Source organism: Scyliorhinus canicula, chromosome 11, assembly GCF_902713615.1.
Source record: "Scyliorhinus canicula chromosome 11, sScyCan1.1, whole genome shotgun sequence".
NCBI classification, from domain to species: domain Eukaryota; kingdom Metazoa; phylum Chordata; class Chondrichthyes; order Carcharhiniformes; family Scyliorhinidae; genus Scyliorhinus; species Scyliorhinus canicula.
In genome coordinates, this window is record NC_052156.1 from 30,489,102 (window position 1) to 30,561,190 (window position 72,089).

The 72,089-nt window shown below is 46.3% G+C and overlaps 1 protein-coding gene and 1 non-coding gene across 2 annotated transcripts; one reads left to right on the plus strand and one right to left on the minus strand.

Moving 5' to 3' along the window:
* The first annotated feature begins 1,142 nt into the window (after positions 1-1,142).
* isy1 (ISY1 splicing factor homolog) lies at positions 1,143-32,912 on the plus strand. Its single transcript, XM_038812703.1, has 11 exons — positions 1,143-1,300; positions 3,158-3,180; positions 6,488-6,539; positions 6,884-6,949; positions 12,023-12,065; positions 12,153-12,265; positions 13,777-13,894; positions 15,113-15,235; positions 28,102-28,214; positions 28,687-28,773; positions 32,553-32,912. The coding sequence occupies exons 1-11, from the start codon at positions 1,298-1,300 to the stop codon at positions 32,658-32,660; spliced, it is 849 nt and encodes a 282-aa protein (XP_038668631.1). The 5' UTR covers positions 1,143-1,297; the 3' UTR covers positions 32,661-32,912.
* Positions 5,088-5,173, minus strand: trnas-uga. Its single transcript has one exon. It is a non-coding gene; the product is annotated as a tRNA-Ser (tRNA).
* Positions 32,913-72,089: the final 39,177 nt, after the last annotated feature.

The window sequence follows — 72,089 nt, forward strand, 5'->3', positions numbered from 1 at the left end:
CACTCCAAGACTGAGAAATGACAGCTGCGCAGACTTCACTTTTACTTTAGCATTCCCATTGGCAGCCTGTGTCATCTTCAGATGTGAGGCCAAGTGAAAAAGGGATGCATTTGGACACCATGCAGGCTATTTCTACTGTTTCATGAATTTCACAAGACACTTAACAAGACAAAAGCCTAGCAAAATTACTGACTGCCCTCCCTCCACCAGCAAAAAAGCCAAGTCATTTGCCATCAGTTTTCATTGTATGTTCAATCACAAGACTTTGTCCTTTGTCAAGAAGTAAAGTCTGCATTACAGAATCATAGAATGATACAACACGGGAGACCATTCAGCCCATCGTGCCTGTGCTGGCTCATTGAAATAACTATCTGCCCAATTAATTTCACTCCTCAGCTCTTTCCACATAGCCCTTCAAGTATTTATCCAACTAGAGTTGGAAAATTATTATTGAATGTTTCCTTTCAGGCAATGTGTTCCAGACCATGGCATATTGCCAATTACACTGAATCTATGCCCTCAGGCTACCGGCCTGACTACCTGTGGAAGGAGTTTCGCCTTACTTACTCTAACCAGACCATCCAATACATTAAGTTGCTCTATTTATGTTTGAAGCCTTTGGTAGGAAATGCTGCCTCCTGCAACCACCGACTCCCAAGGAAAGGGCTACCCGATCACCACCAGCTGCAATAAAAAGGGTGCACGTTTCGGACACTCGGGTTTCAGTCAATTTGCCGAAGGATGTCCCAGCTGAGAACTTGCTAACTCGACAGCACAAACGCACGGCTGGACCCTCTCTTCACATTTTGTTTTGATGCTTTAAGTTTCCTTTGAGCTTCCGTTGACATTGACGCAGATTCCCTTTAAGGGGTGTCTTTCAATTGACCCTCAGCTTGATGATTCAGTTTATTTGGTTATCCAAAAGGGACGCACAGTGCCCAGCAGCACCACCCAAATACCGCAATGATGACCCAGTTCGCAGTGACTGGTATTATGGGCTGGCGTAACCCCTGGCAACACACTCACCCCGCCCAGCAGCATCCGCCACCATGAGACATGCTCACGTGACCCCTTAACCAACCGTCACCGCTCGAGGACAGCCCCGCCTCCCTCTCGCCCCACGCACCAATCGCGCGCGAGAGAGGGAGCTCCGCCTCCACCTCTCCAATCAGCAGCTTCCTTTTGTCGAGAGTCGAACCCTGACCTGCGACCCACGACATGTACTTCCTGTTTCTCATCAGGTTTGAGGCGTTGGGAAGCACCGTGTGTGGAGGTTTACCCGTACACAGCTTTTACAATGGTAGGTATCAAATCAGTCATTTGAAAGGTGCTGGAGTAGAGGCAGGACCCCCCCCCCCCCCGGTTCAAGATGTGCCTCTAGGTGAATCATCGCGGCAATGCTGTAGCGCCTCTATGTATTATAATCTTTATTGTCACAAGTAGGCTTACATTAACACTGCAATGAAGTTACTGTGAAAAGCCCATAGTCGCCACACTCTGGCGCTTGATCCGGTATACAGAGGGAGAATTCAGAATGTTTAGTTCACCTAACAGCACGTCTTTAGGGACTTGTGGGAGGAAACCGGAGTACCCGAAGGAAATCCACGCAGACACACTGAGAACGTGCAGATGCCACACAGTGACTCAAGCTGGGAATCAAACCCAGCACCCTGGAGCTGTGAAGCAACAGTGCTAACCACTGTGCTACCGTGCGACCCTTGTATGAAAGCTGCTATCCTTGCAATGTTCACTTTCTGGATTGGTTTTGCAACATTTATTCTCAAACCTATAGATTAAAGTGATCAGAACAGCCAAAAGAATTTTGTCCCCCACGACGTATTATTGCGATGCTTTTAAAAAAAAAAAAATTAGAGTGCCCAATTCATTTTTTCCAATTAAGGGGCAATTTAGCATGGTCAATCCACCTGGCCTGCACATCTTTTGGCTTGTGGGAGCGAAACACCCACAATTTGCGATGCTTTTTGTACTAAACCAACTTTAATTAGGCTTGATTTAGCACATAATGTATTTGCAGAGATATACTGATGTTGGAGAACAAATTACATGCCCAAGCACACGTGTTGTATAATTTATAGAACCAAATGAATTGCAGGGCAAGAATGGGCCCATCATGATAACTTTCCAGTTGGAATTCTCAGCTCTAATCTCATTTCTCTGGCCTTTCCAAGTGTTTACTTCCCAGTCAAAAGTGCTTTGACCATTTTATTCCTGCCCTTCCTCCAAGAAGGGTGATTGTAGCATACTAACACCAAGATGGCCTACTTTAGCTCACATAGGGATTAATAGATAGCCAAATGTGTTAATAGCAGAACAAGGGTTAGCATCCTCTGAAAGTAAAATATACGAACGGTTACACACGGGGCTGGTTTAGCACAGGGCTAAAAGCACGTGGCATCTGCACGTTCTCCGTGTGTCTGCGTGGGTTTCCTTCGGGTACTCTGGTTTCCTCCCACAAGTCCCTAAAGACGTGCTGTTAGGTGAACTAGACATTCTGGCTTTTAAAGCAGACCAAGGCAGGCCAGCAGCACTGTTCAATTCCTGTACCAGCCCCCGAACAGGTGCCGGAATGTGGCAATTAGGGGCTTGTCACAGTAACTTCATTTGAAGCCTACTTGTGACAATAAGCGATTTACATTTCATTTCATTTTTCAGAGAGACCTGGTGGGAGTAGAGGCTAAAAATATCAAAATGGAGGAGAGTTCATGGTCTGAAGTTGTTGAACTCTGTATTAAGTGCCGACGGCTGTAAAGTGCCTAATCAAAAGATGAGGTGCTGTTCTTCCAGTTTGCATTGGAACACTTAATTTAGTCTACTGCATTCGCCGCTCACGTTGCAATCTTCTCTACACTGGGGATTCTGGCTGACCACTTTGCGGACCCCCCCCCCCCCCCCCCCCCCCCTGCCTGTCACTTGCCACTTCAATTCACCATCTTGCTCTTATGCTCACATTTCTGACTTTGGCCTGTTGCAATGTTCCAGTACACTGTCAGCCTAATGTGTGCACTTGCTAATCTGTGGAAATGGGTTCACAAAACTGTCTTGCCATTTTAAGTAGAATTCTGGTACTTTTTCTCTAAATTTGTAATAAATTGAATGACTTGCTGCAAAATTAATATTGCCCATTTTCCTCATACAGGCTCGAAATGCAGAAAAGGCAATGTAAGTACATGATCTCATTAACATTTAATGACAAAAATGAAATACACATTTCAACAATGTAGTGCTACTCTTGTGAATTTTTAGATTTGATGTGGTTACTTTTTCATCCGATTGGATTTATGATATCCAATTTAAATTTGGTTGTTTTAAAAAATAAAACATTTAAAATATTTTGAAAACCTAATCAAATCGTAAGTGCAACATGTAAATAATTTGGTGAAGGTTGAAATTTATGGTGCTTTACTCGGGCAGCACGATGGTGCAGTAGTTAGCACTGCTGCCTCACGTGCCAAGGACCCAGGTTTGATCACAGCCCCAGGCCATTGTCCGTGTGAAGTTTGCACGTTCTCCCCGTATCTGCGTGGGTCTCACCCCCACAACCTAAAGATGTGCAGAGTAGGAGGATTGGCCACACTTTGAGAATTGCCCCTTAATTGGAAAAATGTAAAAAAGAATAAAAAAATAATAATTGTGCTTTATTCAATGCCAGCAGTAGTTCAGCTTTGTTAATATAGTGACGGTGGTAGAATGGGATTGTCTTTCGGATGATTTGTAGTTGTCTTCATTTTCATATCATTAGAAACAATATTTCTAGGTTATGTTTATGCATAGATATCATATTTTTCTAAGGGCATGCTTCCGGGAAGGTATGGAATGTATGCAGTCAGCAAAACATACTAATGTGGATTGCCTTTTAGTAAGTACTCTTGGGTTATTCTTGACTTAGGTCATGCTAAACTAAATTGTGTTTGAGTCTTTTAATCCAGTTCCTTGGTATTTGAATAAATTGCATAAAAGTGGCCTGTGACAATTTGTCAATTTCACTGAAAAAAAATCCCAAAGACGTAAGATATAAAGTTTAGAACTTTGCAATAGGAATGTTATTCTGAAATCTGAATTAAAGAACATTGATGGATGATTGCGTTGGAGCTTAATCTACTATTTATTCTATGTTATTCTTGATGCTCAAGCTGGGCAATTTGATTTAGTTTAACACACAGCTTTTAAGATTTACATTTTGTAAATTTGACATCTAAGATTTTGAGCTACTTTTGGTTTCAAAATTCAATTTCCGATCCCTTGTATCTCTTTCTAACTTTCTATTTGGTGTGGTTTCTGTACCCAAATGTTGGGCTTGGTGTTTCTCGTTTTGGAAAAGTAATAAGCCACCATCATACTCCACATTTGTGACAGAGTTTAATGTGGAATTCTAATTACTGAGGTGATCTCAGACATGTGTAACTAATTTTATTTATTGTTTTTAAAAAAATTTTATTTTAGAGTACCCAATTTTTTTTTTCCAGTTAAGGGGCAATTTAGCGTGGCCAATCCACCTAATCTGCACATCTTTGGGTTGTGGGGGTGAAACCCACGTAGACAAGGGAAGAATGTGCAAGCCACACGGACAGTGACCCAGGGCCGGGATTCGAACCCAGATCCTCTGCGCCGTAGGCAGCAGTGCTAACCACTGTGCCACGTGCCGCCCATTTTATTTATTGTTGATGACAAAAGCAAAATACTGAAAGTCTGAAAAGAAAACAGAAAATTATAGAATCCCTGCAGTGTAGAAATAGGCCATTCGCTCATTGAGTCTGCACCGACCCTCCGAAGGAGCACCCCACCAAGGTCCATACCCCTGTTCTATCCCGGTAACCACACCTAACCTTTTGGACACTAAGGGGCAATTTTTCATGGCCAATCCACCGAACCTGAAAATGAAAAATGAAAATCGCTTATTGTCACAAGTAGGCTTCAAATGAAGTTAGTGAAAAGCCCCTAGTCACCACATTCCGGCACCTGTTCGGGGAGACTGGTACGGGAATTGAACCCGCGCTGCTGGCCTTGTTCTGCTTTACAAGCCAGCTGTTTAGTCCACTGTGCTAAACCAGCCCCTAAATATGAAAGCCCGCAACGAGCAGGATTCGAATCGAACCTGCGTGGGGAGACCCCTTGAATTTCAGGTCCAACGCCTTAACCACTCGGCCATCGCTGCTATATGCCTCTTTTGACAATGGGAGGAAACAGGAGCAACTGGAGGAAACCCATGTAGACACAGGAAGATTGTGCAACCTCCACACAGACCGTCACCCGAAGTCAGAATGGAACCCGAGTCCCTGGTACTGTGAGGCAGCAGTGCTAACCACTGTGCCACCGTGCTGCCCCTTTGGACATACTCAGCAGTTTGAGCATTGGGGAGAGAAACAGAATTCCACCAGTCAGAGAACCAGCAGGCAATCCCCATCGGTCCCACGGGGAGGCCTGGCAGAATCAAGTGCCCTTCAGGCATTTAATTGGTCACTGTTAGTCCTTTCCGGAATTGAGGCAATGGAAGTCCAGCCCACAGAGTGGTGGCTGCTGGCAGCACTTCCCACACCCAAGGCCCAGGATTTCAGAGGGATTCCGGGCCACAAGTGAGTGAAAAGAGGTCATGGAAGTGGGAGGTCGGAGGCTTTCAGCAGCCACATCTAACCCTGTGCTGGGTCCCTTAATGGGAAGGCCCAGTCCCCACCCTCCTGTTGGACCACTGGGAAACGGAACAAGGTTTTCTGGATGGCCTTTCAAAAGCGCAGGAGACCTCTGCGGTGTGCATTTAATCCCGGGGTCACTAAATTGCAATGGACTCATGGACAATGGGTGTCAATCATCTCATAAATGAGCCTAATTGATATCCCACTGCTGGCATCCGGAAATTTCACTTTCGTCCCTTCCGCCCTCTGATTTAATCAGGGAGATTTGCCTATCGTCGGGAGTCTGACGTGGAATCTCTCCCACAATTAAGTGGGCTTGGCCACTGGTTCCTGTCGCATTGGGCTGCATTAAATGCAGCTCAAAGTTTTTTTTTAAACTTTAGTGTATCCAATTCATTTTTTCCAATTAAGGGGCAATTTAATGTGGCCAATCCACCTAGCCTGCACATTTTTGACTTGTGGGGGCGAAACTCACGCAAGCCCAAGGAGAATGTGCAAACTCCATACGGACAGTGACCCAGAGCTGGGATCGAAACTGGGACCTCGACGCTGTGAGGCTGCAGGGCTAACCCACTGCGCCACCGTGCTGCCAATGCAGCTAAAAGTTAATAGGCTGGGCCATGTTCTCCCTGTTTCTGTCCAGGGATGCTGCCTGCTCGGAGTGTTTCGAGCATTTTCTGTTCGTTTCATTCATTCAGTAATGGTCCGTAATTCTTATCGGAGAAAATATTTTTAATTAACTTTCTGAATTGGCTTGAATATTCTTTTGGAATCCAATGCATCATCCTTGTGTATTTGTGAGAGGCGATTCGTAATTCATAGTAATTGTTTTGTTTTAGGACCGCCCTGGCAAGATTTCGTCAGGCCCAGCTAGAAGATGGAAAAGTTAAGGTTGGTAAATTGTGTAATTGTTTTTGAGCAAGATGCAGTATATAAACTATTCCAGTATATAAACTGCCCCTTTTATATTTGCAGGACATTGAAACATGCACAATTATACACCAGATTTCTCAATACTTGACCTATTAAGTTATGCAGTGATGGGAGTTGCCCAGCTAACAGATCACTTTCTAGCAAAATAAGCAGTTAGTGCAGCATTTATTCAAATATCTTCATTGTTTGCAGTTGAATGAGATGCAGATCATCTCATTCTTTTGGTTGCATCATTATAAACTTTGATGTTGACGAGGCTGTGATGTTGACTTTGTGATGATTACTGTCTATCTATTCAGTAGGAAAGGAGACCATTCCTTGCATCAGAGTGTAATGATTTGCATAAAGCAGAGAAGTGGAGGAGACAGGTGAGCAAAGCTTTCTGTTTAAATATAAGATTCTGTAATTCGTTTCAGCTCCTGTGTAGATTTGGCAAAATAATATTTTGATTTCATTATTGAAGCCTTTGCTGCATATCAAACGCTATCTATCACCCAGTTCCCAGAAACTTATTTTAATCAGAATTTCAGATTGGTTGTGAGGGAACGAGAGGTGGGGAACCTGCACAGAAGAAGCTTGCTAAGTCCCTAAAAAATGTGCCAGTGTTAATTTTTTATTTAAAAAAAAAAATAATTTAAAAAAAAGTTTTTCAATAACAAATTTTCTCCCCACAATTTAAAACAAACAAGGCGTGTTTCCACACCAACACAAGAAAAGAACTCACCCCCCCAAAATAAATAATAACAAAAAACCAACAGCAATACAAGAAAGAAGAAAATAACAACATAGCAAACCCACCGCCGCAAAAACAAACCCCCCAAGTTGCTGCTGAGACCGACCACTCTCTACCCCTTCGCCAGGAAGTCGAGAAAGGGCTGCCACCGCCGAAAGAACCCCCTCAGGGCAAACTTCATCCTCTCCAACTTGATGAACCCAACCATGTCGTTGATCCAGGCCTCTGAACTCGGGGGCCGCGTATCCCTCCACTGTAACAGAATCCTGTGCCGGGCTACTAGAGATGCAAAGGCCAGAATGCCGGCCTCCTGCACTCCCGGCTCCAAAGCTACCCTAAAGATCGCGAGCCCCCAGCCCGGCTTGACCCTAGACCCGACCACTTCCGACAAAGTCCCCGCCACCCCCTTCCAAAACCTCTCCAAGGCCGGACAAGCCCAGAACATATGGGTGTTGTTTGCCGGGCCTCCCGAACACCTCCCGCACCTGTCTTCCCCTCCGAAGAACCGGCTCATCCTTGCTCCGTCATGTGAGCCCTATGCAGCACCTTCAGCTGAATTAGGCTGCGCCGTGCGCAAGAGGAGGAGGAATTCACCCTCTCCAGGACGTCCAACCACGTTCCATCTACAATCTCTTCCCCTAGCTCTTCCTCCCACTTCGCTTTGAGCTCTTCTGCTGAGGCCTCCTCCTCCTCCTGCATCAGCTGGTAAATAGCCGAGATCTTTCCTTCACCGACCCACGTCCCCGAAAGCACCCTTCCCAGGGGGGGGAGGTTCCACTTCCCCACCAGCTCCTCCAGAAAGAGGTCCCCAAACTGTCTGATGCCTGCCCTGTGCCAACTCCCAAATCCCCCACCCGTTCTCCCCGGCGCAAAATGGTGATTGCCCCCGTATTGGGGCCCAAACTGAGGCCTTCACCCCCCCCATGCCGCCTCCACTGTCCCCAGATTTTAAGGGATGCAACCACCACCGGACTCGTGGAGTACTTTGCCGGGGGGAGTGGAAGTGGGGCCGTCAACAAAGCCTCCAGACTCTTACCCGCACAGGACGCCACCTCCAATCTCTTCCCTTCCGTCACCCACCTGCGAATCATCGCCACGTTCGCCGCCCAATAATATCCACACAGGTTGGGCAGCGCCAGGCCCCCTACCTCCCTTCTTCGCTCCAAAAATACCCTCCTTACTCTCTGGGCCTTCCGCACCCACACGAACCCCAGAATCGACTTATTCGCCCTTCTGAAAAAAGCCTTTGGGATCAATATGGGGAGGCACTGGAAAAGAAACAAAAACCTCGGGAGCACAGTCATCTTAATCGACTGGACCCTGCCCGCCAACGAACGCAGTAGCGCGTCCCACCTCCTAACCTCCTCCTCCATCTGCCCCACCAGCCTCAAAGTTAAGCCTATGCATGGCCCCCCAGGTCCTAGCCACCTGGACCCCAAGATACCTAAAGCTCCTCTCAGCCCTCTTCAACGGGAGTTCACCTATCTCCCTCTCCTGATCCCCCGGGTGCAGGACAAACAGCTCACTTTTCCCCACATTGAGCTTATAGCCCGAAAAATCCCCAAACTCCTCAAGTATCTTCAGCACCTCTGGCATCCCCTCAGCCAGATCCGCGACATACAACAGCAGATCATCTGCGTACAGCGACAACCGGTGCTCCTCTCCCCCTCGCCCACCCCCCCCCCCCCCCCCCCCCCCCCCCGACACAATCCCCCTCCAACTCTTCAAGTCCCTCATCGCCATGGCCAGGGGCTCAATCGCTAACGTGAAGAGCAGGGGAGACAAGGGGCACCCCTGCCTCGACCCCCTGGAAAGCCGAAGGTCCGCCGACCTCCTCCCATTCGTCACCACACTCGCCACAGGGGAGCTGTACAGCAACCTCACCCAGCTGATGAACCCCTCACCAAACCCAAATCTCCGCAACACCTCCCACAGGTAACTCCACTCCACCCTATCAAAAGCTTTCTCCGCATCCATGAACGCCACTATTTCTGACTCCCCAGCCGCCGGCGCCATCATCATGATATTAAGGAGCCTCCGCGCGTTGGCATTCGGTTGTCTCCCCTTTACAAACCCCGTTTGATCCTCATGAATCACCGTCGGGAGCACATCCTCCACCCTCCTGGACAGCACCTTTGCCAACAACTTGACATCTACATTAAGGAGCGAGATTGGCCTGTAAGACCCACACTGAAGGGGGTCCTTGTCCCGCTTCAGGAGCAAAGATAATTGCCCTGGACATCGTTGGGGGCAGATCCCCCCCTCCCTAGCCTCATTCAGGGTCCTCACAAGCAGAGGGCCCAGCGAATCTGAACATTTCTTGTAAAATTCCACCGGCAACCAGTCATGCCCCGGCTCTTTCCCTGTCTGCATACTTCCCAACGCCTCCACCAGCTCCTCCAACTCGATTGGGGCCCCCAAACCCTCCACCCACTCGTCCCCTACTCTTGGGAACTCCAGCCTATCCAGAAAGCGGTCCATCCCACCTGCTTCCCTGGGGGGCACCACCCGGTACAGGCCCTCGTAAAAGGATCTGAACACCCCATTGATGTCATTTCCACCCCGCACCAAGTTCCCTCCTGCATCCGTGGCTCCCCCAATTTCTCTAGCTGCCTCCCGCTTCCGGAGCTGGTGAGCCAGCATCCAACTTGCCTTCTCCCCGTACTCATATACCGCCCCCTGCGCCCTCCTCCACTGCGCCTCCGCCTTCCAGGTGGTTAAAATGTCAAATTCCGCTTGGAGATTGCGCCGTTTCCTCAAAAGCCCCTCCTCCGGGGTGTCTGTGCCAGTGTTAAATTAAACTACAAGATAACGCTGAGGAAACAGCACAGCTAGTGTATAGCAGAGATGGTTGTGGAAATAACAGCCACACTGTTGTGCTTGTACAACATGGAGAAGAGGTGTTCCTTAATCCGCTGGGTGGCATTTTAATATGTTGTGGTTGATTTCCTGCATACTCAAAATATCGGTCGAGGTTTTTTTTAACCTATTCTCTTTAACAAGAAAAATATGGATTGCTAGTAGACCACATTTCCTATCAGTTTACTGCAGTTTTGCATCATCTGACCGTATAATTTTAATGACCATTTTGCCTAAATCTCTGATCAATTTCATATTTGATAAGAAAATTTGCATTATAGATGTACACTACAGAAGAGGAGGGTATTCCAAAGATATGCAGGTTAGGTGGATTGGCCAGGCTAAATTGCCCCTTCGTGTTCAAACGTTAGGTGGGGTGTTCGTTCAGAGGGTCAGTGCAGACTCGTTGGACTGAATGGCCTCTTCCTGCACTGTAGGATTTCTATGATTAATACTTATTAAAATATAACTTTGGGTACTGTTTGTTATTTATTTTAATTAAAATGTGCAGTTTATACAATGCCAATTATATACAAATACACATGTAACCTTTTGTTTTCTCAAAATTCTGTGAATATTTTCTACTTTAAGTGGATACAGAAAAGCGCATTATGGTTAACCCTAACCCGAACCTTTCTAGTCCCGTTAAAATTTTTTAAGTCTCTATGAGATTCCCCCCCTCATTCTTCTGAACTCCGTCGAGAACAATCCCAACCTAGTCAATCTCTCCTTATATGACAGTCCCGCGATCCCTGGAATCAGTCTGGTAAACCTTCGCTGCACTTCCTCCGGAGCAAGAACATCCTTCCTCCGAGAAGGAGACCAAAACTGCACACAATTCTAAAATGGCACAATGAGTGAAGGCGCATCAAAACTAGTAAGATTGTTGAGCTCAAAAGAGTAGTCTGTAAAGGTTGCTTTGGGACTAAGAATAATTGCATTGAACATGACTGTCAATACAGACACTGTGCCCCTTTGGATAAAGAATGAGCCTATTGTATCAAATAATGAAGCATTAGTTTATTGTTGGTCGAGTTTGTTGCATAATTTCACAGGTTTTTCCTAAAGTACATTTGTTGTTTGTCAAATAGCACAAGTGAACATGTTGTGAATTAAATAATTGTGATCCCATTCAGTGTTTTCTGTTTCTTCTAATGTCAGATCAACATTAGTGTATTCAGAGAAGCAATAGAATTGCAGATCATAGCAATTCCTCATTGTAGCTGGTATAATGTACCTTTGAGTGAAATAAGAGTGAGCATCCTTGTATTTTTTCTTCAATTAAAAAAAAATCAAATCTCTTTTTAAGCCCAAATATAGCCTTACAGTGCAGGAACGAAAATAACAATGAATTCTAATGCTGTTTAATGCAAAGTGGCATTTATTTTAATAATATAAACACTATTTACCGCTGAATGAATTCTAACTAATATGTTTGTTAGGGTGAAATTTTCATATTTTGATTTATGAAAAATGATATAGTTTTATTTATTTGTGTATTGTTATAAATTACTGAATTTCAAATCAGCAGTGTACTGCACCAGTAGTATGAAGCAATTCTGACTATTGAAAAATTGTTTCACTGATCACTTGCGCCGTTCTGCCAGTGTAATGTCCAAAATTAGAAAGTGCAGTATAGGGCTTAGTCTAAGGGATTAAGCTTGAATATTTTAGACTGTTTCAACTTGAGGGTATCTCTTCCATGTGATCGTGCTACAGTTGCCTCGTTACTGATTCTAGAAATGAAAGCATCTAGTTGTGTTTTGTATGGATCTATGCATGAAAGCAAATAGTATTCCTAATATCTGTAGTTTGTGTCTATATACTTAAACTTTATGATGTTTTGTAGATCATAAGTGAAATTTCCAAAAAGGTGGCACAGATACAAAATGGTAAGTATCTGAAATTCTTTCAACTTTTTACGTATTTGTTTTTACATATGCATTCATATAATGCAAATAATTTTTTTTCATTTAAAGCTGGTTTGGGAGAATTTCGGATACGTGACCTGAATGATGAAATCAATAAGTTGCTACGGGAAAAAGGCCACTGGGAAGTCAGAATAAAGGAGTTGGGAGGTCCTGACTATGGCGTAAGTAACATAGAAAACTTTGTCAAATATCCATCACTGTCTTCTGAACAATGGCAGCAGTAACTGTTAGAAACTTTCCAATTTTATATTTTGATTGAAGATTTGAAACCTGCTAGATCTAATAACAACTCTTTCAGCTGTCAGTCTCTTAATTTTAAACATGCTTGGGTAATCACTAGCTATTAGTTACAGTTACACCAGTCTAAGTAGCTTCTGTGTCTGAGGTAGGCAAACATTTTCTTAAAAGCAATAAAAGTGCTTAACTATAAAAAGTTGGTTCATGTTAGTATGAGGAATATAGCCTTTCTTTATATGTATAATTTCACCCTTGAGCAGCAAGCAATGTACATTCTTGCTTCCTCCTACCTCTAAACTGCCCGACTCCACCGCTTCTCTGTTCCCCACTTTGTTGGTCATTATGTTTTCCACGTACCCCAAGTACTTTTTCTTCCTGCCACACTTCACTGCTGTTGTTTCCCCATCCCTTACCAAACACCAATGCCCTTTCTCACACTTGCCATTGCTGATCATCGCAGCCTCCAACACTGCTTTTTTTTTAGTGCAGCACCATACAATCTCCTTCCTGACATTGATGGTCACTAGGATCCACATCCCAATACTTCCATATCTAATTACCAGTGTCCCGCAACGTGATCTATCGTATAATACAGCCTATCCCTCAACTCTCAAACATTTTACAAGTGATATTGAAATTTATATTTGGAATTTCTTCTTCTAAATTTAATTAAGAGATTCCTTCTGCTGCATTTCATATGGTGCACTCTAAATTGTGCATGATCTGCAGCATAAAAAGTGAGTGGCCGCCTCTCAAGCTTTTACCTTTGTCATTCTAAAACTGGTCACTATGAAGAGTTCAAGAAAATGGCAGTTGTTTCTCTGCCCTTCATTGAAACAGCTAAAATCAAGAGCTCAACACCGCTGTGGATACATACATCACTAACTTACATTCTCTCCAGCTCTGTTACTTTGCATTGATTATCCAATATGTGGTGAAGTTGTATCTATTGACTCTATAATGCAACATTTTAACCAAGGGCAGCACTGTAGCACAGTGGTTAGCATTGTTGCTTCACAGCTCCAGGGTCCCAGGTTCGATTCCCGGCTTGGATCACTGTGCGGAGTCTGCACGTTCTCCCCGTGTGTGCATGGGTTTCCTCCGGGTGCTCCGGTTTCCTCCCACAGTCCAAAGATGTGCAGGTTAGGTAGATTGGCCATGATAAATTGCCCTAAGTGTCCAAAGGGGTTGGGTGGGGTTGCTGGGTTACGGGTATGGGGCGGAGTTCTGGGCTTAAATGGGGTGCTCTTTCCCAGGGCCAGTGCAGGCTCGATGGGCCAAATGGCCTCCTTCTGTACTGTAAATTCTATGTTCTAATATTTGAGAAAACCCGTCATGTATATGTATTTTTCTCATCTAGTGACAATTCTTTCTTCGCGCTGTATGCTTTTTATTGCTGTCTTTTTTATAAGATGAAGTTTTTTTTAACATTTAGAGAATTGGACCAAAAATGTTGGATCATGAGGGAAAAGAAGTTCCAGGCAACAGAGGATACAAATATTTTGGAGCAGCTAAAGATTTGCCAGGAGTCCGAGAATTGTTTGAAAAAGAACGTATGTTTTTTTTTTTAAATTTGCATTTTTTTTCATCAAGTTTTCTCCACCTCTAATTCTGAAAACATGAACCTATTGGAAAGTTTGCTGGGCTTGGAACCTTGCTCGTATTCACATTTTTCATGTCTGTGCCTCGCTGGTGAATGTTTACACGCTATTTACTCATCGGACCACACAGCTGAGTCCAAATCTTATCCTTGCCTAGTATTCATGTGTTCTACTGCAACCTGTTAACTTATGTTGCTAGATAGAAATCAGATCTGCTGGCCTATTTTACCCATCCTTAACCTTAGTGAAGCGAGACCAGTGGTAACATTCCTGCTATTGCCGTGGCTACGATGCATTAATTCATGTAATGAACCTGGAACTTTTAACATCTGCATGGAACTATAGGTGGAACGTGTCAGTAAACAATGATAGGTGGGGGCCACGGCCGCACAGTGGTTAGCACAGCTGTTTCACAGCTCCAGGGTCCCAGGTTTGATTCCAGGCTTGGATCACTGTCTGTGCGGAATCTGCACCCTCTCCCCATGTCTGTGTGGGTTTCCTCCGGGTGCTCCGGTTTCCTCCCACAGTCCAAAGATGTGCAAGTTAGGTGGATTGGCCATGCCCTGGGGGGGGGGGGGGGGGGGCTACTGGGTTACGGGGATAGAGTGGAGATGTGGGCTTAAGTGGGGTGCTCTTTCCAAGAGCCTGTGTAGACTCGATGGGTGAGTGGCCTCCTTCTGCACTGTAAATTCTAAGATTCTATGATTCTTCCAGGCTTACAGTTACATTGTTTAGTAAGCTGACCAAAATTATTCATTAATAATATGAAACACAAATAGCCTTTTTTTTAAATATACTAGCTTCCAAATTATCTGGTATTCTTGACTCACACATCTCGTACAATCAAGTGTATAGGAGCCCTGCTCTCAGACCTCCACATCCCCAGTAGATGGTATCAGCCCAAACTATGACTGATCTCAGGAACAATCTATGGTGCTGCATGTTGGTGCTCGGATGCAGTGTCCCATTGTGCTAATGCACATTGATCAAAGCAATATTACCTAGACTATGAAGCTGCATTTCAATAGTATTAGTAAAAGAAGTTAACAATGGACAATATAAAAGCAAGTTTAAAATTATATGTATGATTATAGGTGGTGTAATATGGAATCTATACTTTATCATTCAAAGAAATTACAACATGCCATTTAATCATGTGTTTGCTTGCAGCACCTGCCCCACCACGGAAAACCCGTGCTGAGCTCATGAAAGACATTGATGCCGACTATTATGGTTACAGAGATGAAGATGATGGGGTCCTTTTGCCCCTGGAACAAGAGCTTGAGAAGCAAGGTAAGGACATCTAAAAATCAATACTGCTGTAACATTGTGATAGAAGTAGGTAATTGTAGTCCATGTCCCTTAATATATAAAAAAAAATTAATACAAATATTGGTGTAAAGAGCAAGTATCTCAAATTGGAATAAAATTTTCGCAGAGATTTTATGCAATTCCAATGTGTTTTTATTGTATGGTATTTCATTGTTTTTCAAAAGAAAAATGCACTGTCACACAACTAACTGAAATGAATACACTCTTCATATTGCGGTTACTATGATTGTCATCAGGATGGAAGCAATACTAGATGGTACATCAAAAGTACATTAATTGGATAAAAAGTCTGTTTGGAAATATGAAGTGAATCTTCAGGGGCGGCATGGTGACCCAGTGGTTAGTACTGCTGCCTCACAGTGCCAGGGACCCGGGTTCGATTACAGCAGTGGGTGACTGTCTGCGGAGTTTGCATTTTCTCCCCAGTCTGCATGGGTTTCCTCTGGGTGCTCAGGTTGCCTCCCACAGTCCAAAGATGTGAAGATTAGGTGGATTGGCCATGCTAAATTGCCCCTTGGTGTCCAACGTTGTTCAGGTTCGGTGAAGAAAGGTGCTCTTTCAGAGGATTGGTGCAGACTTGATGCACTGAATGGCCTCCTTCTGCACTGTAGGAATTCTATGTCTATAACAAATGTATTTGTTTTTCGTCATCATCCTCTATCCTATTATACTTCCTCCCTCAATATGGGGTGGACATTACTGCTTTTGCAGAAAGCAGATTGGCTGATTATAAGTTATACATTCTTCTTATGTTCTGACGAGGACGTTTGGCACAAGAATATCATCATATTGGTGTGAAGTTTGTAAAGTCTCCTAACTGGAGACTTCTTTTGGCATAAATGACTAGTTGTATTTGCACCCTCCTCCATCATGAAGATAAGAACACAAGAACTAGGAGCAGGAGTAGGCCATCTGGCCCCTCGAGCCTGCTCCGCCATTCAATGAGATCATGGCTGATCTTCTGTGGACTCAGCTCCACTTCTGGCCCGAACACCATAACCCTTAATCCCTTTATTCTTCAAAAAACTATCTATCTTTACCTTAAAAACATTTAATGAAGGAGCCTCAACTGCTTCACTGGGCAAGGAATTCCATAGATTCACAACCCTTTGGGTGAAGAAGTTCCTCCTAAACTCAGTCCTAAATCTACTTCCCCTTATTTTGAGGCTATGCCCCCTAGTTCTGCTGTCACCCGCCAGTGGAAACAACCTGCCCGCATCTATCCTATCTATTCCCTTCATAATTTTAAATGTTTCTATAAGATCCCCCCTCATCCTTCTAAATTCCAACGAGTACAGTCCCAGTCTACTCAACCTCTCCTCATAACCCAACCCCTTCAGCTCTGGGATTAACCTAGTGAATCTCCTCTGCGCACCCTCCAGTGCCAGTATATCCTTTCTCAAGTAAGGAGACCAAAACTGAACACAATACTACAGGTGTGGCCTCACTAACACCGTATACAATTGCAACATAACCTCCCTAGTCTTAAACTCCATCCCTCTAGCAATGAAGGACAAAATTCCATTTGCCTCCTTAATCACCTGTTGCACCTGTAAACCAACTTTCTGTGACTCGTGCACTAGCACACCCAGGTCACTCTGCACAGCGGCATGCTTTAATATTTTATCGTTTAAATAATAATCCCGTTTGCTGTTATTCCTACCAAAATGGATAACCTCACATTTGTCAACATTGTATTCAATCTGCCAGACCCTAGCCCATTCACTTAACCTATCCAAATCCCTCTGCAGACTTCCAGTATCCTCTGCACTTTTCGCTTTACCACTCATCTTAGTGTCATCTGCAAACTTGGACACATTGCCCTTGGTCCCCAACTCCAAATCATCTATGTAAATTGTGAACAATTGTGGGCCCAACACGGATCCCTGAGGGACACCACTAGCTACTGATTGCCAACCAGAGAAACACCCATTAATACCCACTCTTTGCTTTCTATTAATTAACCAATCCTCTATCCATGCTACTACCTTACCCGTAGTGCCATGCATCTTTATCTTATGCAGCAACCTTTTGTGTGGCACCTTGTCAAAGGCTTTCTGGAAATCCAGACATACCACATCCATTGGCTCCCCGTTATCTACTGCACTGGTAATGTCCTCAAAACATTCCACTAAATTAGTTAGGCACGACCTGCCCTTTATGAACCCATGCTGCGTCTGCCCAATGGGACAATTTCTATCCAGATGCCTTGCTATTTCTTCCTTGATGATAGATTCCAGCATCTTCCCTACTACCGAAGTTAAGCTCACTGGCCTATAATTTCCTGCTCTCTGCCTGCCTCCTTTTTTAAACAGTGGTGTCATGTTTGCTAATTTCCAATCCACCGGGACCACCCCAGAGTCTAGTGAATTTTGGTAAATCATCACTAGTGCATCTGCAATTTCCCTAGCTATCTCTTTTAGCACTCTGGGATGCATTCCATCAGGGCCAGGAGACTTGTCTACGTTTAGCCCCATTAGCTTGCCCATCACTACCTCCTTAGTGATAACAATCCTCTCAAGATCCTCACCTGTCATAGCCTCATTTCTATCAAGATATTGCAATACTGTAGTTATTTTTTGTGTACCAACTATGGTGAGCTTATTTGAGGAATTTTCACAATGTCAGGGTAACATCTTCCATCTTGGTGATGACCGATCATTGGGTGATACTTTTGAGGATGCCCTTGTTAGTGATGCCAAGGCATTGTCCTTTAACAGCAAGCCTCTGAGACAATTGGCCAAAGAATGGTGATGTTTGAGTTGTATTGTAGAAAGTAATGGAAACCTGACCATAGTAACATTTGGGGCATCTAACTTCTATCTAGAGCTAGCAAGATTCTTAGTCATCTTGATTGATTGCCTGCTGCTGAATGTAGTGCACAGAACACTTTCAAAATCACATTGCTCTTTAGGGCCAGCCGTAGAACCACAGACTTGATCTTTGTTATTCAGCAAGCTTTTGAAGTTGCAGCTTCAAGTAAAATCTGTGCCATTGATTAACCACCAAATGTCGGTCGAGGATTATGAGGAATTGAGTTGTTTGGGGCAGTTCATGTCAGTTAAGGTATCAAAGGAGCATTGTTATAGCACCTGTACCACCATCTTGGCTGAGGTCAAATGGGATTAGAGGCAAAACTGCAACTTTGATGTTGCATGCGGCTCACCAGTTTACTATTCTGTTGAGCTGAATTTTAAGTGGCTTTTTCTTTCAGTTTTGGTCAGTAGATTTAAAATTCTGTTATTTTAATCTTTACACTGTGATGTCACAAGTGGTCAGGTACTGGAGGGGCGGTATTTCTGATACTTGCCAAGTGCAGCCAGGCCTTGCACGAGATGGCTGCCAGCAATCCCAGAAGGAACTGGCGAACTTGAATCTGGAAGTGCGTCCATGTCAATCTTGAGGTTCAGTTGCAACCCCTTAGATAGACCATATAAGGTGATCACTGAGCAATAGTAACGGGATGGAAGCCTTGGCATGGAAGCGAGGAGGACATTGGATTCCTGTGTGAATTATTTGCTGTGTGCTTTGTGGGTTACGACCAGTACCAGTCAAAGAATCCACTTTGGAACCTGACTATGGACTGCATGAGTGATATCCTTTGATACCTTAACTGCCTCGATAACTTTAGCCCCTTCTCCGTTTATAGGACCATGAACTTGGCTACGTACCTTCTCATGTGTTAATCAATAAATTGTTTATTGTTTTGACTTTATCTTCTGGTTGCTTATGTTGTGTCTCTAAACCCCACCTATGTTGTTGCCCGACCCCTTGTAACATCATGATTGGTGGAGAATGTTGGCATAGGTTGTGGTTGGTCACAGAGATCAAAGAGACATGGATGTTCTTATCCAGCAGCTTGCCAAGGAACACTGACTCAACAGGAGGCAATCCAGGCGCAATGAGCAGCAACCCAGACACAAGCCACCACCAACCAGTTGCTGTTGGAAGGTCAAAGATGAGGTCAAGAGCAGCTTCAGGCAGAGCTCCAGAGACTCAACGCCATGCTCATCAAATTCCCTCCACAAACTCCCTCTGGAATGTCTGGGGACATGGGCTACGGAAAATGGCAGACACGGATGGACGTGGAGTCCTACTTGAGGATCTCTGGTAATTGGCATCATAAGGAAGCACAGAAGGCCTACCATGATTTGGAGGAGGCTGCCGCTGAAGATCACAACCAGCTCAGAATAGAAATCCTGGCACAGCTGGAGGTCATCACGACTGTTGAGTACTCAACATTTTCCTGCTTTCTTAGGCCTACCTTTCTGACCGAGCTCCGAATCCCAGATATTTGACCTGATTCGTCTGGCTCGCAAATGGCTCCAGCCTGAAACGTTGAACTCAGCCCAGGTGGTGGAATGAATGGTGCTGGAATATTTCCTGTGAAATCTTCCCAGAGACGTCAAGCGGTCAGTGGACTTGGTAGAGCGACATCTGGCTACCAAAGTGTTAATGAAGTTCGGAAAATCAGAGGAAATTACCCCGTAATGCACTTGAACTAAACCCTCCAACCCAGAGTGAGGACCAAGACGACCCGAAAGGCTGTGTTCCAGATAGAAGCCTGCTGATATGTCTACTGAAAAATTGGCATCTTGCCCATACAGACGGAGCAGGATATAGGAATAGAGGACTAGATGGACTGACACCTTATTTCTGCATGCAGCTGTGCTAAGGTTTGGGCAACCAAGGTCTGGAAGATCCAAGTGAAACATCAGAATGTGGTTGTTTTACTGGACTCTGGCAGCAGAGTCACATTGGTCACCCAAGCAATAGTTCCTCGAGATAATATCTGTCCTGCTGGAACGGAAACTGTACAGGTAACCTGTGTACACGGTTATAGCTGGAGTTACTCTATTGCTTAACTTCCTCTGGCTGTGGGGAACTGGAGTAATCAGGCCAAGGTGAGAGTCGTTGCGCTTCTCCTGTACCTGGTGCTGGTGGGCCAAGACTGTCCACTGCTCCAGGAGTTGCGGGGGCAAGAGGGGTCCCAAAATGTGTTAGGGAGAAGCAGACGACGGTCCCCCTGTGGCTGAGAAACCCCTGAAGCCGAGACCAGTGAGGAAGGAGATGGTCTAACAGAGAATGAACTGTAGGTAAGCAATGGTGGTGTAAATTTGGAAAGGCCCAGTTGGAGAACCCAAACCGTAAATAGGTCTGGTCACAAGGGCAAATGAAGGGGAATGTAACAAACCAAACACACCTCTAACCCTCCCTTATTTTGCAGTAAAGAACCAGCTGCTATATAGAATTGAGAAGAGGGGAGAAATCGAGGTGAAGGATGCTGTTTTTACCCCGGTCTTATCAAAACATTGTGCTGGATCTCGCCCATAGCCATTTTACTCGGGGCATCTAGGAGTGCCAAAGACTAAGGAGTGACTGTTGAACCAGTTTTACTGGCCAGGAGTACACAGGAGTGTGACACAGTTTTGCAGAAGCTACAGAGAATGCCAGACCACTGCCGCCGCCACCCCCCACCCCCCTCCCTTGGTGGAGTCCACTCATTACACTTCCCATTATAGATGGCCCCTCTGAATGCATCAAAATGGATCCACTAGAGCCCCTAATCAAGTCAGCTAAGGGATACCAATACCGCTTGATGATAGTCAATTCTGCCGCAAGGTATCCTGAGACCACCCCGCTTTTGTACTGCTACAACCAAAAATATAGCACGTGAACGTGTCTTTTTTCTCTCCTGGGTAGGTCTACCAAAGGAGATCCTAACTGACCAGGGGACCCCATTCATGTCTCAGATCATGGGAAAAGTGTGTCGACTCTTCAGAATCCAGCAGGTGAGGACCTCTGTATATCATCCACCGACAGATGGTCTAATGGAAAGATTTAATAAAACCTTGTTAAGGAAAGCCATGGAAAAGAACTGGCGAAATTGGGAACAGCTATTGCCATTTTTATTATTTGTTCTACGTGAGGCTCCTCAGGGGTTCTACAGGTTTCTCGCAATTTGAGCTTCTATATTCCAGAAGACCATGAGGCCTACTAGACATTACCAAAGAGTCCTGAGAGAATCAGCCATGTCCTCAGTGCACAGTCATCGAACATGTGGATCAAATGAGAACACAGATACATGCGAACATATGGAGAAAGCCCACGCGGTCCAGACCAAAGCTTACAACAGAGGTGTCATACCCAAGAGTTCCAGGTGGGAGATTGTGTTCTGCTTCTGGTGCTGACAGTTCCTTGCGAAGTGAAAGGGACCCAATGATGTACTTGAATAGGTCCAGTTACCTACAAAATAAGACGAGCAGATCGCAGAAAATCAGAGCACATTTACCGTGTAAAATTACTGAAAAAATGGAATGCAACCGAGGCCTTTTAGCCTCCCTGAACCCCGATCCGGTAGAGGAGGACTGAGTGACAGAAGTGCCACTGAGGCTTTTGACCACACAACAGAAACAAAAGATGCTTGAATTCTTGTTGTAAAATAAAGATGTGTTCATTAGACGAATGGCATTAGTACAGCACAAAATAGTGACCCAGCCCGGACAGACGGTAAGACTCCGACCTTATTGATGTTACCGCTGGGAATCGTCGAGGAGTCTCACAGTGAGTGGGCTCGTCCGATAGTCCTCTTACCAAAACCTGATGGGTCTGTTCAGTTTTATAATTATTTTCGTAAACTAAATGCCAACTCCCTCTTTGATACATATTGCACGCTCTGGGTCGATGAACTCAATAAGCGACTCTAGGTTCATCACCCTGGGTTTAACAAAATAATATTGGCAGGTACCCCTGGCAAAAGAGACTAGTAAGAAAACTGCTTTTACGACCCCAATAGTCCATACCAGTACCGCAAGCTGCCCTTTGGCTGGCACTGAGCTTGTGCCACTTTCCAACGACTGGACGAGGTCCTGTGCCCCCATTGGCAGTTTGCCACCACAATACTGTTGTCATCCACAGTGTGACTTGAGAGGAACATATGCTGCACTTGAAGCGGGTGGTTGATGCCCAATGGAATGCAGGACTCACTGGCGACCGAAGAAGTGCCATCTGCGGTGAGTGAGGCAAATTACTTAAGATATACCATTGGGAGGGGATTAATTACGCAATAGGAGATAAAAGTGGAAGCTATAAGGGACTGGCCCACCCCACTCTCAAAAAAAAAAGAGGTCCAGCCATTCCTTGGTTTTGACGTTTATTACTGACTATTCATCCCTTACTTTGCATCCATGATCATCCCTTTGCAGTATTTGGCCAAAGCCAAATTGTCAGACTGGGTTCAATGGTCAGAGACCGTTGAGAAAGCCTTTTCAGGCCTTTAGGATGCACTGTCCTTACCCAATCCTTTGCTCTCCCGATTTCAATGAACAGATACGGCTACAAACGCATGCATCGGACACCAGTTTGGGGGCGGTATTGTCACAGGAGTTTGGAAATGAGTATCCACTCAAATGCGTTAGCTGTAAATTGTTGCCTGCGGAAAAGCATTATTCCACAATTGGAAAATAAGCTTGGCCATTAAGTAGGCGCTTGAGTCATTGAAATATTACTTGATTGGGAGGCGTTTACTTCTACTTACAGACCATGCATCCCTGAGATGGATGTTCAGGAACCAGGACCAGAATGGCAGGATCACCTGCTGGTGCTTCAGCCTATAGCTGTTCCGGTTTGACGTGGCCCACCACCCAGGTGTCAAGCAGGTGTCAATGCTAATGCCATCTCAAAGATGCACACGATGTTTGCACAACCTTCCCTGGATGTGTGCTTCAGCCCATGACGAGGATATATATCCAGCTCGATATATCCAGCTCGATACTGGAGGGCCGGCATTACAACCATGCCTTTCACAAGATGGCTTCCGAAAATCCCAGAAGGAAGTTGGAGATGAGGTTCAGCTGCAACCCCTTATATAGACTATATAAGTAGATCACTGATCACTGAGCCAAGTAAAGACCTTTTGAGTGGAAGTGAGTAGGATGTTGGATTCCTGCTTGAATTACTTGCTGTGTGCTTTGTGGGTCACAACTAGAACCTGATGACAAACCTGCTTGGGAACCCAACTATGGACTGCAAGAGCCTGCCTCGGTAACTTGAGCTCTTTTTCCATTTATACGACCATGAATTTATACGACCATGCCTTCACGTCTATTAATCAATAAATTGCTTATTGATTTGACTTTATCTTCTGGCTGCTTGGCCTGACCCATTGTGACATCACGGTGCCTTGTTCCAGCAATACTACTAGATTTCTTTTACTCTGCTGCAGCAATCAAATTTTTGTTTATTTTTATTGCATTGGAAAGGATTAAAAAAATAACCTTTCTGTTAGTTGTTTTAAATGACTGTGTCATACATTCAAGAATATAGTATGCTAGACAGGAGAGTAATTTATTAATGCCATTTTAAATGGGTTTCTTTTCTTGTTCTGATTTTAAAAATAGTTGTCTTCCAATAACTTTGTAGATCATGTGGTTCTCCTCCTGTCACAAATCAATCAGTTAAATTCCACATGCTTACAACTTTGGCAGCATGCCAAAGGGTTATTGAATCAACCTAATCTTTTCAGACACTTAACCTCTTATAAACTTAAGACAGCAGTGGTATCTCATTTAGGATAAACTTATTGCATTGATATGTTCTTTAAAGACTATTGACATTGTATGTGTATTACACTAGTACTATTTTTTTTAGTGGGCATTAATTCCGATCAGTCTCTTCAAGGGCCATTCTCTCAAGCAATAGAAGCATTCTTGTGCAGCAATAGAAGGAAGGGAGGCAGGTCTGCACACAAAATTTGCTGCTGACTTCAACTGTGATGCTTTGGGAAATGGTTAGTGACCATGAGTGTGTGATTAAAATCATGGAATAGTAAATTAATTCCCGAGTATGTATTTGAGTGGAAACTACATTTTTTTTTTTACAATGCTCCTTATATTTGTGATGTCACTGTAATGATCAGCTGGCCATATCTGGGTTCTGAGGCTACATTCCCATCATCTCTCACGGATGTCATTCACAGTAAATCCCAAATTTGATTCTGTAATGTAAATTTTTTTTAAAAACTGGATACACAGCTTCTGTCGACTATTGACCTATATGGTTTATATGCAGTCACAATCCTCAGAGTCTTGCTTAATGAGCTTAAGCAACAAGATGCGTGATTGCAATATGTTAAAGGTTCAGATTTTAATGAAGTGTACAAGTGACTTCCTCTCATCAGACATTGAATTAGGTTAGTCAATGTGGTAAGAAATTTCTATTTATGTGCATGTGAGTTCCAGTTGAACTTAATTAATTGTGATCATTTGTGCCATGGCAGATTCCCAAAAGCTAAATGCACATTAAAAAAATATCCTGCAAAGTTCAAAGGTAGTACACACTGTATATGCAAGGAAAAAACTAAACATTTTGCCTGCTGATAACATAGGAGCAGGAGTAGGCCATTTAGTCCTTTGATCTTGTTCTGCCATTTGGTGAGATTTTGGTTGATTCTGTGACCTAACACCTCATAATCTGCCCTTGCCCCATGTCTCTTAATACCTTTAGTTAAAACAAATCTATCAATCTCATATTTAAAATGTACAATTGCATTAGTATTAATTTGAGTTTGCAAAAGAGTTCCAAACTTTGCCAACCCTTTGCAGGTAGAAGTGTTTCCTTATTTCACTCCTGAAGGGTATGGCTTTAATATTTAGACTAGTTCTAGATTTCCTGATCCGTGAAAATTGTGTGTCTCTCTCTCTCTCTCTCTCTCTCTCAAAAACTTTGATTAACCCTCAGCCATCTAAATTCCATGGAATACAGCTCTTAGTTCGTATAATCTCACCTAATTGACCGTTGGTGTCTAAGTACCTCAAGTGATTTTCTTTTTTTTAAATTTAGAGTACCCAATTCATTTTTTTTCCTATTAAGGGGCGGTTTTAGCATGGCCAATTCACCTACCCTGCACATCTTTGGGCTGTTGGGGTGAAACCCACGCAAACACAGGGAGAATGTGCAAACTCCACAAGGACAGTGACGCAGAGCCGGGATCGAACCTGGGACCTCGGCGCCATGAGGCAGCAGTGCTAACCACTGTGCCACCGTGCTGCCAAATCTCAAGTGTTTTTCAAAGTGCAGGTTGTGACCCGTGGGTGCCAGAAGGTTTGCGGAGTGCAGGGTTGAAAAAAATGTGAACGGCCAGGCCCAGAATTAAAGAGGGCAGAAAAAAAAAACAATGTTATTTGAAGTTTAGACAAGAAATGGGAGAATAGATTAGGAATGAAGCTGATGGGGCAATTGATTGTACAGGAGAGCTGAAGGTGGGGAATGCTGGCTACAGAGGGAAGCCGATGTACTTATGGTAATCCTCAGCAAAGTCACACTGCCAATCATCCCGATAACAGAAATGGTACAGGTGTCCATGACAGTACAGTAATGTATTTGAAGGTGTGATCATTGGTTGGAAAGGAGCAGGTGGAACCATTACGACCATTGCCAGTGGTCACGTTAAAATGACAAGTTTTGGGGTTAAAATAATCCATTACATCGGGACAGTCAATGCCCCATTGAGATAATCCATACATCCTGCTTGGACCAGACTTGTGGTCGGGTGGAATAAATCGAGGTGATGGGGAGGTGAATGAACTTCCCCTTCGGTCTCATATCCAGGTATCAGATATTCTTCAGTGGTCATCTGTGATATTTCAAAGCCAAGTCATAAAGATCAAACACAGAGTCATGCAAACATGCACCAGCTCCATTATTTGAAACATCCTGTTCAGAGCACAGAAAATATAATGGTACCAGCACTGATGCATTTTGTTCAAATAGTTGTTTTGAATGATTTCTGTGTGGTTGGCTGTTTTTCTGACCTACCAATTTATTACACAAGATGGTATGTTGGCCTTCATAGCAAGGGGATTTGAGTATAGGATTAGGGATGTTTTACTACAGTTGTATAAGGTATTAGGGAGGCTACACCTGGAGTATTGTATGCAGTTTTAGGTGCCCTTATCTGAAAAGGATGTTCTTGCTATGGAGGCAGTGCAATAAAGGTGTATCTGGCTGATTCCTGAGATCGTGAGACTGTCACATGAGGAGAGACTAATTTGGTTAGGATTATATTAATTGGAGTTTAGAAGAGTGAGAAGGGATCTCATAGAAATGTATAAAATTCTAACAGGATTATATAAGCTAATCCAGAACTAGGGTCATAGTTTGAGGACTGAGGTGAGGACAAATTTCTTCACCCAGAGAGTGGTGACTCTGTGGAATTCACTACCGCAGCAAGTTGTTAAGGCCAAAACATTGTGGAATTTCAAGAACAAATTAGATATAGCTCGAGGCTAAAGAGATCAAGGGATATGGGGGAAGGCGGGATTGGGGTATTTAACTTGATGATCAGTCCCAATAGTGAATGGTGGAGCAGACCCGAAGGGTCGAATGGCCTCCTCCTTCTATTTTTTATGTATGTTTCAATGTAAGATATTGGGACAACAACTGTGTGCACGGTCACAATCATCACAGTGGTAAGAGACCAGAATCTGAATATCTTGCATCCTGAGAAAATTCATAGTGTTTACATGTATTTTATTATTTTTTAAAATTGCAATGTTTTATTATGTGAAGTCTCATTTTTCAGCTGCTGCTTGTCCTTTCCTGTTGGTTAGTCAGAGCCCAGCTGGGTTTGTGCGCAATAAATGTATTGCCAACTTACTGTTTCTATTCTATGAACATATGTTCTTAATACTTTTGACTATGAAATTGGGAGATGGAGATTTATGGTTATCAACATTTTTACTGGTGGTTGGTGAGGGGTGGTCTCTTCACAGGGAGGAAAAATTTTAATGCAGAGTATAATTTATGATTTTTAAAAAATTCTTGGGGGAAATGCAATCTCGTGCATTTGTTTATTTTTTTAAAGTTAGCACCCAGTGATTCATTAGGACCTAATGCAATAAAGGTAAGTGAATGTGGCGTGGATCCCAAAGGTCAGCCAGTTGGCAAAAGTGTGTCCCAGGGGGAAGAAAATGTTTGAAAAACATTGCTACATCCTGTCAAATAAAGTACCTGTCCATTATCCCTACACTCTGCCTCTTGCCACCTGGCCAATTTTCTGACTAGATTAATAATTCACCTTCCATTTTCACAAGCTTCAACTTTAGCTAACAATCTCTTGATGTTATTAAGTGTCTATGACTCACTATTCACAAACTTTCGCACACTGCAGTGCAAGCATACATCCTGCTGGGCCACATCTTAATGTAGCTTGTTCATATATGCCTTTTAAATTATTATAATTTTAAAAAACATTCTCCACACTATTTTGCATCAACTACTAAAATACAAGACAAAAGTTTTAAATACTTAAGATATTTTCGACCAAAAGTGTTACCACCTCCTCCCTCTGCACTGAATTCACAATCTCACCAAGTTGCCAACTTTTTTACACTTTGTGAGCAATCTGTAAATTAGCAGATACCAAAGACAGGATCACGTATGAATGCACTTAAAACTGAGATCAAAAGTCCTAGGTGACAATAAGCGATTTTCTTTTCATTTCATTTCATTTTCAGAAGTGAATTGCTGTGTTATGATGGTTTGCTTCGTAAATATAACATACCAGCATTGGAGTCCACACATTCCAGATGTTGAATGCTGGAAGTCTTCATTTACGATCAGTTATGTCCATCCTGATTTCTCAGCTTTCCAGGCATGTAATCAAAGTGAAACATTGCTAATTGACAAAGAGAAATCTGCGACCTAGGGATCTGTATCTCAAGATGAGCATGAATATTTATATTTTGAGTAAGGGAAAACAGACTGGGAACAAAATTTGCATTTGAATTGAGTTTTACAAATACTTCAACTTTCTGTCCACATTTTAGTCATATTGGAAGCTGTGGAAAAATGGAAGGTAGATAAAGAGGCCAGACTTGAGAGTGGAGGTGATAAAGAGGAGGAGGAAGAAGTAAACATTTATGCAGTGAAGGATGATGAGGTAAATGCAGTATCAAATATCTTAAATCAAACTTGTAATTGTCAATGTATGGGATCATTTCTGTCGCAGGGTAAAAATTAATTTGTCGGTAAGACCTGAACTATCTTGTGCATAATGTTGCTGTACACTTGGGTGCAGTTCTGTGTATTTGTTAAATATTAAATGCCATTTCTCCCATTAACTTTTGTTAATTATTACTTGAGCCATTGTGCTGTCTTCTCCCAGTAATTTTTGTTAATTATTCCTTGAGCCAATGTGCTGTCTATCCTGAAGAAGAAATATCTAGGCGCTGGTGAAAAGAAGCAAAATATTAATGTTTCCTTCAGCTAAGAAGTTGTGTTAAATCATGACCTCAGAATTTTTAGATTTTTGTTTTTAAAATTGCTTTAAAATAAATGCATATTGTTTATAGAATAAGGACAATGATGTTTTTCCCAACATATTAAAATTATTTATGTTTCATATGGTCCAGTCTGATGACGAAGGTGAGGAACAGACGGAAGGAGAGGAAAACCAGCAAAAATTTATAGCTCATGTTCCTGTACCGTCACAAAAAGAGGTAAGGGGACATGGAAAAAATTCTATGTGGGGGGGACCTCCAATGGCATAATGTAGGGGGAAGACATGCACAAGGTGGCTCCTGCTAGAGTACTGCACTTTCTGCCCTTTTCTCTCCATTTCAGGGGGGTATTTTCTTTTGAAAGCCCACATAATTAATGGGATAAGGATCCTAAATGATTGAAATGCCCAGAAAATTCAGGGGAAAGAAGGTGAACAGCAGAAGTTTGCCGAATGAATGGGAGGCCTCTCGGAGCTCGTCGGCAGAGAAAATGGCCACCCTCCTGTGATGGTAGCAGAGTACTCAACGATTGTGATTTCGGACCATGCCCCACATTTTGTTGATTCAGTGCTAGAGTTAAAGTCCCTCCCAACGTCCGGCATGGCGATTGGACACAACATTATTAACAGATGGGTTTTGTGAATCGTGTCCACTGCCGTTGGAGACTATGTAAAATTTAATAAAAATGAGGCTATCTCACTTTCCACGCTGTAGGAAGCCTTTAAAATGCTAAAGACACAGACGTTGGAGCAGCAGAGGTTAATGGATTCCATTCTTGAGGTGGACCACCAGTACTCGCCTACCCCTACCCCAGAGTTGTTGCCAAGTAGAAAACTGCAAACACAATTCGAGCTATTATCGAGAGTCAGAGCAGTGGGCCAGTTGCGATGTTCGAAGGGCATGTTTTATGAATATGGGAGAAGGCCAGTAGCCTTTCAGCTCACTAGCTTAAGTGATGGGAGGCTTCCCGGGAGATCATACAGGTACGCAACACGGGCTTAATGCGGCTTTTGAATCGTTCTATTGGGGTCTCTATAGATTGAAGCTTCCGGCTGAGGGATCAGTCACGACTGACTTTTTTGAACAACTTATCCATCCCAGCGGTGGAGTTGGAGAGGTGTGCTGAATTGGAATTCCAGTTGGGCCAGGGGAAATGATAAAATGCATTGGGTTGATACAGACTGGTAAAGCCCCTGCCCCAGATGGCTTCCCCATTGAATTTTATAAGAAGTTTGCAGAGCATTTGATGCCTTTAATTCTGGACATGTTTAATGATTCCTTATCCCAGGGGTTGCTGCCCTCTACCCTCACATAGGTCCCTTGTTTCCTTGATTCTCAAAGACAAAGACCCAAAGCAGTGTGGGTCATATCAACCTATCTCGCTGTTAAATGCGGATGTTATGTTACTTGCCAAGGTGCTGGCGCTGTGGCTGGATCTTTGCCTCCCAGAGGTAATCTCAGAGGCTCAGACAGGCTTCGTTAAGGGTTTACAATTGTTAGCCAATATACAGTGCCTGCTAAACGTTGTCCTTTTCCCCCCCCCCCTCGATGCCCAAACCAAAGGTGATTATTTCCCTGGATGCCGAAAAGCATCTGAGAGAGTAGAGTGGAAATATCTGAGATTTGGTGATTCTTGGGTGGTTCGAATTTGGCTACAAATTTATTTCCTGGATTTGGCTATTGTATAGGGCCCCCACTGATAATGTTTACACGAATGCCCTGAACTCTGGTTACTTCCCATTGAATAGCGGAACGAGACTGGGTGTTAACTGTCTCTACTCCTGTTTGCTTTGGCAATAGAACCTCTCGCTATAGTGCTGAGGTCCTCTATTAGATGGAATGGGATAAATAGGGGAGGAGTGGAGCATCAGGTGTACCCTTTATGCGATGACCTACCTCTCTATATTACGGAGCCAGTATCCTCCATGGACAAGATAACAAAGCTGCTTGGGATTTTTGGGTCCTTCTCTGGTCACAAGTTGAACTTGGACAAGTGTGAATGTTTCCCGGTCAACCCCTTGGGGAGTGGAGCCCAACTGGGGACATACCCTTCTGCTCGCCAGGACTAGCTTTTGTTATCTGAGGGTCTGAGTAGCCCACAATTGGGCCTCGCTTCATAAATTAAATGATAATCTGGTTCATGGTGTCAAGTCAGACTTGCAGAGGTGGGATAACCTCGCCCTGTCCTTGGCGGGCAGGGTTCAGACTATTAAAAAGAACGTGCTCCTGAGATTTTTATTCCTTTTTCAATGTCTCCCTATTTTTCTCCCCAAGTCCTTTTTTATCAAAGTCAACAAATTTATGTCCTCCTTTATTTGGGAAGGTAAGACTCCCAAGGATACGTGGGCTTTGCCCTAAAGAGATAGACAATCTGGGGCTTATCTCTACCCAACTTATTGCTTTACTATTAGGCAGCCAATATTCAGAAGATATTGCTGTGGTTCAGTGATACTGGCTCCATATGGGGACAGATGGAAGTGAGTTCCTGCACTTTCTAGTCTTTGTGCAATGGTTGCTGCATTGTTGCCTTTCTCTCTGGTGAGAATTTCCTTGAATCCAGTGGTGGTCACCACCCTGAGAATTTGGAAGCAGTTCAGGCAGCATTTCAAGCTGTTTCCTGTCTTCGCTAGCCCCCACCTGCAACAACCACTTTTTCTCTCAGAGGATTTGTGCTCGACGTTTAAGTCAGGGAGGGGATTGGAGACCTGTTTGTGATGGGGAGGTTTGCCAGTTTTGAGGAGTTGGCAGAGAAATTACAACTGCCTGGTTTCCAGTCTTTTCAGGTACTTTCAGATTCGTGATTTTTCACGCAAGACTTTTTGCTCCTTTCCTTTGGAACCACCCTCTTCCCTGTTGAAGAGGATTTTGCCTTTGGTGGGGCTGATGTGGGGACTAGTTCAGACACGTATGACCATATCTTCTCAGCGGATTCAGCTCCGTTGAGTGAGGTGAGGATGAAATGGGAGTGAATTAGGTCTCATTTTGGTTGGTAGGTGTGGAGTGAGGCCCTTTGCAGGGTCAATCACACATCTTCATGTGCTTGACTAAGTTTGATCCAATTTAAGGTGGTGCATAGGGCGTATCTGACTAAAGGGAGGATAAGCGGATTTTTCTCTGGGATGGAGCACAAGTGTGAGCGCTGCTCTCTGGGGTTGTCTGACTACGCCATATGTTCTAGTCTTGTCCCAAGTTGGTAAGCTTCTGGGCCTCTTTTTTCATTACCGTGTTGAAAATACTTAATGTTGATTTGGAACCATGTCCACTGGTGGCCATTATTAGGGTATCAGATTCACCAGTGCTTCAGTCAGGCGTGAAGGCAGATGTCCTTGCCTTCATCTCTAATAACCCAGAGACAAGTTCTACTTGGGTGGAGGTCTCCTACTCTGCATCATGTCTCGGCTTGGTTGGGTGACTTCATGTCTTTGCTACATTTGGAGAAGGTCAAGTACAACATTAGAGGGTCAGTAAAAGAGCTCTATCTAAAATCGCAGCCATTCATTTCCTTTTTTAAGGACCTAGTCACCATCAGCTTTTAGGGGGTTTAGTTTAGTTTTTTGGGTGAAAGTTAATTTGTGATTTTGTTTATTTGTCTCTTCTATTGTGTAATTTTGGTTAATTGTTTTGGGTGGTTTTGTTGAAAATGGAAAATTTTAATAAAATGTTTTTTGGAAAAAACATCTACGTTCAATAACACTGTTTGAAAAGGTGCAGATCGTGCAGAAACTCTTTTATTTTCAGTGTGAGTGTAGAAATGGTTGCAGGAATGGTGCCTTAAAAATGAGCATCGAATATTGCCCAAAAGGCATTCTTAAAGTACGAATCACGAGTACTTCAAATGTGACTTTACTTCAGATATTACTTATTTCAAAGTCGTCTTACAGTGGTGGATTGTTCTGCTTTACAGCATATAATTCTGTTTAGTACTTAACGTAATTATCAATTTGGATTACATTTTGGATTAAATAATTTGATAATATTTTTAAATTCCATAATTGCAGATTGAGGAGGCTCTTGTACGGCGGAAGAAAATGGAACTCTTACAGAAATATGCTAGTGAAACTTTAATGGCACAAAGTGAAGATGCTAAAAGACTTATGGGACTCTAACAGCAAAATATTTCATAACTGATTCACAAGGACTATTTTATATAAAACCAGTAATATAAATTTCATATAAATTGCTGACCTCTAATTGTTGTTATGGTGCATAATGTTTGTACAGTGGCCAGAAATACCTGATTTTTTACATCTGATCGTGGTTCTAGTAGAAACCAGACAATGCTTTCTGTAAATAACAAAAAAAGTTTCACTTAATGTGAATTGAACAATTTTTTAATAAAATGATTTTTTTGTAGATAATCACTGATTATGCATCTGGACATTTTCTACATACTTAACACAATAGTATCCTAAAGTAAGTTGTACTGAATCATTTCTTAAAGGAGCGGTATAGTTTAAATCGATTTTGTTTAAAACCTCAGACTCTAGATCCGGTAGGTTTCTGAGGAAATCATTCATGAAACTCTGTAGGGTTAGGGGAGTCAATAGGAGGCAAAGGGAGAAATGAAGCTATGGTTCAGTCCATACTTTAGAATTTATGCCCCTATCCATGAACATCCAAGTAGGAATGGTGACAAAATATGGCCAAATGTAAAATGGGAAAACCCGAAAGAAATAGCAATTTTGAAGATTTTTAAACCGTTTACTGTCAAGGTTCAGAAAGACTGTATTTGGGCACCACGGTGGCACAGTGGTTAGCACTGCTGCCTCACAGCTCCAGGCACCCGGGTTCGATTCCGACCTTTGGTGAATGTGTGGAGTTTGTACATTCTCCTCGTGTCTGCATGGAATTATAGAACAGTACAGCACAGAACAGGCCCTTCGGCTCTCGATGTTGTGCCGAGCATTGTCCGACTGTCAGGAGTGGAAAAACTAGGTGAGCCGAGGAAACAAGTATCTAACATTTCAGTTAAAATTGCATGGTGACAGTTTTGTTTTGAGTCTGAAAAATGGCTTGCTGGTCTAATAAAATGTATTGCTCATAATCAGGACATCAATCTAAAGAATACATTGTCTTTCAGTAGATTAAAAGTATAGTGAAAAGTTTCAATAAGTACATAAGTTTAAGGGACAGAAAGTTTTCACCAAGCCATCATTACGTTTCAACAGGAATGTCAGAATTTCCAAGAATATACAAAACTTATTTTCCTGACATGCCCTTTTATCGTGTTGGATTTTGCTGGTTTCTAAAACGTTGATGGACCGCAATGAGTAGATGACAACAGATAATTTCGCGCGAGGGATACTAAACTGCTCAATCGCAAACAAACAAACTCACCAAGCTCTTGTAATCCTGATGGATTTCTGTATAAGATAATTTATTTTCTTCTGGGTTCTCCGGTTTCTTCCCACAGTCCAAAGATAGGCAGCACGGTAGCATTGTGGATAGCACAATTGCTTCACAGGTTCGATTCCGGCTTGGGTCATGTCTGTGCGGAGTCTGCACATCCACCCCGTGTGTGCGTGGGTTTCCTCCGGGTTCTCCGGTTTCCTCCCACAGTGCAAAGAGGTGCAGGTTAGGTGGATTGGCCATGATAAATTGCCCTTAGTGTCCAAAATTGCCCTTAGTGTTGGGTAGGGTTACTGGGTTGTGGGGGTAGGGTGCTCTTTCCAAGAGCCGGTGCAGACCCGATGGGCCGAATGGCCTCCTGCACTGTAAATTCTATGATATGCAGATTAGGTGGAATGGCCATGAGCAATCTCCCTTGCGTATCCAAAGGTTAGGTGGGGTTGCAAAGATAGGGTGGGGGAGTGGGCATAGGTAGGGCACTCTTTTGGAGGGCCGGTGCAAACTCGACAGGCCGAATGGCCTGCACTGTAGGGATTCTATGGGGCTGGATTCTCCACTGGCGGGATCCTCCATTTTGCCAGCAGCACACTCAAGCTCGTGGATTTGACTTACGGTATGGGGTACAAACAATGGGAAACACCATTGGCCGGCTGTCGGGAAGTAGGATTGAACTTGCATTGTAAATAAATGTGAAAGTAAAAGACTGATTTCAACTACTGCACGGCCTGCATTTTGCGCATGGCAGGCGGGATTGAAGCGGATGTGATATCGCAGTTTCACATGGGCTGGTGAGTTAAGGGCCGGCCAGCATGAATCGTAGTCAGACATGGGTCCTGACAGCACGGGTGGGAGCTTGGTGGGTACTGTGTTGACTGATAACCTGGGGGTGTCAATTTAAACAATCCAGACAGGGGTGGCACATGGCACAGTGGTTGGCACTGCTGCCTACAGTGCTGAGGATCCGAGTTCGATCCCCGATCCTGGGTCACTGTCCGTGTGGAGTTTGCACATTCTCCCTGTGTTTGCGTGGGCTTCACCCCCACAACCCAAAGATGTACAGTTTAGGTGGATTGGCAACGCTATATTGCCCCTTAATTGGGAAAAAAAATAATAATTGGGTACTCTAAATCAATTTTTAAAACTGTCCAGACACCTGAAGTTGGATGCAAGGGATGGGAGGAAGGGCCTTGGAGCGGGGCCAAACAAAATTGAAAGTGGTTCTTCAGATGGCCTCTGCACCAGATGGGCAAGACAGGTGGGCTGACAATGTTGCCGAGCCCTCAGCCCCATGCCTAGCAGGGGCTGGTTTAGTACAGTGGGCTAAACAGCTGACTTGTAATGCAGAACAAGGCCAGCAGCCCGTGTTCAATTCCCATACCAGCCTCCCCGAACAGGTGCTGGAATGTGGCGACTAGGGTCTTTTCACAGTAACTACATTGAAGCCTACTTGTGACAATAAGCCATGGTGATGATTATTATTATTATTATTAGATGGCTGGCTGCAGGAGGAGGCCACCTAATCAGACCAAGAGGGTGTGGACAGGTGGTGGCACTGACAAATGGGGTATGATGTGGTGCGCTGCATTTGTAAACTGTTGGGAGTGCTTCATTGATCTGTGCTCCGCAAGGATCGGTACCAACCTGGCATATCGCTAAGTCTGGAAGGCTTGGAGGGTGGCATCAGTAGGTGTGATTGGGTTTGAAATGCATAGGGCCGAAGGGCATTCGCAGGGAAATGTGCCATCAGTGGGAGTTAGGGCTGTGCACCTGTATATGGAAGAGTGAGGAATCAAAGTCTCAGGCACTTGGGGCTGGGCATTCAGCTGGGAGGCTCATGAGGCTGGAATGGTGTCACTGGAAAAGGCTTCATTTATTGGAACACTTGTTCAGGAGAAGAGAAGCCATAATTCTCAGGAGTGCACGCATACAAGTGCTGGAGTGCCCAACTTCATCATACACTTCTAGGTTCAAAAAAGATGCCCTGAACTTTGAGTGCGAGTGTGAAGCATGGTCCTCGGGAGTCAGTGAGGTATGGAGGTAAGAATTCAGTGGGCAGAAGAACGAGTGGGGGGTATCTGCGGGGAAGGCCGCGTAGTGCCACTGTGTCTAAGACTGGCCCCTCTGAAGGTCTAATTGTGGCATGTGGCTATTGAGGAAAGATACTGGTGTTCTTGCACAGGCACTTGGAGGGTGTTCTCAATGATGTTTTCTTTGATGTCCTCTGGTCGTGCCACTGAGTCTGATGACTCCCTCCACTTGGAACACGAGGCGCTGAGGGATGAACCATCGTCTTATCTGCACTCAGTGTCAGGTACCAGCACAGATACTGGAAAGGGGAACTTCACATATCCTTTGCTAATGCTCGGAGGCTGCGACAACAGCTACATTCCTCACAGACAATCCCAGTTACGATGGAGAGCGGGATGAATGTCAGGTTGTGAGAGGGAACGATCCCAAGGGACCATTCATGCCAAAACACAAGGGGGAACCCCGGGGCGCCAGGGTGCCCGTGGTGACCGCCTGCACCCTTTTTGAAAAACATTTGTTGAGGCACAGGAGGCAGATGAGGATTTGGAACAGATCAGGGATGGGAGTGTTTCCGGTATCTATGGAAAGCTCAAAATAATCCAGACCACTATGCTAAGACAGGAGAGCTTAGACACACCGGGCGCGATTCTCCCAAAACGGGAGAAATCGTAAAGCTGGCGTCAAACCCGGGCAGGTTTGACGCCAGCGCGCCCCTTCCCGACCGGGAACCGATTCTGGTCCCCGGTCGGGGCTAGCAGCCCGACGCCGTAGGCTCCGGCATGACGGGCTTAACGAATATCGTTAAGCCCGCTTGCCGGAGTTAGCGCCGGCTGACGCGTCATATGACGTCAGCCGCGCATGCGCGGATTGGAAGACTCCAACCCGCGCATGCGCGGATGACGTCATCGCGTATTTGCGCGAAACCCGCACATGCGCGGGCCGGGTTGCCCCTCAGCCGCCCCGCGAATGGATACTGCGGGGCAGAGGAAGGAGAAAGGTCGCGGGCCCGCTGCCCGCGATCGGTGCCCACCGATCGCGGGCCCATGGCACCCTTGGCACGGTCGTGGTACTGCCGTGCCAATCGGTGCCATGGTTATGAAAAGCGAGTTTGTGACGCCGTTTTTACGAACGGCCAGACCAGGTGTGTTTGCCGTTCGTAAAAACGGCGTAAAGGGCTGGGACTTCGGCCCATCGAACAGCTGTGAATCGCTGCCGGCCGTAAAAAAACGGCGGCAGCGATTCGGGTCGGGAGTTGGGCGGGGGGTGGGGGAGAATAGCGGGAGGGCGGGAAAAATGTCGGGAAGGCCCTCCCGCTATTCTCCGACCCGTCGTGGGGGTCGGAGAATTTCGCCCACCAAGCCAGTAAATGGGCCATGAACGAATTTACAAATAAACTATGTGGGTCCCTTGCCAAGTCATCATTGATATTGAAACATTCCCTACTAGGATGAACACAACAAAAGTGGCAGCCACTGTGCTGGTACAGAAGGTGTTCACTAGATGGGGACTCCCCTGTCCACATAACCTATCCTCAACAGTGTAGCGCTATAATGGAAAGAATGAAACTAACATTGAAAACACAGTTCGGAAATCTGTCCAACAAAATAACTAATCCAATAAGATCCAGTGCAGAAGAAATTTTGGCCGATTGGCTAGCAAAGTCAAAACTGTAAATAAGAGCATATACTATTTTGATCTCAATAATAGGTACGAAAAGATGGACTGGGGAAAGTACTTGAGTGAGTGTGGTGACTCTCGGGGCTGGTAGAACCGTAGCAATAACAGAGATAACCATCTGTGAAAATTACGCCACAATATCTGAAACTCACAAAGTGGTAACTGTGAAAGCATAAAACTGTCCAATGGGGACAGTTCAACAAAAATTAATAGAGTGAGAGAACTGTAGCAGGACCTGAAAATGGTATTGTCTTGAGGAATATTGGAAAAACACAATATGATGATGCACACCATGAATTAGTACCAGTAGCTTTAAATATTGTAAAAATAGGGCTCCTGGATTGGTGTCCTACCCAGATCATGAGATCATATATATATATATATATTTTTTTTTCAATTAAGGGGCAATTTAGTGTGGCCAATCCACCTACCCTGCACATCTTTTGGGTTGTGACCCATGCAAACATGGGGAGAATGTGCAAACTCCACAGAGACAGTGACCTGGGGGCCGGGATCAAACCTGGGTCCCAGGCACCATGAGGCAGCAGTGCTAACCACTGCGCCACCGTGCCACCCTGATCAAGAGATTATATAACCGACAGATTAAAATATTGTTCGGCCAAGAAGTAGGAAATTATGAGAAAAAGAGTAGAAGAAGGATGGGTGTGGTAAAAAGATGCGGCAACCCTGTACAGAACAGGAATGCCTACTGAAAAGGTGAATGGATTCAGTCTTTTTCCCAAGGTTGGGGAATCGAGGGCACAGGTTTAAGTTAAGAGGGGAAAGAATTAATGGGAACCTGAGGAGCAATGTTTCTACATAGAGGGTGGTACATATGTGGAATGAGTTGCCGGAGGAAGTGGTTGAGGCAGAGACATTGACAAAATTTGAAAGTTATTTGGATAGAAACATGGATAGGAAAGATTTAGAGGGATATGGGGCAAATGTAGGCAACTGGGGTTAGCTTAAATGAGCCTTTTGGTTGGCATGGACCAGTTTGGGCCGATGGGCCTGTCTCCTTGCGTGGATTCTATGATACTATGATCTATGTTAACTCTTTAGATTTGAAAAATGTGGATGAAAAATTGAGAGTTTTAACCAAACAAGTGAAAGGATATTAAAGAAATTAAATCAGAATTTAAGAATTATTGGAAAAAGCATGTGACAAATATACAATTGTTTCCAGAAATTTTAAAAAGTGCCTTAAATATGCTTATCCAACATATCAGAAAATATTACCAGAAGTAAGTGTAAACAAAATTGACATAAGTGAAATTAAGGAAACTAGTTGGTGGGATGATATTTGGAACTGGGCAACAAATGTACAGCTTTACCCATGGGAACAATTATATCATATTTATAAAAATATTTTTTATTCTCTGCCTTTTTCACATTTTCTCACAAATTTACACCCAACAATAAACAATAATCAGAAACAAATGTAATGTCAATCCCCATATCAATAACAATGATCCCAAAATTATATCATATTTCTCAATAATGGCCATGCTTATTATTTTACATCAAACTTGTATCATGATTATGTTAAAGCTCTGGAAAGTTAAGAACAAAGAACAAAAGAAAAAAGAAAATTACAGCACAGGAACAGGCCCTTCGGCCCTCCCTGCCTGCACCGATCCAGATCCTTTATCTAAACCTGTTGCCTAAGATGGAAGAGAAATTAGAGATGGAGTTGTTTTTGCAAAAACAGGAATGATGGTTGTAACACAGCTTGGACTTGCAAGTCTGTTGATGGGAAAAACTGGCTTCGGTTTCTTGAGATCCACTTTGCTCAATTCAGTGGATCTGAAAGCGGCCGATTGGGGGGGGTGGGGGGGAGGTGCTGAGTGGGAAAAATTGGCTCATATTGTGCCAGGAGGCTTGATGGGAAAAGAGAACAATGGCTAACATTAAAGAGGTTAACAGAGAAAACTGTAGCTCTTTGCAAAATGAATGTCATGGGAACAGACAAAATTATGGCTTACAACTGGACGTTTTGCTGATAACACTTTGGAACAGCGCAAACAAAGCTCTCTCAAGAATGATTAAGGCCTATAAAGCACAAGCTAAAACATTATGGGGATGAGGTGGCATAGTGGTATTGTCACTGGACTAGTAAACCAGAGACCCAGAGTAATGCCGTCACTGCAGATGGTGAAATCAATAAAATATCTGGATTCAATAAAATCAATGTCTAATGATGATGACCATGAAACCGTTGCCAATTATCGTAAAAAACCCATTTGGTTCACTAATGTCTTTTAGGGAAGGAAATCTGCCATTCTTTCCAGGTCTGGCCGACATGTGACTCCAGACCCACAGCAATATGGTTGACTCTTAACTGTCCCCTCAAAGACAATTGGGGATTGGCAATAAATGCTGGCCAGCATGCGATGCCCACATCGCAGCAACGTATTAAAGCAAAAATTATATAATAGCAGGTACTTCTGAGGCGATGGCTGTGGGGTCAATGGCAAGATCTAAGTTTGAAAGCTTAAAACAGACACCCCTCCAGAGCAGGCCCGGTCAAGTTCTGTCTAAACGGGTAGTATTTTTGTCTAAAACTTACGTAACTGTTTAATAAACACATAGCTAACGTGTGAGTTGAATAATAAAGCTGTATTTAAAGGTAAATCAAACTGGTGGTATTCAATTTGTCTGCTTTCGTCAGTTAATATCTCCATTGGGCACCAACAAGGTGGCAGCAAAGAGTGCGCCAGGCCACCAGCAGACAGAGGACTGCTGTAAACCAAGACAGTGCAGAGTTCGAGGCAGATGACAAGCCACTGGAGTCAATCATCAGGCGGCAGACGTTGAATATCCAGCGGGATGCGCAGGAAGATCTGGTGGAGACCCACAAGGGTCTGTGCGCCATGGCCTCCGTCATGGAGGAGTCCCTGTGGACCCTCAGTGCTGTGTTGACCCTGAGCATTAAGCAGACAGACTCCTCCATTGAAAGAGTGACAACTCTCATGGAGAAGCTACTCCACGAGCAGAATCAGAGGTTTCTGATGTTGCATTTGGACCTGCAAACCCTCATACACGCAATGACCTCACATTGCCAGTGTGAGAGAAGGATGAGGCATGGAGTCTCTGTGCTAGGTGCACATCTATCATTGATAAGCAGGGAGGTGGAGACGTGCCTCATGCTGGTGGATGAGTTGCCTGTTGGATCATCTTGGGGTGCTCTGGACAAGGGTGGCAGCTCTGCCAGTATCCAAGGCATCTTCTGAGGTTAGGCCAACTGAGGAATGCCCAGCCATGCCTATATTCTCCCAGGCAGAGCCACTGCAAGCCAGAGGACAAGTTCCAAGGTCACCAGGGACAGTAGAGGTCACCAATCTGCCTCAAGTGCAGCAGCCAGCAAGGGGGAGCCCAAAGACAGTGCTCATAAATGTATGTTAAATGCACCTTGAACACAGGATGAGATTTAATGGGTGGTTTCTGTTTCTTTCATCAAAGTATAGTTTTGTGTCTGTTACATTGCCAAATAGGTTATGTTCTCTTTGTCACCTGGTACCCTGCAGAGCAGATAAGAAGTTTTGTGTTGCTATGACCTGAGCGACCCTTGTGTTCTTGGTGTTGACGTCATCAAACTATGAGGTTGGAATACAGAGACAGTAAGTTTTATTAGAAAGGTCCTGAGGCAACATTATGTTTCGGGCATTTACTTCTCCGACATCTGTGTGAACGAGGTGGTGCATTTGGTTAGTAATGAAGACAACGCCTCAGTAACCTAATGGAATGTTCGCTGAATGAGTGTCTCCCTGGCCCCCTGCATGTTCAGCAATACCTGTCCCTCATTCTGATCCTCTAACTGCCACCCCCCCCCCCCCTCCCCCGCCCCTGCCCCCCCCCCACACACACACACCTTGCAAGAGCTAGATTATGCAGAGTGCAACACACTACCAAGAGCGACACGTGCTCTGGCTGGTATTGCAGCCCCCCCCCCCCCCCCCCCCCCCCGCCAAAACCTGGCACAGTGCAGGTACTGGAACCTCATTTTAAGGAGACATATTGTCCTCTCCTCCTGTCCTTCTGGAGACATGGCAGCAATTGTATCTGTCCTCTGCCACTGTCCTTGGGTGCCTGGGTGATACCATGAGCCACCTTTTGAAAAGGATACCCCTTGTCATCCAGCAGTGATCCATCAAGGCAAGCTGGAGCTTCAAAGAGCCTTGTCACTTGTGAATGGCGTAGTATATAGGTATCGTGGGAGCTGCCTAGAACTTGAGGGCCGAATCGCCTCCTTCTGCACTGTAAATTATATATAAAATTCGATGTAAAACACAGCCCTGATGGAAGTCTTTGATGTGACAGTCTACTTATTATATGATGATTTGCACTGTGATGGTTAAGCATTACATGGTGTGAGTCAGAAGCCTCACTCTGGCATGGCAGTCTCTGCTGCATTTCCTGCAGAGGAAGCCAAGTGAGCTGAGGAGGTGCATGATTCCCAAGTCTCTGTTTTCTCTGGGCCCTTAGCTAGCTCTCACTTCTTTCAATGCCCTTCTGGACAGTTAATCACAAGAGATCACAATCATTAACAACAGTCCGCAGTTCTGTGTGTCAGTGTCTGCCACCTTTGTATCCTGTCTGTGCCAGAGATATGGGTATACAAGAGTTCAAGAGCCAGTGGCCAGCTCACTGTACAGAAACTCTTGGGTAATTATGGGGAATATATTCACCTAAGTATAAACTATCTGTATAGTGCTGTGACCTATGATCAAGAAATGATAGTACGGTCTACTTCCAGGTACTGTACTGGAACCCCGGTGGGCTCCGCCTCTGGCTCCGCCCTCCCCGGGGTGATATATAGACCGGCCACCTGTGGGTGGCACTCATTTGTACAGCAGACACTGACAAGCAAGTTCCTGGATAATAAAGCCTTATGTTCACTCGTTCTCACAGTCTCGCAGTGAATTGATGGTATATCAGTAATCGGTTGTCATCCATCTGATCAAGGTGGCCCAGCCAGTGCAGACATCGTTGGCTTAGCAATGAATGAATGTTTATGGAATTAGCACACTCCAGGACTTCTGCATTGGTGACCTTGCCCTGCCAAGTGATGCTGAGGATATGTCTGAGACATCAAAGGTGGAAACTGTTCAATATTTTACTTAGCAATCATTGTCCCGGTCTCAGCACTGTCGAGGAGGGGCAGCACAGCGCCAAGGTCCCAGGTTCGATCCCGGCTCTGGGTCACTGACCGTGTGGAGTTTGCATATTCTCCCCGTGTTTGCGTGGGTTTCGCCCCCACAACCCAAAGATGTGCAGGGTAGGTAGATATGCCACGCTAAATTGCCCCTTAATTGGAAAAAATTAATTGGGTACTCTGTTTATTTTTTTTTAAACCACTGTAGAGGAGCATGTTGAGGAGACAATTTGATGTTCTCAGTCAGGTTACTGTCATTTCACATTCTTTTCAGCTTGGATATAACAGCTGCAGCTTTTGCAATTCATGAGTTGATTTAAGTATCAAGTGACAAATCGCTGGTAATTGTGGAGCCTAGCTATGTGATGTTATCAGCAACTTCCAATATTGCATTGTCAATGCTGATGGATGGCAGTATGGCAACATCCTGGATCATGACATTTGTCTTCCTGATGCTGATGGTCAAACCAACTCTTTACAGGCATGAGAGAGTCTGCCTATTTGCCACTGAATGTGTTCCGTGGTATTGAATGTGAGTGCAGCATCATCAGCACAGAGCAACTCTAGGCTGAGGACATGACCTGCCTTTGCTTTGGATGATCAGCTTTTCCTCAGTTTTGGCTTGTAAGTAAACACCCTCTGTAGATGACAAGACAGCGTGAGATGGCAATAAATAGAAGAATTTCTCCAGCATCTTAAAGAGACTGCCTCTGCTCATGTGGTCGAATGCCTTAGTGAACATAAGAAATAGGAACAGGAGTAGGCCATCTGGCCCCTCAAGCCTGCTCCACCATTCAATGAGATCATGGTTGATCTTTTGTGGACTCAGCTCCACTTTCCGGCCTGAACACCATAACCCTTAATCCCTTTATTCTTCAAAAAACTATCTATCTTTATCTTAAAAACATTTAATGAAGGAGCCTCAACTGCTTCACTGGGCAAGGAATTCCATAGATTCACAACCCTTTGGGTGAAGAAGTACCTCCTAAGCTCAGTCCTAAATCTACTTCCCCTTATTTTGAGGCTATGCCCCCTAGTTCTGCTTTCACCCGCCAGTGGAAACAACCGGCCCACATCTATCCTATCTATTCCCTTCATAATTTTATATGTTTCTCTAAGATCCCCTCGCATCCTTCTAAATTTCAACGAGTACAGTCCCAGTCTACTCAATCTCTCCCCGTAATCCAACCATTTTAGCTCTGGGATTAACCTAGTGAATCTCCTCTGCACACCCTCCAGCGCCAGTACATCCTTTCTCAAGTAAAGAGACCAAAACTGAACACAATACTCCAGGTGTGGCCTCACTAACACCTTATACAATTGCAGCATAACCTCCATAGTCTTAAACTCCATCCCTCTAGCAATGAAGGACAAACTCCATTTGCCTTCTTAATCACCTGTTGCACCTGTAAACCAACTTTTTGTGACTCATGCACTAGCACACCCAGGTCTCTCTGCTGATGAAGGTATATAATGGTCTCCTTTGTTCACACCATTTCTCTTGCAGCTGCAAGACTGAGAAGGTTGTGTCAATTGTAGCTCTTCCAGCTGTGAAACCACACTTGGATTTGGAGTAGGTGCTTTCAGCCACGATCTGCAGTCTGACAAGGGCGACATGGACAAACACTTTTCCCATGATGCTCAGTGGGGTAATGTTTCAATAGTTGTTGCAAAGGATATTAGAGAATCTTGACATAACGTGAGGAAACTAATGATTGATGTAAATGTAATACACATCATAGACAGGGCAATAAATCCCCAAGAGTGATGGTATTCAGCAAAGTCTGCTCAGAAAGACTTGGGAGGAGTTTCATGAGGCATTGACGATTAATACGAGGCAGTCAATAGATACTGGAAAGTACTAATGAATTAAAAACAGGCAAATATAGTCTGAATAACTAAAAGACTGACAAATCAGACACATTATTGCTGGAATCCTGTTTAATGGAAACAATTATCAGAATTAAAGTTAAGGATTATCTTTTCAATACTAAAAGCTGTTAAACAATAGGAAGATCCTCCTTGACATGCTCCATAATTTCATTGTGAAAGTGATATCCTAAGTGGAGCTTAGGTTTCCAATATGCATTATTCACTTGTGGGATGTACGTGCCGATGGCTGGGCCAGCATTTATTGCCCATTCCTAATTGCCCTTAAACTGAGGGACTTGCAAGGCCATTTAAAATCTGGAGTCACATGGCAGCTGGACATGGCAAGGATTTCCTTCCCTAAAGGCGGGATGGGATTTGTCTGGTGTTGGATTCAAACCCGGGTCCCCCAGAGCATTACCCTGGGCCTCTGGATTACCAGTCCAGTGACAATACTACGCCACCACCACCCCAAAGCTGTGGAGTCTAGGAATGTATGGCTGAATGCATTCAACAGGTGGATGCAGACACAGGGTTGGGGGAAGGAGGATTTTCAGCTTCATCTGGTTGGCAACCTGCTGGGACAGAATTCAGGATGAGTCTGGGATAAAGAAATTAGCTGACGGGTTGAAAATATTACTATTCTTAATTTGTATCGATGGCATAGATATGAAAATGAAAATCGCTTATTGTCACGAGTAGGCTTCAATGAAGTTACTGTGAAAAGTCCCTAGTCGCCACATTCCGGCGCCTATCCGGGGAGGCTGGTACGGGATATTGAAGCTCAATGCAATGTGGTCAAATTTACATATTATATCAAGTAGGAAGGTCGGTGGAATTGGGTCCGTCAAAAAACTGCAAAGTAAGTTGGAGAAAATACCTATGCAAAAGGAAAATACTGCAGAAATTTGAAATAAAAACAGAAAATGCTGGAATTACTCATCAGATGAGACAGTATCAATGAGAGATGCAGAGTTAACCTTCTCGACTGAAACATTAACTCTTTTTCCCGCCAATGATGCTATCTGGTCTGCTGAGAAATTCCAGCCTTTTCTGATTTTTTAGGACAAAATACCTGAGTGACTAGACTGAAGGAAGTTTATGTTTAATGCAGATGAGTGTAAAGTAAAGCACCTGGAAGAAAAATTAGAACCACTATACCCACTGAATAGTTGAAATGGCTGAGGATGAATTTGGAAGAGATCTTTGGAGTATTATCAGACTGAATGCTCAACATGTCCAAACAACATAGAGCAGCAATCAACAAAGCCAGTAAAACTATAGAGCCAAAACAAAGCAGTGGAATTAATGATGAAACTGAAGAATACAGCGGTCAGATTACATCTTAAGTGTTGTTCCAAGCCGGTTCACCATGGTACAAAGAAAACAAGCACGAGGCATGATAGAAAGAAGGAGCATCATTTTTCAGGAGCTGAGCTTCAAACCTCAGTCATGTCAGAGCACGGTGAAGCCCACAGGCAGGTTTGGGCTGGGGAGATATTTAATAGCCGCTGAATAGCATTGGCAGAGGGGCAAACAAGACAACTCAAGTAATACATTTTTTAAAAAATGGTGTAAATGTTGTGGTGGAACTCAAGGTTTATAAACTATCTAGAATATACACAGATCAACATACAAAATAGTTACATGTGTTGTGTAGGAAGGAATAGGTCATTCAGCCCTTTAGGCCTATTCAATAAGATTGTGGCTCCTTTGGCTGTGGTCTCAACTCCACTTTGCCATTTTCCCCCATAACCCTTCACTCCCTTGTCCATCAAAACTCTGTATAAATCTGCCTTGGTTAAATTCAATGACCGAGCCTCTGCTTTCTGGGGAAGAGCATTTACATACTAATGGGCTTCTAAGAGAAATCAATTCTCCTCATCTCCAACTTTAAATGGTAGACCACCTATTCTTAAATTGCGTCCTCTAGATCTAGTCTCGCCCACAAGTGGAAATATCCTCAAGGTATCTACCTTATCAAGTCCCCGCAGGGTTTTATATGTTTCAGTAAGATTCATTCTTCTAAATTCCAATGAAGCCCAACCTGTTCAACATTTCTTCATAAGATAAGCCCCTCGACCCAGGAATGAGTCAAGTGCACCTTCACTGAACTATTTCCAATGCAATTATATATTTTTTCACACAAAGAGACCAAAACTGCACAGATGTCGTCCTACCAAAGCCCTGTATAGCTGCAGTAAAGCTTCCCAACCTTTATATTCCATTTCCCCTTGCAATAAATGCCCACATTCCATTTGCCTTCCTAATCACTTGTAACCTGCACACTAACCTTTTGTGATCCATGTACTAGGACATGAATCACTGAGTTCTCCAATCTCTTTCCATTTAAATAGTATTCATTTTCTATTCTTCCTGCCAAAGTGGACAAGTTCACACGTTGTACTCCATCTGTCAAATTTTTGCCCGCTCACTTAACCTACCTATGCCGCTTTGCATCCTCTTAACTTACATCCCTACTTATCTTGCAGTTATCTGCAAAGTTAGCTCCCATACCATTTGATTCCTTCATTTAAATTAACGTTTCCCAAACTGGGTTCTGTGGAACCCTAGGGTTCTGTGGCAGGTCTGGCCACTTTACATTTGAAAAAAGCAGTCCTTGCAGCTTGTTCAATTAAAGGTGGTTTTCATACTGCAGTGGCTACTGATGCGCGCACTGGTCAGCCTATAAATATCAAGGCGCTGAGAAACCGGCTTCTGATTGGACGAGCAGGAAATAGGAGGCAGAGTCAGGATGAGAGCGAAGGCGACCAGACAATGGAGTGAGGTAGGCCACAGCCATGGGGCGCAGGGGAGGCTGAAATGGAGGCTTGAGGAACTCGAGGCTGGGCAACCAGGAGGGTGGGGAGCATGGTGGCCGGAGAGTGGGGGGAGCAGGGCGAATGTGGGCTGGGGAGCGAGAGAGAGCGAGGTGGGAGTACGGACGTATGTGTGTGAGAGAAGAAAAGAACATCAGAACTTGGAGCAGGAATAGGCAATTCAGCCCCTCCAGCTCGCTCCGCCATTCAATACTATCATGGCTGATCTCCTCCCAGCCTCAACTCCAATTTCCTGCCCATTCTCCATGACCCTTCAAACTATTACGAATTCAAATTTACCCAAAGTCCTGGCATCCACTGCACTCTGAGATACTGAATTCCACAGATTCATGACCCTTTGAGAGACGTAATTTCTCCTAATCTTTGTTTTAAATCTGCTACCCCATATCCTAAAACTATGACCTCTCATTCTAGATTATCCCACAAGAAGAAGCATCCGCTCTACATATACTTTGTCAATACTTTTTAATCTCTGCTGCCACTTACTTTAAGACCCGAGGATGTAGGCCATCAGGCAGTGGGGACTTGTTTGCCTTCAATACCAATAGTTTGTTCAGTACTTTTCCCCGATCAATGATGATTTCCCTAAGTTCCTCACCTTCTATTACCTCTGCATTACCTGTAACTACCTGCTACTATTGGGATGGTACTAGTGTTCTCCACCATAAAAACTAAGGCAAAAAACTGATTTAGCGACTCCGCCACTTCTGTGTTCCCCAATATTAACTCCCTGGTCTCATCGGCCAAGGGACCAACATTTACTTTAGCTACTTTCGTCTCTTTTATATACTGGCAGAAGCTTTTGTTATCCTTTTTTATATTTTGCGCTGGTTTTCTTTCATAATTTACCTTTGTTCTTTTTATCACTTTTTTAGTAACGCTTTGCTGATCTTTAAAAGTTTCCCAATCTTCCAGCCTGCCACTGGCCTTTGCAATATGGTATGCCTTCGTTTTTGTCATTATGAGAGAAACGAGGGATTGTGGGTGTGAGAGAAAGTTCGGTGTGTGAGTGCGAGAGAGAAAGAGAGAGAGGTAAATTTGTGAGTGAGAGCGAGATGGGAGTGTGGATGCATGAGTGAAAGAGAGAGAGGTGGATATAAATGAGAGAGAGGTGGATGTGAGTGAGAGAGAGCTGTGTGTGTGTGTGTGAATGAGAGAGGTGTGCGCGAATGAGAGAGAGCTTTGTATGAGAGAGGTGTGTAAGTGAGAGAAAGAGCTGTGTGTGTGTGTGAATGAGAGAGGTGTGTGAGTGAGTGAGAGAGAGCTGTGTGTGTGTGAGTGAGAGAGATGTGGATGTGAGTGAGAGAGAGCTGGGTGTGTGTGAATGAGAGGTGTGTGAGTGAGTGAGAGAGCTGTGTGTGTGTGAGTGAGAGAGAGGTGGATGTGAGTGAGAGAGAGCTGGGTGTGTGTGTGAGAGAGAGAGGTGTGTGAGTGAGAGAGAGAGCTTTGTATGAGAGAGGTGTGTAAGTGAGAGAGAGAGCTGTGTGTGTATGTGTGTGAATGAGAGAGGTGTGTGTGTGAGTGAGAGAGAGCTGTGTGTGTGTGAGTGAGAGAGGGGTGGGTGTGTGTGTGAGAGAGAGGTGTGTGAGTGAGAGAGAGCTGTGTGTGTGTGAGTGAGAGAGAGGTGGATGTGAGTGAGAGAGCTGTGGGTGTGTGTGTGTGAGAGAGAGAGGTGTGTGTGAGAGAGAGCTGTGTGTGTGGAATGAGAGAGGTGTGTGTGAGAGAGAGCTTTGTGTGAGAGAGAAAGTTATGTGAGTGAGAGAGAGCTGGGTTATGGTGAATTCACACTGTATTGTAATTCACACTGTATTGCATTACATAGTATTATGTCCTTGTGGGCTCTGTATGTGAGCCGTTGCGCAGCTCTGCCCATAGGGGGAGATGAGGAGCTTGTACAGGGCTCCACCCTTGGCTCAGCCCATGGCTCCGCCCATGGCCCCTCCCACTACCGGAAGTATAAAGTGCTGCAGCCGTGAGCCTGCTCTCAGTTCTTCTGGTCGCAGGCAGGCTCAGTTGTAAGACTATTAAAACCACAGTTTACTTCCAATCATGTCTCTAGTGAATTGATGGTCACATCAATTTAATAGTCTTAGAAAACTTGAAGAAAACTACTATGGAATCAGCCCACAAACCTGATCGACTAGAACTCGACCCACAGGCTGCAGAGGCGAAGGAAATCTTCCTACACTGGCTTCGATGTTTCAAGGCCTAACTGGCTGAATCAAGCACATCCGAGACTACAGAGGAGCAGAAACTCAGCGTACTGCAAGCATGGGTGAGCCATCGTATTTCTACGCAACTCAATTGTACCACCTCATATACTGAGGCCCTGGCTATGCTCGACCGATTGTACGTGCGGCTGATAAACTAGGTCTACGCGCCCTTGCTCGGGACTGCAATTTTCAGGCTGTAACGGCCTCCCAGCATATGGAACTCGCTGTACGTGATGTATACGTTGCAGGGCTCAGGTCTAACTATGTGCGCCAGCGATTACTTGAGAAAGGGGCCCAGGGCAGCACGGTGGCCTAGTGGTTAGCACAACCGCCTCACGGCGCTGAGGTCCCAGGTTCGATCCCGGCTCTGGGTCACTGTCCGTGTGGAGTTTGCACGTTCTCCCCGTGTCTGCGTGGGTTTCGCCCCCACAACCCAAAAATGTGCAGAGTAGGTGGATTGGCCACGCTAAATTGCCCCTTAATTGGAAAAAATAATTGGCTAATCTAAATTTATTTTTAAAAAAAGGGGCCCAGAACTTGGAGAACACGGTAGAGTTAGCTACGAATATGGAGGTCGCGTTCCGCAGTCTGAACTCATTCCCCGCGGACCAAGCGACCCCATCATGGGCCCCCGACCAGCGACAGCCCCAGGCCTGTGCCACGCGGCCGCCCACTCACTATGGAGGACCAGCGTGCTATTTTTGTGGCCAGCCCCAACACCCACGGCAGCACTGCCCAGCCCGGCAGCAGCTGTGGTCGCAAAGGACACTATGCCCGAGTATGCCTGGCAAAATCGAAACTTTCTAACTCTCCCGCAGTCCAGAGCACACGCCTCCCAAACTCGCAGGCCCGCAGACCCCGTAATGCTGCAGCGTGTCTGCCGACTCCGCCTCCTCCCGACATGTGCGACACATGGGGGCAGCCATCTTGGCAATCCTCCTCCACGTGGCCGGCCATGTGCGAGTCATGGGGGCCGCCATCTTGGACGCCATCTTCTTCATCACCCGCCACGTGTGATCAACGGGAGCCGCCATCTTGGCCATCAACCGAACCGAACCTCGACGACTATGACCTCAGCGGACAGTCATCACGGGGCCACTCCAGCACTGCTGATCGAGCCGCTGACTACCCGCAACTCAACGCAGTCACGTTGGACCAGTCGCGTCCGAAGCACCTCCAGAGCTCGATGATGTCCGTTAACATCAACGGGTACAGGACACCGTGCCTCTTCGACTCCAGGAGCACCGAGAGCTTCGTACATCCTGACCTGGTAAGACGCTGTTCGCTCCCTATCTTCCCTGCACGGCAAACTATCTCCCTCGCCTCGGGCTCGCACTCGGTCCACATACAAGGGCGCACCGTCGCGACCCTATCGATTCAGGGCGCCAGCTATTCTAATTTCCAGCTGTACGTACTCCCCGACCTCTGTGCCCCACTCTTACTCAGGCTCAATTTCCAATGTAATCTCAAGAGCCTCAAACTCAGCTTCGGCGGACCCCTACCTCCACTCACTATCTGCAGTCTAGCGACTCTAAAAATCGACCCCCCTCCACTCTTCGCTAATCTCACTGCTAACTGCAAACCCGTAGCCACTTGCAGCAGGCGGTATAGCCTGCAGGACAGGGTATTTATTAGAGCCGAAGTCCAGCGGCTCCTACGTGAGGGAGTCATGGAGGCCAGTAACAGCCTCTGGAGAGTTCAGGTGGTGGTCGTCAAGACTGGGGAAAAGTTCCAGATGGTGGTTGATTATAGCCAAACCATTAACCGGTTCACGCACCTCGATGCGCACCCCCTCCCCAGAATTGCAGACATGGTCAATCAGATCGGCCAGTACCGCATATTCTCCACGGTGGATCTGAAGTCTGCATACCACCAGCTCCCAATCCACCCGGAGGACCGCCACTACACGGCGTTCGAGGCAGATGGCCGCCTCTTCCATTTCCTCCGGGTCCCCTTTGGCGTCATGAATGGGGTCTCGGTGTTCCAACGAACAGTGGACCGAATGGTGGACCAGTACGGGCTGCGGGCCACGTTTCCGTACTTGGACAATGTCACCATCTGCGGCCATGATCAGCAGGGCCACGACGCCAACCTCCACCGATTTCTCCAAACCGCCCAGGAACTCAATCTCACCTACAATACGGAGAAATGCGTTTTCCGCACTACCAGACTAGCCATCCTCAGCTATGTCATGGAAAACGGAGTCCTGGGTACCGACCCGGACCGTATGACTCTTACAACTCCCTCTCCCTCATTGTCCCAGGGCCCTCAAGTGGGATTCTTCTCTTATTACTCCCAGTGGGTCCCCCAGTATGCGAACAAAGCCCGCCCACTATTTAAGACCACACTCTTCCCACTGTCAGCTGAGGCCCGCCAGGCCTTCAACTGCATTAAGGAGGACATCGCCAAAGCCGCCATGCGGGCGGTGGATGAATCCGTCCCCTTTCAGGTGGAGAGCGACGCCTCAGAGGTCGCTCTCGCCGCCACTCTGAATCAGGCAGGGAGACCAGTAGCCTTCTTCTCCCGAACCCTCTCCGTTTCGGAACTTCGACACTCCTCAGTCGAAAAGGAAGCTCAAGCCATTGTGGAAGCCGTACGGCACTGGAGGCACTACCTCGCAGGTAGGAGGTTTACCCTCATCACCGACCAAAGATCGGTTGCCTTTATGTTCGACAACTCGCAAAGGGGCAAAATTAAAAATGATAAAATCTTGCGGTGGAGGATCAAACTCTCCACCTATAATTACGATATATATCGACCGGGGAAGCTCAATGAGCCCCCAGATGCCTTGTCCCACGGCACATGAGCCAGCGCGCAAGACGACCGCCTGAAGGCTATCCACAATGACCTCTGCCACCCGGGGGTCACCCAGCTCGCCCACTACGTCAAAGCATGAAATCTGCCTTTCTCCACCGAGGAGGTAAAAGCCATCACCAGGGATTGCCCGATCTGCATGGAGTTCAAACCGCACTTCTATAGACCAGACAAGCCCACCTGGTAAAGGCATCCTGGCCCTTTGAACGCCTGAGCATCAATTTCAAAGGGCCACTCCCCTTGACTAATCGAAACATGTACTTTCTTAACGTCATCGACAAATTCTCCCGCTTCCACTTTGCCATCCCGTGCCCCGATATGACCTCCCACACAATCATCAGAGCCCTGCACAGTGTCTTCACCCTGTTCGGTTTCCCCAGCTACGTACACAGCGACAGGGGTTCGTCCTTCATGAGCGACGAGCTGCGTCAGTGCCTGCTCGACAAGGGCATTGCATCGAGCAGGACTACCAGCTACAACCCAGGGGGAACGGGCAGGTGGAGAGGGAGAGGCGACGGTCTGGAAGACCGTCCTACTGACCCTCCGGTCCAGGAATCTCCTGACCTCCCACTGGCAGGAGGTCCTCCCCAATGCATTCCATGCTATTAGGTCCCTCCTATGCACCGCCACCAACCAGACCCCTCACGAACGATTATTTGTTTTCTCTAGGGGCACTAGCACTGGGGCTTCATCCCATCCTCGTTGAGGACACCGGGCCCAGTTCTCCTCCGGAAGCACGTCCGGACACACAAAACAGACCCGCTAGTAGAGAGAGTGCTACTGCTTCATTCAAACCCTCAATACGCCTTTATTGAATACCCTGACAGCCGTCAGGACACCGTTTCCCTCCGGGACCTGGCGCCTGCAGGATCCACCACCACCACCACCACCGCCGAGGTACCCCTCACACGACACCCCACCCAACCCCCCACGCCCTGCGCCCTCGCGCTTATAGGTTCCCTGCCCACGCCCCGAGCCCCGCGCCTATAGGTTTCCTGTGCCCCCCTTCGCCCGTCGCACCGGTCAGGTATGAAGCACGGACCGAAACACCCCCAAACCCACACTGATCGTCACCACCCAGCCACCCGAAGAGGCTGCAACCCCGGTGCTCCGCCGATCCCAAAGGACAACCAGACCGGCTCAACTTGTAGACCCATCACCCCCGCCGGACTTGATTTTTTTTACAGGGGGTGAATGTGGTGAATTCATAATGTATTGTAATTCACACTGCATTACATAGTATTATGTCCTTGTGGGCTCTGTATGTGAGCCGTTGCGCGGCTCTGCCCATTGGGGGAGATGAGGAGCTTGTACAGGGCTCCACCCTTGGCTCCGCCCATGGCTCCATCCATGGCCCCTCCCACTACCGGAAGTATAACGTGCTGCAGCCGTGAGCTTGCTCTCAGTTCTTCTGGTCACAGGCAGGCTCAGTTGTAAGACTATTAAAACCACAGTTTACTTCCAATCATGTCTCTAGTGAATTGATGGTCACATCATGGGTGTGTGTGAATGAGAGCTGTGTGTGTGGGTGTGAGCTGTGTGTGTGTCTGAGTGAGAGCTGGGTGTGTGTGAGAGAGAGAGCTGTGTTTGTGAGTGAGAGAGAGAGGTGTGTGTGTTACATGTGTATGTAAGAGAGATGGCAGTGTGAGCCTGTATGTATGTGTATGTGTGTGAGGGAGAGGGATAGAGAGCGTGTGTGTTAAGACCATAAGACCATAAGACATAGGAGTGGAAGTAAGGCCATTCGGCCCATTGAGTCCACTCCGCCATTCAATCATGGCTGATGGGCATTTCAACTCCACCTACCAGCATTCTCCCCGTAGCCCGTAATTCCTCGCGACATCAAGAATTTATCTATCTCTGCCTTGAAGCCATTTAGCGTACCGGCCTCCACTGCACTCCGCGGCAATGAATTCCACAGGCCCACCACTCTCTGGCTGAAGAAATGTCTCCGCATTTCTGTTCTGAATTTACCCCCTCTAATTCTAAGGCTGTGCCCACGGGTCCTCGTCTCCTCGCCTAACGGAAACAGTTTCTTTGCGTCCACCCTTTCTAAGCCATGTATTATCTTGTAAGTTTCGATTAGATCTCCCCTTAACCTTCTAAACTCCAATGAATACAATCCCAGGATCCTCAGCCGTTCCTCATATGTTAGACCCGCCATTCCAGGGATCATCCGTGTGAATCTCCGCTGGACACGCTCCAGTGCCAGTATGTCCTTCCTGAGATGTGGGGTCCAAAACTGGACACAGTACTCCAAATGGGGCCTAACCAGAGCCTTATAAAGGCTCAGTAGCACATCGCTGCTTTTATATTCCAACCCTCTTGAGATAAATGTGTTGTGTGGCTTTTGCATGTGGGTCTGTGTGCGTGCATGGATATCAAATGAAAATCCAGCTCTCCAGCAACACTTCTTTCTTTAAATAAATTTAAAGAACCCAATTCTTTTTGTCCAATTAAGGGGCAATTTAGAGTGGCTAATCCACCTAAGATGCACATCTTTTTGGGTTGTGGGGGTGTGATCTACACAGACGCAGGGAGAATGAGTAAACTCCAGAAGAACAGTGACCTGGGGCCAGGATCCAACCCAGGACCTCGCAGCCATGAGGCAGCAGTGCTAACCACTGTGCCACCCTGCTGCCAGGAACACTTCTAATATCAAATTAATTTCTGAACAAAAGAAGCAGCATCATTTATCTGATTAACAATGATAAAAAGACGGTAATACTTAACTTTCTATTAGATAAGAGAACATACTGATTATAATGAATGTATACATGAAATTAAATGAAAATCGCTTATTGTCACGAGTAGGCTTCAATCAAGTTACTGTGAAAAGCCCCTAGTCGCCACATTCCAGCGCCTGTTCGGGGAGGCTGTTATGGGAATCGAACCGTGCTGCTGGCCTGCCTTGGTCTGCTTTCAAAACCAGCGATTTAGCCCAGTGTGCTAAACAGCCCCGGATTTAAGGGACTATTTACATATAGTAAATAGAAATTACTTTTATCAATTTATTTTTGTATGTTTGTACCCATAGCGCAAAAACAATCAATTTTTGTGGTTTAACTCTTCAACATAATAAGAGTGTTTCTCAGAGGTTCTGTCAGCGCTCTTGGGAGATTGAAAGGGTTCTGTGGCTGAAAAAGTTTGGGAAACCCTGATCTATAACATTGATGCAGATTGTAAACTGTTGAGGCCCCAGCACTGAATCCTGTGGCACTCCATTTGTCACAGCTGCCAGCCTTCCTGTTAGCTAAGCAATTCTTTATCCATAGTAATTGTGGTGAATGTAATTCCGTAATTCACACTATGTGAGACCGTACAATTGCAAGCGCAGTTGCGTTGCCCGACCAATAGGGGGAGTAGCTCTGGGAATGCTTAGGAGTTTGTACAGGGCTCCACCCACGGCTCCTCCCCCTGGACTGCTGTATAAATATCGATGCCCAGAGCCAGCCGACCAGTTCATCGAGAGTTCAACGTGTAACAGGCTGGCTCTGTAGTAAGTAGATTAAAACCACTGTTCATATCTCAAAGCATATGTCTAGTGAATTGATGGTCTCATCAGTAATAAATGACCCCCTACACCATGTAACAGTCTCTTTTGTTGATAAATTTAGAGTACCCAATTCATTTTTTCCAATTAAGGGGCAATTTAGCATGCCCAATCCACCTATCCTGCACATCTTTGGGTTGTGGGGGAAAAGCCCATGCAAACGGGAAGAATGTGCTAACTCAACACAGACAGTGACCCAGAGCCAGGATCGAACCTAGGACCTTGCCACCATCAGGCAGCAGTGCTAACCACTGTACCACCGTGCTGCCCTCCCATGTAACATTTTTCTTGCGTAGTAACCTTTGATGTGGCACCTTATTGAATGCCTTCTGGAAATCCAAGTACACCATATCTACCAGTTCCCCCTTATTCACCTTGCTGGTTACTTCATCAAAATCTCTGATAAATTAGGTAACATGATTTTCCTTTCATAAACCCATACTGACTTGGTCGGATCAAAGTATGATTTTCGAAGCATCCTGCTGTAACCTCCTTAGTAATGGATTCTAGCAATTTCCCTAAGGTTAATGTTAGACTAACTGGCCTGGGGTTTTCTGTTTTCTGCCTTCCTCCTTTCTTGAATAAAGGTATTACAATAGCTATTTTCCAATTTGCTGGGACCCTTCTAGAATCTAAGGATTTTGGAAGATTATAACAAATACATTTACTAATTCTGCAGCTGCTTTTATGATTCCAGGGTAAAGGCCATCTGATCCTTGCAGGTCCTTACTGGGCAGCACGGTAGCATTGTGGATAGCATAATTGCGTCACAGCTCCAGGGTCCCAGGTTCGATTCCGGCTTGGGTCACTGTCTGTGCGGAGTCTGCACATCCTCCCCGTGTGTGCGTGGGTTTCCTCCGGGTGCTCCGGTTTCCTCCCACAGTCCAAAGATGTGTAGGTTAGGTGGATTGGCCATGATAAATTGCCCTTAGTGTCCAAAATTACCCTTAGTGTTGGGTGGGGTTATGGGGATAGGGTGGAGGTGTTGACCTTGGGTGGGGTGCTCTTTCCAAGAGTGGGTGCAGACTTGATGGGCCGAATGGCCTCCTTCTGCACTGTAAATTCTGTGAACACAAAATTACTAAATTCTGTGAAATTCTGTGATCCTGGAGACTTGTCAGCCTTTAGGTCTAATAGTTTCCCCAGCACCTTTTCCCTGGTGATACAGGAGGTTTTAAGTTCTTCACTCAAGTTCTGCTCTTGATTTTTGAGTGTCTTTGGAAAGTTTTCCCAAGTGAGGTTGATCTCTGATGAGTGGACCAAGTTTAAACTAGGAATTTGTTTTAACACAAATTGATCTGTGATTTTATATATATATTAAAAAAGGCCCCTTTGTAGTCCAGTAATTAAATTGCTTGGTTTCTATCAAGATCATAAAGAATAAAGATCACAGAACAAAGAAAATTACAGCACAGGAACAGGCCCTTCGGCCTTCCCAGCCTGCACCGATCCAGATCCTTTATCTAAACCTGTCGCCTATTTTCCAAGGATCTACTTCCCTCTGTTCCCCGCCCGTTCATATATCTGTCTAGATGCATCTTAAATGATGCTATCGTGGCCGCCTCTACCACCTCCGCTGGCAAAGCGTTCCAGCACCCACCACCCTCTGCGTAAAAAACTTTCCACGCACATCTCCCTTAAACTTTCCCCCTCGCACCTTGAAATCGTGACTCCTTGTAATTGACACCCCCACTCTTGGAAAAAGCTTGTTGCTATCCACCCTGTCCATACCTCTCATAATTTTGTAGACCTCAATCAGGTCCCCCCTCAACCTCCGTCTTTCCAACGAAAACAATCCTAATCTACTCAACCTTTCTTCATAGGTAGCACCCTCCATACCAGGCAACATCCTGGTGAACATCCTCTGCATCCGCTCTAAAGCATCCACATCCTTCTGGTAATGTGGCGACCAGAACTCCACACAGTATTCCAAATGTGGCCTAACCAAAGTCCTATACAACTGTAACATGACCTGCAGACTCTTGTATTCAATACCCCGTCCGATGAAGGCAAGCATGCTGTATGCCGTCTTGACCACTCTATCAACCTGCATTGCCACCTTCAGGGTACAATGGACCTGAACTCCCAGATCTCTCTGTACATCAATTTTCCCCAGGACTCTTCCATTGACCGTATAGTCCGCTCTTGAATTGGATCTTCCAAAATGCATCACCTCGCATTTGCCTGCATTAAACTCCATCTGCCATTTCTCTGCCCAACTCTCCAATCTATCTATATTTTGCTGTATTCTCTGACAGTCCCCCTCGCTATCTGCAACTCCACCAATCTTAGTATCATCTGCAAACTTGCTAATCAGACCATCTATACCTTCGTCCAGATCATTTATGGATATCACAAACAACAGTGGTCCGAGCACGGATCCCTGTGGAACATCACTAGTCACCCTTCACCATTTTGAGATACTCCCTTCCACCACTACTCTCTGTCTCCTGTTGCCCAGCCAGTTCTTTATCCATCTAGCTAGTACACCCTGAACCCCATGCGACTTCACTTTTTCCATCAACCTGCCATGGGAAACTTTATCAAACGCCTTACTGAAATCCATGTATATGACATCTACAGCCCTTCCCTCATCAATTAACTTTGTCACTTCCTCAAAGAATTCTATTAGGTTTGTAAGACATGACCTTCCCTGCACAAAACCATGCTGCCTATTACTGATAAGTCTATTTTCTTCCAAATGTGAATAGATCCTATCCCTCAGTATCTTCTCCAACAGTTTGCCTACCACTGACTTCAAGCTCACAGGTCTATAATTCCCTGGATTATCCCTGCTACCCTTCTTAAACAAAGGGACAACATTAGCAATTCTCCAGTCCTCCGGGACCTCACCCGTGCTCAAGGATGCTGCAAAGATATCTGTTAAGGCCCCAGCTATTTTGTCCCTCGCTTCCCTCAGTAACCTGGGATAGATCCCATCCAGACCTGGGGACTTGTCCACCTTAATGCCTTTTAGAATAACCAAAACACCCCCCTTCCTTATGCCGACTTGACCTAGAGTATTTCAACATCCATCCCTAACCTCAACATCCGTCATGTCCCTCTCCCTGGTGAATACCGATGCAAAGTACTCATTAAGAATCTCACCCATTTCCTCTAACTCCACGCATAAATTCCCTCTTTTGTCTTTGAGTGGGCCAATCCTTTCTCTAGTTACCCTCTTGCTCCTTATATATGAATAAAAGGCTTTGGGATTTTCCTTAACCCTGTTAGCCAAATATATTTCATGACCCCTTTTAGCGCTCTTTATTGCGCGTTTGAGATTTGTCCTACTTTCCCGATATTCCTCCAAAGCGTCATCAGTTTTAAGTCGTCTAGATCTTATGTATGCTTCCTTTTTCATCTTAGCTTGTCACATAATTCCACCCGTCATCCATGGTTCCCTAATCTTGCCATTTCTATCCCTAATTTTCACAGGGACATGTCTGTCCTGCACTCTAATCAACCTTTCCTTAAAAGAGTCCCACATTTCAAATGTGGATTTACCCTTAAACAGCTGCTCCCAATCCACATTCCCTAGCTCCTGCGAATTTGATATACTTGGCCTTTCCCCAATTTAGCACTCTTCCTTTAGGACCCCACTCTTGTCTTGTCCATGAGTATTCTAAAACTTACGGAATTGTGATCGCTATTCCCAAAGTAATCACCGACTGAAACTTCAACCACCTGGCCAGAATCATTCCCCAATATGGTCCAGGTCCAGTATGGCCCCTTCCCGAGTTGGACTATTTATATACTGCTCTAAAAAAAACTCTCCTGGATGCTCCTTACACAGGGGCTGGTTTAGCACACTGGGCTAAATCACTGGCTTTGAAAGCAGACCAAGGCAGGCCAGCAGCACGGTTCAATTCCCGTACCAGCCTCCCCGAACAGGCGCCGGAATGTGGCGACTAGGGGCTTTTCACAGTAACTTCATTGAAGCCTACTTGTGAGAATAAGCGATTTTCATTTCATTCAAATTCTGCTCCAGCTACGCCTCCAACACTACATGAGAGCCATTCAATGTTGCGGTAGTTAAAATCTCCCTATTGCTCCTACATTTTTCTATAACCTGTCTACATATTTGTACCTCTACTTCATGCTCGCTTTTGGGAGGCCTGTAGTAAAGTCCCAACAATGTTACTGTACCCTTCCTATTTCTTCGCTCTACCCATATTGCTTCAGTGCTCGAAATATCCATAGTGTCCTCCTTAATCATAGCTGTGATATCATCTCTGACCAGTAATGCAACTCATCCTCCCTTTTTACCTCCCTCTCTATCCCTCCTGAAGAATCTATACCCTGGGATATTTAGTAATATCAATAACATCATATTCCCAGGTACTAATCCAAGCCCTAAATTCATCTGCCTTACCTGCTACACTTTTTGCATTAAAACAAATGCACCTCAGACCACCTGTCCCTTTGCGTTCATCATCTCTTCCCTGTCTACTCTTTCTCTTAGTCGCAATGAGTTTATTATCTAGTACCTTACTGGCTTGAGTTGCTGCCTCTTTACTGACCTCTAACTTCCTAATCTGGTTCCCATCCCCCTGCCACATTAGTTTAAAACCTCCCCAACAGTGTTAGCAAAAGCACTCCCCAGGACATTGGTTCCTGTCCTGCCCAGGTGTAGACCATCCGATTTGTAATGGTCCCACAGTCCCCAGAACCGGTTCCAATGTCCCAAAAATCTGAACCCCTCCCTCCTGCACCATCTCACAAGCCACGTATTCATTCTGACTACTCTTGCATTTCTACTCTGACTGTCTGGTGGTACTGGTAGCAATCCTGAGATTACTACCTTTGCGGTCCTACTTTTTAACTTATCTCCTAACTTCCTAAATTCTGATTGTAGGACCTCATCCCATTTTCTACCTATATCGTTGGTGCCGATATGCACCACGACAACTGGCTGTTCACCCTCCCCCTTCAGTATGTCCTACAGCCGATCGGAGACATCCCTGACCCGTGCACCCGGGAGGTAACATACCATTTGGGAGTCTCGTTTTCGACCACAGAAACACCTGTCTACTCCCCTTACGATTGAATCCCCTATGACTATAGCCCTGCCAGTCTTTTTCCTGCCCTTCTGTGCAGCAGAGCCAGCCATGGTGCCATGAGCCTGGCTACTACTGCCTTCCCCTGGTGAGTCATCTCCCTCAACAGTATCCAAAACGGTGTACCTGTTTTGGAGGGAGATGACCGTAGGGGACACTTGCACTGCCTTCCTGCTCTTTCTCTGATTTTTGGTCACTCATTACCTGTCTCCCTCACCAATCCTAATCTGCGGTGTGACCAACTCACTGAACGTGCTATCCATGACCTCCTCAGCATCGCGGAAGCTCCAAAGTGAGTGCATCCGCAGCTCCAGAGCCATCATGCGGTCTAACAGGAGCTGCAGCTGGACATACTTCCCGCACATGAAGGAGTCAGGGGCATTGGCCGTGTCCCTGAACTCCCACATTGAGCACGAGAAGCATAACACGGGTCTGGGATCTCCTGCCATTTTTACACTTTACCTTAACTGATTACAAATATAATATCAAATAATGAATAAGTGAAAGGAATAAAGATTTTACTTACCAATCACAATACTTACCAACACACAAAGAGTTAATTTTCTCCCAGCTACTGCTAATTGGAGCACTTTCCTTAGCAGCCAATCAGGTCACTGCTTTGCTGTGATGTCACTCTTCAAATTTATCCCCAAAGACCCTGTGGCCGCTGTTTAAGCAGCTCCGCCCACTCCAACAGCTGAATTCCCGCCGAAAATACTCGAATCCGCGAAGCAGCGAGTTTAAATACTCACCGCTCGACTCTGTAGCTCCGCCCACTTCAACAGCTGAATTCCCGCCGAAAAGACTCGAATCCGCGAAGCAGCTAGTTTAAATACTCACTGCTCGACTCTGAAGCTCAGCCCACTCCAACAGCTGAATTCCCACCGATCCCACCGATCATAGAATCATAGAATCCCTACAGTGCAGAAGGAAGCCATTCAGCCCATCGAATCTGCACAAACCCTCTGAAAGAGCCCCCTAAAATAATAAAATACCCTTCGACGTCCGCAAGCACACACACTCGAAGTTTGCACGCATACAAACATAGGGACTATGGTGTGTTATCGACCACTTCAATCACATTTTATTTTGTTGGTTTAATCTTCCTTTGAGATTCTGTTTACTGTGATGCAGTCCCCCTTTAAGGAAGTGCATTTTAACTTATCCCACAGCTTGGTTGATTTAGTTTATTTGGTTAACCAAAAGACGCACAAACAGATTAGAGAATGGGGAAGGATAGGTTGACCAAATTTGAGTCCATAATAAGTAAAAGCGAGTATAGTCTGTATGTTGGTGGCTCGGTTGGCTTCAGCCTTTACTTCAGTGGTCCCAGTTCCTCCGAGTTAAAGGTGTATCTGGCTAATTTGTTTTTTCTACAGTGAAGACGGATGCCGACCTGATCAAATCATCTCACATTTCCTTATTTTCTATTGATTCACCAGACTCTTTTTCTAGGAGGCCAACGCTCAGCGAACCCTTTTAAATATCTGTAGAAACTCTGGGCGCAATTCTCCCCCCCCCCCCCCCCACGCTGGGTGGGAGAATCGCTGGGGCGCCGGGCGAGTCCCGCCACGCCACCCCGGCACCCGCTCGCAATTCTCCTACCCCCCCCAAACCGGCGCGGCGAGATTTACGGCTGGCCGCTCGGAGAATCGCTGCTCACCGTTTGTAACGGACGAGCGGCAATTCTCCGGCCCGGATGTGCCGAGCGGCCTGCCCAATGTGACGGGTTCCCGCTGGTGCCGTCCATACCTGGGAACGCTGGGGGGGGGGGGGGGGGGGGGGGGGCGCCTGTGGGTGGGGGGATCCAGCACTGGGGGGGGGGCTCAAAAGGGGTCTGGCCCACGATCGGTGCCCGATTGGCGGGCCGGCCTCTCTGAAGGAGGACCTCCTTTCCTCCGCCGCCCCGCAAGATCAATCCGGCATTTCTTGCGGGGCGCCCGCGGGGAGGACGGCAACTGCGCATGCGAGGGTTGGCGCTGGCCAACCTGCGCATGCGCGGGTGATGTCATTTACGCGGCGCCGGCTGCGTAAATGATGCAGCGCCGCTCCTAGCCCCCCGGACGTGGGAGAATAGGGGGCGAGGAGCGGCCTCCGACGCCGGTTCTCACTCCGGCATCGGGACTTAGTCTCCCGATGGGAGAATCTCTCCCTCTATTTGTTTTTATATTTATTTTTTTTAAATAAATTTAGAATATCCAAGTCATTTTTTCCAAATAAGGGGCAATTTAGCGTGGCCAATTCACCTACCCTGCACATCTTTTGGGTTGTGGGGGCGAGACCCATGCAAACACGGGGAGAATGTGCAAACTCCACACGGACAGTGACCCAGAGCCGGGATCGAACCTGAGACCTAGGCGCCATGAGGCAACCACTTGTGCCACCGTGCTGCCCTTGTTTTTATATTTCTAGTTAGTTTTCTCTTGTACTGTAATTTCTCCGTCCATACTAATATCTTAGTAATTTTATGCTGTTCTTTATATTCTATCCAATCTACTAAATTTCTACTCATCGTGCAGGATTGTGTGCATTTTCCTTTCAAATGGATGCTACCTTTTACTTCTGATGGTGCCTCCTTCCCTTCGACTCTTTCTTTCTCACTGAACTATATCTTTTCTGAGTATTCTGAATGATCTCCTTAAAGTGCTTGCCACTACATCTCTACTGACCTATCCTTTAACCTGATTTCCCAGTTCACTTTAGCAGGTCTGTCTTCAAAACCTCATAATTGCCCTCCTCTCCCTTTGCTGATTTGTGTTGGTGAGGTGACCACTGTGCGCCCACGTTGTAAGTTTGAAGGCGATTTGTGATCCGAAATCCGGCAAGGGAAACAACAGAACAGTGTAGTATATTATGCACAGCTGCATTTCTTTTAGAGCTCTTCAAAACAATACCTTTATTACACATGATATTTTAAATAGGTTGTAGTCCTAAAACCGTTGTATTACTGATTCTACAGTAACTGTGGCAAAACAGCTCTTTTCATGAAAACAAATGGGACGGCACGGTAGCACAGTGGTTAGCACTGTTGCTTCACAGCACTAGGGCCTAGGTTCGATTCCCGGCTTGGGTCACTGTGCGGAGTCTGCACGTTCTCCCCGTGTCTGCGTGGGTTTCCTCCGGGTGCTCCAGTTTCCTCCCACGGTCCAATGATGTGCAGGTTAGGTGGATTGGCCATGCTAAATTGCCCTTAGTGTCCAAAAAGGTTAGGTGGGGTTACTGGGTTACGGGGATAAGGTGGAAGCGTGGACTTAAGTAGGGTGCTCTTTCCAAGGGCTGGTGCAAACTTGATGGGTTGAATGGCCTCCTTCTGCACTGTAAATTCTATGATTCTATGATCTGTTTTATTGGGTGGTTTGCTGAGGGCATTAAACAATCTTGTATCAAACTGTTGAATAAGTCCGTACCAGTGAAGGATGAGCATCATTTAACACACTGATGATAATGATCTTCTGTCCTACACGTCGATCAGTAAAATGTGTAACAGTGCGGCTGCAGGATGTGGTGACAGATTGCCACATTAAAAATATGAAACTCTGTGAAGGTGTTGTTTGTTAGAGCTCCAACATCTTTTGCCCTGTTCTGCTGATTTCCAGCCAAACTTCAAGATCCAAATAGCCTCAAACTTACGATGTGGGTACACAACCAGCAAAGTTTCAAACAGAATATCCTCCACATGAACACTAACTTCACTTCCATTTTAATAAATCAGCACGTTCACGCAATTAACAATACAAAACTGTGCATTATAATAATACGCTAACAGGCCTTCTAATTGACTTAGACTTGTCAAATTGAAGTGAATTAAACAGGGCTCTTGATCCAGTTTCTCCTTATCGTAGCTCGTTCAGAGAATTAAACTGGTGATTGTTTGAAGTTTTTGAATGAATCAATTGGTCAATGGGTAATTGCAGACTTTCTGATTTCTGGAAGAGTGTGTATTCCGGCAGTAGAAGATGCTAAACATGAGGCTTCGAAGAAAAACTTGATCTGACATTATAATTGATTAAAACTAATTTCATCATCATTCATATAAGTTGGTCCATGTGACATAATTAGGAATGTGCTTTAATTTTAATAGACAAAGCAACTTCTGTTAGCTTTCATATGCTCTACTTTATACAATTATCGAAAGTTAAGTGAGCACGTTGTATCATTCCGTAAATGCCAGAAGTGTATCTTTAGGCCTTCAATATTTTGTACAATGGAACAGTATAAAACATCCTTGAAAAGGTAACTTGGCTAGACAGGAAGGGCTAGATTTTGCATTGGGATCTGGACGAACTTGGAGTCCTGAGCCTGTATTTGCCAGGAGGGAGACCAATAGAGCTTACTTCGCAGAGGAGGCCTCCTAATTGGCCGTCTCTATACTTGCCATCACATTAAGGACAGCAAACGGGCTCTCATCTCAATACTGTTGACCCAATTAAAAGGCCAGCAGCTCTGTAGCCTTGGCAGCCCTTCTGGGAGAGGTGTGTGGTGAAGGTCAGGAATTGTGAGGGCGCTTCACCATGGAGGTGTCCTCGCTGGCCTGCAAAGCAGAAATCAAATGAAAATGATCCAGATCGTTAGGAACATGTGGATGGAAAGGAAACCCCTCTGCTGAGTTGAGCGCGACCCGAACTGTGGCCTTTAATGCATGCAGCCCAGTCACCGGGGCATGGAGGCTCTGGCTTCAATGAACCCAACCTGATAGTAATGGTGAGTGCATGTTAGGTGCATAGCCCTCTTCAAGATTTACTAAATTGAACACAGATGCTGTACCTTGTGGGGGTTGTTGGTGAGGAGGTGAATCATTGAGGGCAGTGATGGAACCATCAATTCAGCGAACACGTGTAGTTGGATCTGAACAGAGGCTTTAATACACTTACAATAGAGCCAGCCTATTCGTCGTTGAACTTCAGGTGAACTGGCAGGCTGGCTCTAAGGCACTGATCTTTATACATCGGTCCCAGGGGGAGGAGTCCTGGGCAGAGCCAAGGGAGGAGTCCAGTACAAACTCTCGCGTACTCCCAGAGCGACTCCCCCTGGTGGTCGGATAGTGCAACTGCACTTACAATGGGTAGATAACGAACATATATACATGGAGTGATATTGGCAACTATATATAGTGTGAATCACATTCACCACAGGCCGCAGCAGTCAATGAGTGATATGTTGCCAGGACTTCAAAGTACAGTCACCACAATTGTGTTTAGTCGAGATTAGTCGAGTCCACCTCGAACACGCTAGGGTTGTTGTCGCAGGCTGGTGAAATGATGTGTTTTACTGTGTATGGAGAGATCAGTGCCATCAACTGTCATACGCTCCAATTAAATGAGTCCATGCACCCTTTTAGTGCCACTGAAGGTTCTGGATACCAACAAGGCTGCCACCTTAAAAAGGTTGACAGATACCTTAGCCGAGGCTTTACAGAGTCGTGCTGATTTACAACAAAGTGTTCTCCAGCACAATCATAGCAATGAAGTGCAGCTCAATTATGAGACAAATTATGGCAATGTTGAATCCTCCAAAGAAGCGCACATGAAACAGCAGGTAGAAAATGATGAACGAGGTCTATTATTAACACAATCACACTCTCCATTCCTCGAAGGATCTCCCTCCCTTACCTGCACACAAGTCAGGTTTTTATATGAGTGAGGGTTGCCCTTGTTAAGGGGAAGACCCGTCCCCATTACTGGGGAAGTTCATATTCTGTGGAGGTCACGGGGAATGGGATCGTCCTTATTCCTTGACCTCTGTAGGGATTATGACACTCCCTCCACCCCCTCCCCCCACGTCCAGGGTGATATCCATGCCGGTGTGCTGACACCAAGGGTTCTTAGCCTGGAGACGACTTTTAGGTGTTGTCCGTGTGGCCTGTGGAGGTGTGTACCTGCGCGGGGAGTGAGGAATGCCTGGGCAGCGCTGGCAGGGCTGGTTCGACCTGGGACCTGACATGATGGGCTCCGGCAGGGGCAGCATATCCATGTCCGATTCCGAATCAGAGTTGGGCAGGACTTTGTCTGGCACCTCGGCGTCTTCGACCTCGGTGTTTTCACTCTCGACTGCCGGTACAAAGGCAGGAGAGGGCTCTGTATCAGGGCTTCTGGAACTGGATCTGACACGTTGGCAACATGGCTGGCTGCGTAGACGGTCCACGTGCCGACTGGACTCACGGCCCTGTGCCCGTACCCGATACGAAACCAGTCCAATCTGCGCCAACACAACGTCCGGGATCCATGTGGCCCCTTCACAGAAACTCTGGACATGCACGGGAACGTGCACAATGGCGCACGCCGGCCTGCATCCACATCGGAATACCAAACTTAGACGGGTGCAGAGATGACGATCCATCGACAACTCAGCCAGTGTGACTCCTGTTGTGGCGTGTGGTGTCGTGCGGTAACAAAATAAGAAGTGTGCCAGTCGAGTCTCCCAGGATCTGTTTCTTCATCCCTAGTTTCAGTATTTGAACCGTCCACTCATGTAGTCCATTTGACGTCTGGTGGTACAGGGCAGTCTGTATGTGGCGGATGCCGATCGCGGTCATTGTGGTGGTATGATTAACATAGCTGCCTGCCGTTGGTGCAGAACACCGACTTACCATTGGCCCTGGTCGGTCATGTGCCTTTCGACCGATTGGTTGAGACCAGTCATGTGACGGCTCGCCGATTGGTCGAGAGGCTGAGTTAACCCCGCCTCCAGAGTGAGGTATAAATACCCAGTACGCCCGGCGGTCGTCCATTTACTGTAGTCGACCACAGGGCTAACATCTAGCTTATTAAAGCCTAACTTTTGTACAGCAACTTGTCTCACGTTCAATTGATGGTTCATCAATTTAATAAGTTAGAATTTTGAAGATGGCGCTCCGGATCAAGCCCGAATGCCTCCGCATCAGCCCGCAAACTCAGAACGCTTCAGAAATCTTTAAACATTGGCTGGCATGTTTCGATGGTTACCTGGCGTCCGCAAACAGCCCCCCCCACCATGGCACAGAAGCTTCATATCCTCCATTCCAGCATGGGCATGGCGGCCCACGCGATGATTGCGGAGGAAAAAGATTACGACGTGGCCATGGATAAGCTGAAAGGACAGTTTCTTAAACCGGTAAACAGAGTATTCGCCCGACATCTACTGGCTACCAGACAACAGATCCCCGGTGAGTCATTAGACAATTTTTAACAGGCCCTCGCTGTCCTGGGGAGGAATTGCTCCTGCCTCCAAGTTTCAGCCACGGAGCACATGGAACTTCTGATTAGAGATGCTTACGTGGCTGGGATGCAGTCTGCCGCTATCCGCCAGCGGATGCTGGAGAAAGACGACCTCAACCTAACTGAGGCACGGACTCTCTCCACCTCCCTGTAGGTCGCCGATTTAAACGCCCGCGCCTATGTCCCCAGCCGCACTGCAGCACCCTGGGCCTCCTGGCACGCTTCCCCACCGCCATCCGCCGCTCCTGACCCCCCTCAGGCCTGTGCCGCGGGACGCCCCGACAAGTCCGCGGGGCCCCGCTGCTATTTCTGTGGGTTCGCTAAACACCCTCGCCCGCGCTGCCCGGCCCGCTCCGCCCTCTGTAAGAGCTGCGGGAAGAAGGGCCACTTTCCGACGGTCTGCCAGGCCAAATTGGTCGAGCTGTACCGCGCAGCGACCCGGGATCCCCTCCCTCCGGGCCCTTGCGGGCCCTTCCAGCACACTGCGCCAATCTCTCCCTCCCCGCCCCCGGGCCCCTGCGCCCGGCCTGCGCGCCTCTCCTCCTCTTCCGGGCCCTTCCGGGCCCTTCCAGCACACCACGCAAATCTCTCCCCCCCCCCGCCCCCGGGCCCCTGTGCCCGGCCTGCGCGCCTCTCTGCCCCCGCTCTCAGCCACTCCGATCGGCCCGCTGGCACCGCCCCCAGCAACCACGAGGGCCCCGCGGGCGCCACCATCTTGGGCCCCGGACGCACGTGCGGGTCCTGGGCACCGCCATCTTGGGGCGCTGACTCCACGTGCAGGTCCTGGGCGCCGCCATCTTGGAGCCCTGACTCCACGTGCGGGTCCTGGGCACCACCATCTTGGGGCCCCGACTCCACGTGCGGATCCTGGGCACCACCATCCTGGACTGGCACGCAAGGTTCTGCCAGCACCTACTCGGCCGACGACGACTACGACGATGGTTCTTCTCCACGGCTCGCGGCCATTCAACTCGACCAGTCACGGCCACGCACGCTCGCCAAAACAACAACGCTGATCCACCTCAACGGCCACGAGACGGGCTGCCTGCTGGACTCCAGGAGCACGGAAAGCTTCGTTCACCCTGCCACGGTAAGACGCTGCGCGCTCCCTGTCCATCCTGTAAAACACAAAATCGGGTTAGCCTCAGGTTCGCACTCCGTCCGCATCACCGGCTGCTGCATCGCAGACCTCACGGTCCAAGGGAAGGTTTTAAAAAATTACAAACTCCTTGTCCTCCCTGACCTTTGCGTACCGGCACTCCTAGGACTGGACTTCCAATGCAACCTGCAGAGCTTGACCTTCCAATTCGGCGGCCCTATACCCCCCCTCACTGTCTGCAGCCTTGCGTCCCTCAAAGTGGACCCCCCCTCCTTGTTTGCTAATCTCACCCCCGATTGCAAACCCGTCGCGACACGGAGCAGACGGTACAGCGCCCAGGACCAGAGCTTCATCAGGTCCGAGGTCCAGAGGTTGCTGAAGAAAGGGGTCATCGAGGCCAGCAACAGTCCCTGGTGAGCCCACGTGCTGGTGGTCCGGACTGGGGAGAAAAACCGGATGGTCATCGACTATAGCCAGACCATCAACCGGTTTACGCAACTGGACGCGTATCCACTCCCCCGTATTTCCGCCATGGTAAACGATATCGCAAAATCAAAATCTTCTCCACTGTGGACCTTAAGTCCGCTTATCACCAGCTCCCCCTCCGCGCGAGTGACCGCAAGTACACCGCGTTCGAGGCTGATGGGCGCCTCTACCACTTCCTTAGGGTTCCATTCGGTGTCACAAATGGGGTCTCGGTCTTCCAACGGGAGATGGACCGAATGGTCGACAAGTACGGATTACGGGCTACCTTCCCGTATCTTGATAATGTCACCATCTGCGGCCACGACCAGCAGGACCATGACACCAACCTCCGGACATTTCTCCAAACCGCAAAACTCCTTAACCTCACATACAATAAGGATAAGTGCGTGTTTAGCACCGACCGTCTAGCCATCCTCGGCTACGTAGTGCGTAACGGAGTGATAGGCCCCGACCCTGAACGCATGCGCCCCCTGATGGAACTCCCTCTCCCCAATACCCTCAAATGCCTCAAACGCTGCCTGGGTTTCTTCGCTTACTACGCCCAATGGGTTCCCAATTACGCCGACAAGGCCCGTCCCCTCATTCCAACCACGACCTTCCCGCCGTCGACAGAGGCCTGCCAGGCATTTAGCCGCATCAAAGCAGACATCGCAAAGGCCACGATGCGCGCCATCGATGAGTCCCTCCCCTTCCAGGTCGAGAGCGACGCATCAGAAGTAGCTCTGGCGGCCACCCTGAACCAAGCGGGCAGCCCCGTGGCCTTCTTCTCCAGAACCCTCCAGGCTTCCGAACTCCGCCACTCCTCTGTGGAAAAGGAAGCCCAGGCCATTGTCGAAGCTGTGCGACATTGGAGGCACTATTTGGCCGGCAGAAGTTTACCCTCCTCACAGACCAACGGTCAGTGGCCTTCATGTTTGATAATGCACAAAGGGGCAAGATTAAGATTGACAAGATCTTACGGTGGCGGATCGAGTTGTCCACGTACAACTATGAGATCTTGTATCGTCCTGGGAAGCTCAATGAGCCTCCTGATGCCCTGTCCCGCGGTACCTGCGCCAGCGCGCAGATAGAACGCCTCCGCTCCCTCCACGCGGACCTCTGCCATCCAGGGGTGACCCGTTTCTACCATTTCATAAAGGCCCGCAACCTGCCTTTCTCCATCGAGGAAATTAGGACAGTAACCTGTGGTGAGATAACCACTGTAGTTACGTGTACTGCAGTAGGGGGATGTATGCCTGTACCTGTAATACAGGTTCCTCCGGTCAGCCCCTGCCGGCTAGCTCCGCCCACAGGGAGCTTATGTATAAATGTATGAGAGCTGCTCAGACCCTTAGTCTACTGTTGCAGATGGAGGGACAACATCGTACAGCAATAAAGCCTCTATTGTGCTAGTCTCTCGGCTTTGAGTATAATTGTTAGCGCCACAATTTATTGCTGTACGATTTCCCAGTCACCATGGACATCAGAGTCAAGCCTGACCGTCTGCAGCTGGATCCGCATTTGCCTCACGCCAGAAAAGACTTTGATCACTGGCTCGCAGTCTTCGAGGCCTACATCTCTTCAGCGGACCCTCCCCCGACGGAGGCTCAGAAAAAGCAACTCCTGTACTCCAGACTTAGCTCCAGCGTCTTTCCGCTCATTCGAGATGCGACTGACTACACCGCAGCTATGGAACTGCTCAAGGAGAACTATGCACCATCGGCGAACACCCTGTTTGCGAGGCATCAACTTTCTACTCGCGTCCAGCAGCCGGGTGAGTCGATTGAGGACTTTTGGAGGGCCCTTATACCTCTGGTACGAGACTGCGACTGCCGGGCCCTCACAGCCACGGAACATTCTGATTTACTCATGCGCGATGCCTTCGTTACAGGCATTGCATCGGACCCCATCCGGCAACGACTGCTGGAAGGGGTCGCCCCCGACCTCGCAGCCGCAAAGGCCCTGGCGCTCTCCATGACGGCCGCCTCCCGTAGTGCGCACACTTACTCCGCTAGCCACTCGGCCCACCCGTCCTACCCCTCGTGGACCCCGCAAACGGCTCCACAGGCCCATCCGTCCTACCCCTCGTGGACCCCGCAAACGGCCCCCCCAGCAGCCGCCCCCGCGCACTATGCCTGCGCTGCCCGCCGCACCGCACCCCCTGGGGGTCCCCACTGTTACTTCTGCGGCCAACAGAAGCACCCTCGCCAACGCTGCCCG

What these genes read in the sequence shown, in the direction of transcription:
- isy1 (XM_038812703.1), top strand. An exon ending in GGTGGCACAGATACAAAATG is followed by an intron (nt 12,066 to 12,152) that starts GTAAGTATCTGA and finishes TTTCATTTAAAG; the next exon opens with CTGGTTTGGGAGAATTTCGG. An exon ending in AGAATTGTTTGAAAAAGAAC is followed by an intron (nt 13,895 to 15,112) that starts GTATGTTTTTTT and finishes GTTTGCTTGCAG; the next exon opens with CACCTGCCCCACCACGGAAA.